At 35.4% G+C, this 72,089-nt stretch overlaps 1 protein-coding gene across 1 annotated transcript; it reads right to left on the minus strand.

Annotated features, from left to right (window-relative positions):
• Nucleotides 1–27,070: 27,070 nt before the first annotated feature.
• Nucleotides 27,071–57,351, minus strand: alx3 (ALX homeobox 3). The gene is made up of 4 exons (XM_028797112.2): nucleotides 56,709–57,351; nucleotides 44,896–45,188; nucleotides 37,721–37,849; nucleotides 27,071–28,065 (listed from the first exon to the last, which is right to left on the minus strand). Exons 1-4 carry the CDS (start codon nucleotides 57,064–57,066, stop codon nucleotides 27,748–27,750), a joined length of 1,098 nt encoding a protein of 365 aa, XP_028652945.2. The 5' UTR covers nucleotides 57,067–57,351; the 3' UTR covers nucleotides 27,071–27,747.
• Nucleotides 57,352–72,089: the final 14,738 nt, after the last annotated feature.

Raw genomic sequence — 72,089 nt, forward strand, 5'->3', positions numbered from 1 at the left:
TAACATTTTCAGACACACTTTATTTATTGCTTGATCACAGAGAGCTGGCATCTACCCTGATCGAATTGGGAGCAAATCACGAGCTACCTCTGGACAGGGCAGTAGAATATGATAGGGCTCTCTCACTCCTACAGGGCTGATTTACAATCCCTTTATTAACTATGGGACATGGGAGAAGAAAGAATTCCTGGAGAGAAACCCATGCAGGAACAGGCTCACACACAGGCATCAAGTGGTGGGGGATTCAGAGCCAGGATGCTGGATCTACGAGGCACTGCTTGACACTGCACTAATATACTTCCCAAATATGTGTATGCAGAAACATAATAGCCATTATTGAAATCATAAAAACTTTGGTTGAATTTGTAGGACTGTAAAATATGCATTAACATTTTTATTACTTGCTGAATATATTTTATAACATTTTCATGAATATCATTTGAGTTATGGGCAATTGTTTTTTTCACGATAATATATCTGTCAGATCATGGAGAAATAATTTATAATGCTCTTTTAATTTTCATATTCCCAAAATGTTTTTTCAAAATGCAATATTTTCTTTAGACCTAGTCATAGTCAAACTGAACTGAATCATACACTGATCTTTTGATGCCAAAACAATAAAACAAATATCAAGTCAGAATGTGGAATGTGCACTCTGAACCAGAAAACAAAATCAGAGTATGCATCAGTATAGCTTTAGCTTAGTGACATACTCAGACCAAACACTTAAGAAAGTGAAAGATGAGATTTATTGACTTGTAAGTTCTTGAAATGGTCATTACTGCATGGCTATTGGCAATCAAGAGCAGACACACCAAAACATGTCAGCAGCATGTGAAGAACAAATACACAAAATAACAAAAAAAAAAAGAAACCACAAATGTTTATATTTAAGTGGGCTGAGTGCTATCATGTGCACTTATGATGGTATGCCAGATAATGATGGACCCAAACCTTAAAATCATGAGTATCAAGTGCTTCAATTTTGTAGTGATCTGTGAGTATTTCTCAACTACTACAACTTTCATATTTCCTTCAGGCATTAATCAGTATTCCTCTGGATTTTAACTCCTCTGTGTCTTATATAATGCACTGTTTACAACACTGAAAACATTGAAAACACTCTTATTCAGGAGACTTGTCTAACCCTCTGAGAAAATGCAGAAGGATAATCACAGATTTCAACAATAACATGTGAAAAGGCAAATAGATTTGCATAGAGCTCAGCAAAGTCACTTAAGAAGTAACTAGGCATGTCTGCCAAATTATTTCATAAGTACGTAGTATAACATTGAGGGTCAGATTCTAGGCCACTACTGTAAATGTTGAAACGTTTTGCCCTCTACAAAAAGTCTTTGTGATATGCTAAAGTTTTAAAAGTTTAACTAGCTTATTCCAAATTGTAATATCAGCTACAGTTAGGTCCATAAATATTTGGACAGAGACAACTTTTTTCTAGTTTTGGTTCTGTACATTACCACAATGAATTTTAAATGAAACAACTCAGATGCAGTTGAAGTGCAGACTTTCAGCTTTAATTTAGTGGGGTGAACAAAACGATTGCATAAAAATGTGAGGCAACTAAAGCATTTTTTTAACACAATCCCTTCATTTCAGGGGCTCAAAAGTAATTTGACAAAAATAATTGGACTTTATTTCATGGGCAGGTGTGGGCAAGTCCGTCGTTATGTCATTATCAATTAAACAGATAAAAGGCCTGGAGTTGATTTGAGGTGTGGTGCTTGCATGTGGAAGATTTTGCTGTGAACAGACAACATGTGGTCAAAGGAGCTCTCCATACAGGTGAAAGAAGCCATCCTTAAGCTGCGAAAACAGAAAAAACCCATCTGAGAAATTGCTACAATATTATGAGTGGCAAAATCTACAGTTTGGTACATCCTGAGAAAGAAAGCAAGCACTGGTGAACTCAGCACCGCAAAAAGACCTGGACGTCCACGGAAAAAAACAGCAGTGGATGATCGCAGAATCATTTCCATGGTGAAGATAAACCCCTTCACAACAGCCAACCAAGTGAACAACACTCTCCAGGGGGTAGGCGTATCGATATCCAAGTGTACCATAAAAAGAAGACTGCATGAAAGTAAATACAGAGGGTGCACTGCAAGGTGCAAGCCACTCATAAGCCTCAAGAATAGAAAGGCTAGATTGGACTTTGCTAAAGAACATCTAAAAAAGCCAGCACAGTTCTGGAAAAACATTCTTTGGACAGATGAAACCAAGACCAACCTCTACCAGAATGATGGCAAGAAAAAAGTATGGAGAAGGCGTGGAACAGCTCATTATCCAAAGCATACCACTTCATCTGTAAAACACAGTGGATGTAGTGTGATGGCTTGGGCGTGCATGGCTGCCAGTGGCACTGGGACACTAGTGCTTATTGATGATGTGACACAGGACAGAAGCAGCCAAATGAATTCTGAGATGTTCTGAGACATACTGTCTGCTCAAATCCAGCTAAATGCAGTCAAACTGATTGGGCGGTGTTTCATGATACAGATGGACAATGACCCAAAACATACAGCCAAAGCAACCCAGGAGTTTATTAAAGCAAAGAAGTGGAAAATTCTTGAATGACCAAGTCAGTCACCTGATCTTAACCCAATTGAGCATGCATTTCACTTGTTGAAGACTAAACTTCGGACAGAAAGGCCCACAAACAAACAGCAACTGAAAGCCGCTGCAGTAAAGGCCTGGCAGAGCATTAAAAAGGAGGAAACCCAGCATCTGGTGATGTCCATGAGTTCAAGACTTCAGGTTGTCATTGCCAGCAAAGGGTTTTCAAACAAGTATTAGAAATGAACGTTTTATTTCCAGTTATTTAATTTGTCCAAATACTTTTGAGCCCCTGAAATGAAGGGATTGTGTTAAAAAAATGCTTTAGTTGCCACACATTTTTATGCAATCATTTTGTTCACCCCACTGAATTAAAGCTGAAAGTCTGCACTTCAACTGCACCTGAGTTGTTTCATTTAAAATTCATTGTGGTAATGTACAGAACCAAAATTAGAAAAAAGTTGTCTCTGTCCAAATATTTATGGACCTAACTGTATATAGCCATACTATTTTCAAATCTTATTTTATGAAATTAACCCAAAACTGTTGGATAACTGAAATAAAATTGAGAATAACAGTCATAGACATAGTCAGGCAGATATTTGTTTAGCAACATTTTATAGCTTTTCATAATAATTCTAAGGCAGTCATTTCTACTCCAGTTACCCTAGATAATTTTTCAAACTTTTTAGATTTTCTTTTGAACTCTTGATTGTATCCTGATATAAAATTTACTGTATTGCCAATGTTAGAACCAAATACCCTCAAGGCATGTGACACAAATTGCGGGCCACAATCTGATGCTATGAATAAAGGAAAATGCTTAGTTGTGACGTCTTTCTTGGTAAGAGCAAAATGTGCAGTGCTCTGATTAGAAGAATAGTAGCATGACTTTTGGATGGAGGTAAGTTAATAGTAAAGAGACCACCTAATGTTTTGATGCTTTTTACACTAGATTTAGATGAAACATAAAAACTAAATACAGTATACAAAGAGAAATGCCCATTTACCTCTCCCATATTTAATCTTTTTGCTATCGTAAGAGGTGATGAATTCTTACAGCCAGTAAATACCCATAATCATTCAAGTAGTGACTAAGTTTATAATGCTAATACGTCAACAACTCCTACCACATCAACTGGAATGGCCAGTGATGAGTCCACCTATGACCATTAGAATGAGCTATGTATAACTGAAGACCAAGTAAGGAGATAACTAAGGAAGCTGCACAGGAAAAACTGCTCAACTAGAAGGAGTTAGTCCTCGAGTTCTTAAGGCCTGCGCTGACCAATTTTATGGTATTCTCTGCCACCTGTCTGGTCTGTCCCTAAGGTTCCATAAAGTGCCACTGCTGTAGAAAGCTTCTCGTATTGTTCCAGTTCCAAAGAATGCAGGTGCCTCTTCACCTAATGACAACAGACCAGTGGCACTTACGTCTCACTTCATGAAGACCTTTGAGAGGCTGGTCCTGGACTATATAAATCCTCTTGTGGTAGACCACCTGGACCCACTGCAGTTTGCCTATTGGACAAACACTTTAGCAGAGGTTGCAATTATCTATCTGCTCCAGTAGCCTTATTCTCACCTGGACAAAGCTGGCAGCACTGTGAGGATTGTGTTTTTTGATTTCTCCAGTGCCTTCAATACCATCCATTCCTGTCCCGTGGTGTCCTGGATAATTGGCTATCTGTTGGGCAGACCGCAGATTGTGAAATTCAAGGACTATGTTTCTAATTCGGATGAGATCAAAACAATGGAGCCCACAAGGAACAGTCCTGTCTCCTTTTCTCTTTACTCTGTACACATCTGACAACACCAAGTCATGTCACTTGCAGAAATTCTTAGATGACTCTGTACTTATGAGGTGCATTGATGACGGGGATAAGACGGAGTATAGGAGTCAGGTGGAGAACTTTGTTTTTTGGTGCAGAAAGAATTGTCTGCAACTTTAACATCAGCAAAAACAAGGAACTGTTTACTGACTTTCTCCACACCAAAGAGCCTCTTGGCCCAGTCACTATTCAGGGAGTGGATGTAGAGGTGATGCACTTATACAAGTTCTTTGGGGTCCACATCAATGAGAGGCTGGACTCTTGTAACACAGAGGATCTATATAAGAAAGGACAGAGCAGGCCCCTTTTTCTTAGGAGACTACATTCCTTTAATGTAGATAGTGACACCCTCACATCTTCTACAACTCTGTGACGGCCAATGTGATTTTCTACACGGTGGTGTTCTGGACCAGTAGCATCACTTCAAGAGAGGCTACTGAATCAACATGATAAATAAATGATCAGCTGAATAATGAGATACACTCTGGACTCTCTGGGAGTAGTAGCAATGGACAGAATTAAATCAAAACTGAGTGGCATTATGAACCATGCTTTGCATGTCCTCTCTGACACACTAACACTGAGAACTTTCAGCCAATGAATCATTCAGCAGAAGTGTGTCAGGAAACTGTACTGGGGCATCCATGATGCCTCGCTATGACTGCTAAATCAGAAGCTTTTGTTTGTTTAATTTTCTTCCTTTTCAGTCATTCTAGTGTGTGTTTTGACTATAGTATGAGTGTATGTGTGCATTTGTGTATGTGTATCTATTTAATGATCTGCTATAAAAAGCCAAATTTCCCCCAGGGACAAATAAATAATACATTTTTATCAAAAATTTCACATGTGTAAATTTAATGTGCATCAGTGAGACACAACATCTCCAACCGCATTCATTTAACATTGAAGAGACTGGCCACATTGTCACAGTGTGCTCTAGTAAAACATGTTTTAGTATAACAAATGTGCTTCTGATGTCCAGTTAAATCTCTTTGGTGACGTTTTGTAAATAACTGTATTTTCTTATACATTTTTCTATAATAATTACAGAAGTATAATATATTGTAATTTTATTAATTGATTTTAGAGGGAGCCAATCGATGTTTATTTGACTAGCTAATGTTACGGAATGCTAATTGTTAAACATATTAAGTACTGCACATTTTTTGAGTAAATTAAAATGATATCAATGTATATACACACATCAAAATTGTAAAGGTTATCAAGAAACATTTGAAAACTGGGGGGATATTTGCAAGTCCACTAGGCGTTACTGAGTATTCACAATGATTTATAGCAGTGTCCATAAAGCACTTCTCTGATCCAGTTTTGTAAAAACAGCAAATTGTGACCTAATTTCATAGATTTCAATTAAGCAATTGAAAAACATTTTTAATAGTTAGCTAACTTAACCTACTTAGTAACTTTAAAATTCGGTGTGTTTTCTTAGGTAAAAATTAAAGCATTATCCAGATTTTCTTAATGTAATCCTCCAACAGCTTTTGCTGGGATCTGACAACAAATACCACATAATCTCCTTTTGGGTAATATATCACCATTCATTAGTTCAACTGGGGAAAAAAAACTTGTAGATGACGTTAAGCAGGAGCCAATATTGTTTTCTTAAAACTGGAAATTGTATTGAAGAACAAAAAAAAAAATGCTTTTTTTTGGGTTAACTCAATTTCAAGGCTATGTCACAAGTCAGTGATAACCCCTGGTATAACCAAGAATTCAAAAAACATTAATGACATAAATTCTCTGTGATGGGCCAGTATTGACATCTTTATGGTATTTATAATTTATTTTATCAGTTGCTTGTGTTCTTGTTAAATGTTTTATTGTCTGTGTCTTTTAAATCTAATAATCTTTCACCCCCCAAGGCAGGAATGTTTGTTAATGTATTTATTTTGTCTGTCTTTGGTTTTAAAGAGTTCGTATTTTTTAAAGATTGCTATTTTTATAATTATCTGGGAATCATATTGCCATTATTGTGATTCTTAAGAATATTGTAGCGACAGATGGTGCTGACATCCTAGAAGACTCTGCAGCACTGCACCTAAAATTAGACTTTTAATTAGACTTTTTATTCTGGACTTTGAATTTAGTGTAATCCTTTGAACTTGCTGTTGATCTCGCAACATTTGCTTTTGACCTGATAAGCCCTAGAAGAAAGTCCCCCAGCTGAACTCTGCCACTGGTCTTTTGAAACTGTTTGAGAGGATTCCCTATAGCTCTCTAACATGACAGAATGTGTGTAGACAACAATGTTACTGGGGCAGCTCTCAAAAACATTATCAGTGATTGAGAGGTAGATTAAAAAAATCAAAGCAAATGCTTATATGAAAGCAATAACCAATGTCTAATTAAACATTACCCTGAAGTGTCCAGTGGTTACTGGGAGATACAGTACACTGGTATGATAAGCTATAAAAAGCTGTGTTTACATCTGTGTGTATGATTGGTATAACACTTCACCATGATTTCAAGAGCTTTCATCCATTATCATTGCCTGTTTGAAACAAGTTCAATGTAGAAATGTTAAAGAATGTTTGGAATTGTTCATATTGTAAATAGAACCATCCTCTGTTTGATGAATGATAGAGATAGCTAACTATCACTACAGCAAGGTATACGAATAACGCAAGTTATTAAAAGTTATTTAGTGCATTAAAGAAAGGTTTGGGAAATATGGTTTCAATTCTTCATTGTTTGTTAAATTTTAAATTTATAGCTTGGACTAGTGTGTGAATTATAACTGATCGACTTTGTTATGTTACTCTTATATATCAGGTGTAACTATGTATAGTAAATAGAATAAATGCATATCATTTTTTTAACTGAGCATATTACATCATGACTAGAATAGCTTTTATTCACACAATCCATATGTTCATATGCTATTTATAGATCACTTTTAATTTTTTTTATTAACAGGTATTATATAGGTTTATATGGTTTTAAGCACTGCTGGCTAATGGATTTACAATCATAGATTTCAATCCTATGCCTTGTTGTTGTCTTTGTGGAGTTTACACTTTTTCCATGTGCTTGTGTGGGTTCTTGAGTTTTCTATACTCTAAAAGCAGAGAATACACATGCAACAACTTTCTTTTGGTGACTGTTGAAAACCACTTTCAAAGAGCAAGTACCTTGACAGTACCATGCATAGAAAGGACTAGAAGGAGACAATACTAGGGTGTAATGCTAAAAATAAAACGGTTGTATACTGAAAGCCCATATCAGATAGGCTGTGACAAATTTCCATTCTATTAATTTAATTATGGTTTATCCCTTGAATACATGGGACTTTTCAGCAAACACTATTACATACCTTGGATCTTTAGTGACCCAGCATATACAAATATAAATTAAGCCATAAATAACCATAAAAAGGCAAGAATGGATCACAATTAGTTAGGATTTGGCCCAGAAGCTGATATGCAGCATGTCAGAGCAAATTACACATGTTATGAAGAAGAAGGGTCAATACTGTAAATATTGACTCTTTACATAAATTTGATGTATTTGCCAATAAAAACCTATGAAACTTATGAAATGTTTTTAATTGTTCTTCAGTATACCATAGAAACATGTAAAAAAAATAATCTGAAAATGCTGAAGCAGCAAAGTTTGGAAGACACAGCTTTTGTGTCACTGTCAAAACTTTTGGCCACTACTGTAGTTTATTGAATTCTGTAACAGTATCTTACTGCTTTTAAATGTTATGGTACTAAGGACATAAAACACACACTGCATAACAGTGGAATTCCTATCATGACATCACATGCCGCTTTGCAAAGTCTAGGAATCAGTTAAGGACATGTTTTATGACCTATGAGTAGTTTGGTTTATTTGCATGTTTATAAACACGTGTCCATTGTGCCACATGACTGATGAATGCAATTATGAATACATCAAAAATAATTTTCATTGTAGAACTGAACAGGTGGATTTGATTGAATTATCTTAACAGATATCAATATTTTTAGCCAGTTTTGTTTTAGTAGTGGAATCTGTGTTTTGGTATTTTGAGCAAGGGGATATTTTCATTTGGGAAAAGTGCACTTTTTTAATTACCAAGAGATCTTCATCCTCACTAAGGGTCTCATTTATAAAGCTTTGCATAGATTCCAGCATGAAAATATGTGTATGCCAAAACACAGGAAAATGTGCATGACAAAAAAAAATCTAATTTAGAAAACATGGTGTGAGCACATGTGTACGGAATTTATCCTTTATAAATCTCAGTCAACCTGTACATGAACGCACCTCAAACGTTTCCTGCTTGCCACCCTGAGACAACCATATATGGACCAAGTTAATAAATCTTATACATATACTGTATAATGAACTGATTTAAGTAAGATGAGATAATGGTGACAAGAGGAGAGAAGCAAAAAGCAAAATCTTTAAAGACTGTCAAATTAAAGTTCTTGTCTCTGAAGTGGACTCATTCATCGAATCTATTTGGTGACCTTAGCACAGGTGTCACCAACAAGTGCAAATCTGTTGAGTGGTAATATATGAATGCTGTCAGCTCTACCAGCCCCACCATGCCTGAAATAAAAAAAGGAGCAAACTCAAGATAGAGGCAAAGAAGCAGATTGCTTGTCATTGTGACAGTGTAAGTGTAATGTGAACAGGAAAAGGAACATCTACTGTACGTCCTTTGATTTTGATCATTTAATGGCATCTGTAATTGGAGATGCCTTATTATGAGGTATTATACCAGAGCAGACATATGTGGCAGATGAGAGAGCTGCAGAGGAATCGAGTAAAGCACTTAATACATTCCTTTAAGTGAAGTAACCATGCTAGCGCAATATATACTGTATGGTTGTCAGTTGGTGGGTACGGGGCGGGTCATCTGGCTCTATATTAATGAAGTCTGTATCACGTCTTGTAGAACAGCACATGAAATCATCATGCTGCAGACCTTTGTTGACTGGTAGAGCAGCCTCCCACTTGATGCATCCATACACCACTACCTACATTTGAGGAGTCCAAAGGTGTGCTCCACAGTTGAGCATGCAAGAACATTTTCGGCATTGCAGTGCTTCTCCTCTGCGCTCTGGAGGTCAGGAAAAGACCTAAGGAGCCAGCATCTGACCAGGTTTCCACTATCACCTAGCACATGTTATGACATGCTTGCTTTTTAGCCCTATCAGCAAGTTGTCTACCTAGGTGCTTTTTGTCTCAAAACAGCTTCATTCACACAGGATCCCCTGTTGATATATGAGGGCAGTCAATTGCACTGACTGTGTTAGAAAAACCAGACACTTTTACAAATTACCTTTTTATGTTGTCCTGTATAACCCACTCCATACACAACTAAATATTGGTTAATTGCTTCCAGCACAGTGAGCATTATGGTGCTGCACCCTCTGGTACGTGCCTATTGCCAAAAAGTCAACTATTGTTAAAACCTGGAAATGAACACTTATAGCCTGATATCGGGCTGTCTGTCTTTCTAATACCAGACTCAACTTGGCACATAGTTCCAGTAGAATGGCTCTTGGAAACCTACCTTGGCTCATAAGCCAGTCATCATCATGGAAAAAATCATGCAAGTCCCTAAAAGTTCATTCCCATTGTATAAGACCATTTGCATACTGTTCAAGCAGTGGCAAACAAGCTAAGGAATGTCAAACCATTAGGCTATTAATAGGCTGTACGACATGATATTTGTAGCTTTCTGTATGAAGGGAGTGAATCACATCTTTGATTTTACGTAACGTAATTTTGACAAGTGATTGAATTGGTTTCTATTTCTGAGAAGTGATAACAGGAAGCTGATATAAACTAAGAAATAACCAAAAAAGTTTTTTAGTGCAAATACACAGCATTGGCCCTCTTAAAAGGCAACTAAAATAGAGTCTGTACCTCATATTCATCACTTTTGAGGATTAATATGTTTGTCATGTGAACACAGATTATAACAACGGCTCAGTGATATGAACCATCAGATACATGAGTCTTCTTTTAGCTGGTTTGACTGCATTTCCCTACTTTGTCAAAGATTTCATTATGTCCACATATGTTGCATACAGATGGATTGTTATAAATATCAGCATGTTCACTTATTAAGATTTCTTTTATAAATCCTGACATTTGCATGGAAAGTTGCGTACACACATGTTGGGCCTCTCTTTGTATGTACTCAAGTTTTTTAAATCTGACCCCATGTGGTGCTAGAATGGGTACTGCAGGAGGAACTCAGACATTGGATTCATTAAGAGTAAGGCTGATTCTGTCCTAAGAATAGAAGAATAAAATAACTTTTTTTCCTTTAACAGATATCTGAAGGATTATGGGAGATCCTTAATTTTGACTGCACATGTTATTTGAACTTTGGGAACACTTATAATTACATAGTCCAGTATATATTTTGGTAAGCTGTAAAAATATAAGGTTTGAAAACCACTGTTAAATGCCATTTGATCTTTGTGTTTTTAGCAAGACCAGTGTCTTAATCCTCAAGTTAAATCACATCAAGTTAAGGTGTACATAATTAGGATACTGTCAAACACAGAGGTAGATCTTGTTTTTCCCTTGTTATAATGGCTACTATGACTCAACTCTGTTTTGTGGATAAAGTCATCCCCTTTACTTCATTGCATTCTTATTTTTAACACATACTCTCATTTTTATTTTTACCACATACACTCACTGGAGTTGTTTGCACCTGAGAGCAAAGAAGTCAGGATAATTCAGCACCTGTGAATCTGAGGTCACAGTTCTATTCTAGAAAATGTTTGGCTTCTGGGTTATGCAGAGCAGTTAGAATAGTCTAAATATCTTGAACTGATGAGAATGTGATATTCCAGGTTATCCACAGATGGTGTGGAGTTTTCAAATTCTTCCCATGCTTCTGTGGGTTTTATCTGGTTATGCTGGCTTCTTCCCACCTACAAGATGTACAAATTAAGAGTATAAGTTGATCTGGTTTGAGTGAGCGTAGTATGGAATGGACTTGCATTTAATCTACTGTCTGGAGTACCCAGATATCATCTTTCTATGACCCTGTGATGAAAGGTCAAAAAATTGATGAATGGAAGGATGAAACAGATTTTATAAACTCCTTTTCTGTTAGACAGAAATGCCAGAAAGAGCATGGTATAAAGAAACCCTGCATCAGTTATCGGTGATACAGAAGCTCATATTTAGGACTATTGTTAATAACTTTGGTTATTTATCTGGGATTGATTTGTTCTTACAGTTTTGCACAATTTATTTTTATGCTATTTAAATATTTTACCAAGTCGAGAGTGCCATTTTGGTGATTGGTTGGATGCCCATATTTCTGTGGCCATCTTCCTTTTGGCTTGAGTGGTCATTTTTGGTCAAAAGTGCACTTAGAAACTTTGTGTGCAAATAATGATGTCAACCTCATTACGTGTGACGTAATTGTCATTAGTATGTAATATAGTAGCACCAAACAGCATTAAGCACCACTCTGAACATAGTTTTCTTAGCTAATTATTAAAAGAAACCCTGGCCAGTTTAGCTTCAAAGTGCTTTTTGGCCTTTTTTGGTACTTCAGGTTTGGGTTTGCCTACTTAGTTTTACATTTGAATTTCTGTCTTTGATTTCATTGGTTTTGACCTCAGCCTGCATTTATTTACAGTAATTTTTGCCAGATCTATTCATTTAATTTCTTTTCATCTTCTCTTCAAGCCCCTCATATTAATTAAAGGTTTATTCATCTTGCCCATAACAGCTATGGGGTCATATTCCAGAACTGCAATCTGCAATCTTGGGCTGTTCAGTTGTTTCACTCACTTTGTAGATTAGAGTAAAGTAAGATTTAGTAATTAAATTACTTTTTAAACATTAATTTGAATTACAGTAAAATATATTTTTTGTATGTAACCAGCTGATTCACACTAAATTAATATTAATAATATGGCATTCTATAAATTCCTGACCATCCACTGTCCTCCAATCATGTCTTGTGTCTCATGCTGCAGGGATAGTCATGGGTGTTGTGTACTATGTACAGTGCACAAAATACCCCATGGTAATCAGGGAGCCCATCAGTGCTACATTTTTGGCTGAATATTGAAATTTTGCTCTTATCTTATGAATTGGTTATGGAGAATGCATAGGATATGCATATCTTAAGTGAACAAATTTTATCATGCACAGATACAGTACATAATCTGTAAATAAAGCCTTGTCACTTTGTATTTTTGACAAGAATTGTGCAGAACTGCTAGTTTTCTTGACATATGTGTACTTAGAAACTTTGTGTGCAAATTCTTACAGGGCTATTTCATCATGCAGGTTAAGGTAATGGCTTGACTTGAACCAATTCACTATTATGCCAAAGACCAGTGCTGCAATTCTAGTTATTTAAGATCATGGTTAAAAAGTGCTCCCCTGCAATGTGAACACTGTTGGTATAGTGTTTAGAGCAATCTCTGTCAATTGCTGCTATCCACCATCACACTCTTCACACCCTTGAAAGGCTGTTATGATCAACTTACTCGAAATGGCTAACATGGTGTAAGGCCTTCAAAAAGGCCAGGAAAAAGGCAGCCTGAGATCCACCAAGACTGGCTTTGGCCCACACCTGGCCAAAATACACTTCTAAATCAAATTTCAAAAATGTATTCTTAAATATTCAAATACAGTATATCAAAAATACCCAAAGGGAATGACCTTAAACCCTTGGCTATGTGACGAAAAGGGCAAACAAAGAATTTTTATGAAATGAAAGACTTGTTTTACATACAGTAAATGCTGTGTAGCAGAAAAAGCTCAGAAGAGCAATAATAAATAATAATTCTTTGCATTTATATAGCACTTTTCTCACTACTCAAAGTGCTCAGCAATTGCAGGTTAAGGGCCTTGCTCAAGGAACCAACAGAGCAGAGTCCCTTTTGGCATTTATGGGATTCGAACCGGCAACCTTCCGATTGCCAGTGCAGATCCCTAGCCTCAGAGCTACCACTCCGCCTACACGGAATGACAAGAGTACAAGAACAACACAAGAGCAACACAACAGGTGCAGAAAAATTTGTTTTCAAAACTAGACAATTCAGTGGCAAACAATTCCCAATACATAAATCTAGAGAGAGGTCAAAAAACAGAGCAATGAGGTGAAAATTCAGTAAATGAACAAAAGCACAGCAATAATCCACTGACAGACTGAGAAGATCATTCCTCCCCCAAACTATGCGACTCTTCAATTCCACCAGAGGGGGTAAACGTTGAACATTATTCAAGTTATTGTCTGTTTTTTACCTGCATTTTTTATTACTCTTTAATTTAATATTTTTGCTGCTGGAGTATGTGAATTTCCCCCTGGGATTAATAAAGTATCTATCTATCTATCTATCTATCTATCTATCTATCTATCTATCTATCTATCTATCTATCTATCTATCTATCTATCTATCTATCTATCTATCTATCTATCTATCTATCTATCTATCTATCTATCTATCTAATCACCTAGCACATGCAGTGTATCACATTTAACTGCCAGTCTCCTCACCCTTTATTGGGCTGCTGGAGGTCCCTATAGGGAGATGGACAGATGACCCTGCCTCTTGGGGAACCACCTATAAAATACAAGGAACTTGGTAGAGCAAATTCTCGCATCTAGAAACTAAATGATAAACAAAACTGAGCCTGGATATATAAATATATAAAGAATAAACAATATCAACATCATCATAATTAAAGAATTAAAGATAAAATGAAAAGACATTAAAAATAAATTTAAACATAAGCTGGGGAGAACCATTGCTTAAATATATCAATGTTTAAATGCAATAAATGCAATAATTACCTTGTTTTAATTTTAATCTGGTTACTACATCTTATTTTCTGTGCTGATTGTGACAAAACTGAGTTTCTCCACATTGGTACAAAATCAACATTATCCAAAACTGAAGATTTTCCATATGTTATTGATAATTCCTCTGTTTCCCCTTCCCTACAGGTTAAGAGTGTGGGTGTCATCCTTGATAGTACTCTATCTTTTCAGTCCCACATCAATAACATCTGCCGGCCTGCATATTTCCACTTGCGTAACATTAATCGTATTCGTCCCTCCCTCACTCCCCATACAACTTGCATTCTTGTTCACAGCCTTGTCACATCTCGTGTGGATTATTGCAATTCCCTTTTTTTGGTCTTTCTCGCAGATCTCTTTATAAGCTTCAGCTGGTCCAGAATTCAGCTGCCCGCATCATTACTAGAACCTTCTCTATTCACCATATCACTCCCGTCTTGCAGCAGCTTCACTGGCTTCCTGTTAAATTACTCATTGAATTCAAAATTCTTCTGTTAACTTTTAAGGCTATCCACAACCTTGCCCTTCCAAATCTGTTTGACCTCCTCTATGTTGCTATTCCTTCCCGCACCCTTAGGTCCTCTTCTTCTATCGACTTGACTCTCCCCTTCGTCCTTCTTACCACCATGGGGAGCAGAGCATTCAGTTGCTCTGCTCCTCAGCCTGGAACTCATTACCTTCCGAGCTTAGAAACATTGATTAATTCTCACTTTTCAAATCTAAATTTAAACTAATTTCTTTAAGATTGCTTTTTCTCTTTGACTACAAGTGCTCTGTCTGATTTTAATTTTTGTATTTTTAGTTTTGTTTTTAATGTGTGTTTTATCTATTGTTCTGTGTCCTTGAGTGTTTAGAAATACGCCTATGAGTAAATAAAATGTATTTATTATTATATCAACGTCCATATTTGATTAGGCGTGCAACAAGGTTAGAAAAGGTGAATCTTTGTTCTGACATGGTGGTAGAAAGGGGAATAGATAGATCTTTAAGGGGCCAGAAGATGGAAAATACTCAAAATACAGGCAAAACTCGATAAATTGTATGATCACTTGAGTGTTTCACTAATACCAAAATCAGACACTAAAGTTGTTGCCAGAAGTTTGTAGTTCTAATAATTCAAGACACACACTAATACAATTAAGTTTGTTTTAGATTGGATCCTTAATCTTGGACAACCAGGAAGTGTACAACACTGATCTTTAAACCACTACAACAATGATTTATTGTACCACATAGCCATGGTCATCACAGTATAACAATATAGTAAACAACCAAAAACAAATCACCAGAGCCACATAACAAAAACAAAAAAAAAAAGTGAAAAATATTTTTTTCATAGATTTTTAACATTAGTTTTATTTTGACATAATAATAACAATCCTCTTTTGAATCTACAGTATGCCTCTGGATTAATGGCTGTAGGCTGTTATGAATAAAGAGGACACCCCCTTTGGAAACTATTTGCAGGTTTTTGGACACTAATCTTTTTTTCTAACACTAGTCCTGAACAGGGCACCAAGCAAGTGGTTCAGCCCTCCCAGAGGCACAGATTAATATTTCCAGCTAGAGAGGGTCCTTTCTTGGTGCAAGGGTTTGTTTCAATATAATTACTGATTACCCTCCACTCTCTCTCTCACTCTCTCTCTCTCCCCTACTCTGGCCCTTGCAGACAGAATGAAGATGAGTGCAGAGGCTTTCCCTTGGCCTGGAGATATAACATACTTCTTGGATCAGTTGCAAATAGAAAAATAGGCTGCCGGCTCCTATCCTTAATGTGAAAAGCTGTGACCATCAATATTCATTGTGCTAAGCTTTCTGGTTGTGAGTTAGTGTTCATTAATAGAGTTGACATTCAGCCATGATGGATGTAGTGCCTCCTGACCCCTTTTGCACTAAGACTCTGAGACATCCCGCCCTTGCCAAAGTTTCTCCCACCTCTTCATCTTCACTCTGATCAGATATTAGGTGTGGGGAGAAAGCATGTGTTTGGATGGCATCTGTTTGCTCTGTTACTGTCAAAATTTTTGTCTCACTGATGGTAAAGTGTGTAAATTGAGTTTGTTGCAAGGATGGGTTTTCATGCTGAACATTATGATAAAATAATTTTATGATTAATATTCATATGATACAGCATATTGTGTTTTGGTTCAAGCCTATTAAAAAAGAACTTAAAGTTCGTAAAGTTATTCTGTCCATATTAATAAAACATACTGTATGTTTTTACATAGCATGTTTCATAGTGATGATCATAAACCACCTTAAAGTGCTTACACTGGAATAAGCTATTTCATATTGAGAAGTTAAAAATAATAAAATAACAAATCTAGAAGAAATGGTTTTAGGCCCAGCCAGGAGACACTCTTTGTAAAGTTTAACATGTTCTCCGCCTACATCAACACCAGATGTGCTGGATTCCAAATTGCTAATCTGGTGTGAAACTGAGTGTAGTTATATGTGTATGTGACTGAACCCTGTGACGGGCTGGTGCCATCTTCAGAGCTGTTTCCTTTCTGGGCACTCAGTGCTGCCAGTGTGGAGTTGCCATTCTGTTCAGGGATAATTATTGCCATGTGATCAGTGCTTGCTATTCATTTATGGAGAGGATTGAATTCAGAATAATTATGGAAGAAGATGATCCGCTGTGACAACTCCTAACAGGAGCAGCCGGAAGAAGAAGAAGAAGAAGAAGAAGAAGAAGAAGAAGAAGAAGAAGAAGAAGAAGAAGAAGAAGAAGAAGAGGATTGAATTCAGAATAGTGAATATTTGAAATTAATTATTATTCTCTATGGTGCATTTTCTGTACTTGACAGTGGTATAATTCAAAACTCTGAAGAATGTATTCTGTCATCTGTATAGTACAGTACATGGCATGATGAGTGCTTCGTCATATTACAGTATTTTACCTTTCTGTTATCTTTCTTTAAAATTCCTCAAGCACAGCAAGATAGTACAATTTTATTATCAACACATCTTCATGGACAGAAGTTTCACTTAAGAAGTGAAAAGTGAAGTTGTTCCTGTTATCTATCTGGCTGCTTGTTGTTGGCAATGATAACTGAGATTGATGGTTATTTCAGTGATATTTTTGGCTACAGGCCTTACCAAACGTAAGGTGAAGTTGTCTGGGTAGTAGCAGATGTCCTGTGGTGATTCCCAGACTTTTAAATGCAACAAATGAAAAAGCCTGAAAGACTCAAGCAGATATGTGAGCTTTGTAATGGATCACTTCCCTTCCCTCATTTGATGGAGTATCTGGCCACTTGATTATGTCTTCTAGCACTCATGGAGAAGGAAGTATTAAAACCATTAGACTATAGAATAATTCATCCTGTGGAAAATATATACAGTATGAATTATTCATTGCTTGCAAGAAATTGTTATATTGGGAACCGGAGAGATTCTCATTCTTCACATATTTTCTCTCTTGCATGAAATAACATTAGCATTTAGGCCATAGCACTAATATAATGTATAGTATCAGTGTCATCTCACATCCATTCTACTAATTTTCTTTTGAACACTTACCTTTGTGGTCATACTGTACTCATGATTTAAGGTCACCTTTCCTTTAGGGCTAGCATTCACCCTCATTCCAACTTTGTGATCTGTGTTTTAAAGGATGTTACATTTTTTCTTATTTTTGAACAATTTACACATACAGCATATACTTAGTTTACATTTATATTCATATATAGAAATATGGTACTTTGCTTGGAGTACAGAAAGAGGGATTTTACCTGAAATAAAATTCTGTATAAATTTGTTACTTTAAGCTGCAATAGAGATATTAGTAAGAGCATGCTTAAATATTAAAGTTGTATAATTGGCATCTGACCCTGCTTTAATTGTTGATGATAAAGCCATCTGACAGTCCTAATTATAGCGCAGGTTATCTGAAAATATTGTTTGCAGGTGTTGACTGCCTCTTGGATCTATCAAAGACAATGCAATGTATGCTCAAACCTTTATTGTCATAATGTTCGACTTCAGCAGCATTTTGTCAGATAGAAGAAATAATGTAAGTTGTAGTATTTCATAGATCTCAAGAATAAACCTAGCTAAACCTCATTGTAGTGAATACAATGAATTTAACCTTGACTAATTGATCTTTGTAGTATATTTTACTCAATTAACATTGTCCATGTGTGTCCACTAATTAAATCGACATTGTTCATTGAATTTTGGCATTTACTCAGATTTTTGAAAAACATCATTAACGTAAACAGTTGCTTAAGAAAAATAATCTTGATTGTCCTGTCTTAGACAATTTTAGACCTGTTTTCAACCTTCCTTTTTTGGGTATAATTGACCAAAAACAAATTTTTGACAAAAATTACTTTGATCTACTGAAAAGTTAATATATGCATTTGTTTTTAGCATTCTAGATTATTGCTAAGTACACCTATTGGGATTACCTAAAAAGGTATAACTTGACTGCAGTCTGTTCAAAACACAGCAGCAAGAATCTTAACTAAACAAAAGAAAATCTAAACACATTAGTCTTAGTCAATAGATGCTTGTGTCTCCTCAAGACTATTATAAAGTACTCTTGTTTATAAGGAATTGAACCATAAAATGCAATTTTGTTTTCTGTTCTATAGACTAGTCACTTATCACTACTTTTGTATGATTTCTTTTTTTCTGGTGCTTGGTGATGGTGCAATGCACTACTGCCACCTGACCAATGTACGGTGTAGCCACTGACCATGGTGGGAAGGTGATGAAAGATCCACATGAGTATTCTGTCACTGGTGACACATGTTTGTACTGTAGAATGCCCAGAGGAGGCTGGACAGACTTATGGCCTTGGAATCCCTGGAGGTTTATTTTTTCTAGCTTCCGGCCAACTGGAGTTTTTGTTTTCCTTTCCTCCACGGCCATCTGACATTGGAATTTGTTATTATGTTGGATTATCTGTTTCTCATACCTACATAACCCTTTGTAAATAATTGTTCTTCACGTTTTTTTAATTTATTCTGTTCATTTTCTACTTTTTATGTAACTATGTTCAGCTATTCCTATTATATTGCACTTTGAGCTCATTCATGTGTGTTGTTGTTGAACAGTCCAGCACCTATTTGTATCTTGTAATGTCTGTCCCACTATATTCCTAATTGTAATACTTGATCCACTAACACTGGCTTACTCAATACTCTCAGAGTGAAGCTTTTGTTTTTATGCACCAAAATCTGTAATACTTTAAAATTATTGTGAGATATGCCAAGTCAGTATGGTTGAACGCTAACCATCCCCTTTAATTTGAATTTTTTATAATTATTTTCCACAGTGATAATGATGGTAGTTATAATCAAGGGCTGTTTTTGTTATTTATGCTGCTTTTGTGCTTTTTCTTTTCCCAGTATTCAGTTGTGAAGCACTTCAACGGTCTCAACTGGTTAAAATACATTGTAGACAACTGTGAGACTGCATAACACTATTCTTATACTTACTGTATGTTATCAATAAGCATTGACCCATGTGTACAGTAAAATGCCCAGAAGAGTGGATGGTATTTTGATCTTGGAGCCTCTAGCGGTTTATTTTCTTTGGCATCCTCAACAGCTGGAGGTTTGTTTTTTTTCTCTCTCTTCTCTATGGCCATCTGTCCATACTCTTTGCTTTTTAAGCTGTATATTTGCTTTTTCATTTTTACAATTTTAAAAAGCATTTATAAATGAAAGTTCTCTAGTTTTCATTTTTTTGTAACTGTTGTGATTTAATTCTTATTATTGTATGACACTTTGAACTACTTTCATATATGAAGATATGCCGTTGATATTAACATCTATGGCAATAGATTTACTTAATGTCTAGTCCCAGCTGGGTTACAGGCAGGTAGAAGTCATGGTGCAGATATGCTGCATGTTGTCTGTAAAGTCTGCACAGTCTCTGTAGCAAATGCAAAGCTATTCTGTCTAATCTGTCAGATCAGAACACTAATCCTCAAATTGTAACTTTGTGAAGCCACAATGGAAAAATGATCAGAGCAACTAATGTCAAATAAAAATGAATTTACTACAACAGTGTTTGAACAGATATGGGGTGGTTACCCACTACCCAATCTCCTCTATGTCTCCAAAAGAACTCCACATCATCTCTCTTATTTAGAAAGTACAACAATTTGATAGCATACGTAACAACAGGCTCATGAGGTTCAGCTTGGTGTCCTAAGATGGGCCACACATTTTTTGCCTCACATGGGATTTTACATACTTATTTGGCAAACAGAATGTTGAAAACCTTCCTCTCACTGATTCCACCATCAAATAGTTGTATCCCTGATGACATCACCATCATTTAACATGTGATCTTGGTGTTTCATACAAACTTGGTTACATTTGCAATGAGGAATTGTGGATGATTTTCACAAGTGTCTGAACAATAAACTGAACAGTAGGAACCAGCACATGATGTCCTGCAAGATGTCAAGAATACAACATCAGCCATCCTGCCTTAATGAAGATGGTCAGGTGATCCAGAGATATGCTACCAGTGGCTTTTTAAAAGTGACTACCCGAATAAGCATCTTCTCTAAAATTACTTTACTCTTTTGCAGTCTTCATGCAAGAAGGTTGAAGTTTTTAGAAAGTAGTGTTGTCAGGAATTTGGAAATATAGGGCAGCACCTGTAAAGATAGGACCATATTCATGATACATGTAATGAAAGATTATAACTTTACATTTATCAAACACTTTTGAACATGATGCATATTAAAAGAAAGCAATTTTGTCAGATACCAAAAACCTGTAAGTTTTATTTAATTTTATAAAATATTAATTTAAGCGATGAGCTTATCTTCATACAATATTCTGAAGCTTAGCATATGTTTGAAATTCTTGAAGGCATTTTTCTTTAATACACTGTCTGCTTTAATGAAGGATGGGTGATAAAGAAGGCCAACACAAGTATGGGCTGCACTTCAACAACCACAAATTTCACATCAAACAAGTCCAGCATACAGGCAACTTCAGATGTCCTCTTGCCACACCTTCACTTAAGTGCTATACCAGATATAATAATAACTTCATACAGTACCTTGTTACAATATGTGTTTTAAAATTTACAATTGCATCAATTGTAGATTTCACATTGTATCCGTTTGTTGCACTGTAGCAGATAAAAGTAGTTACATTTCCCATTCTAAAATAAGATTATCAATGTGTAGGGCAATGCTTAACTGCTTATGAGGGGCAGTATATATGAAATTTGTGGGACAAGGTGGCTGGGGCCACTAACTTTATTTTTCTCCTTTTCATTGTTCAAAGAAACAGGCACATTCATCTCATCAAGATCATAAATGTGTTGGGCAGCCCTCATTCCGGTATTCTAATCACAAAGTAGGCTGTAGGCTGCAGGCTGCTAACCTACTGGAGAGGTGCTTTAATTCAGAACAGCTGCAGTCACATGCATAATGATGAATAGAATGGAAAGGCATACACTCAGAGCTTCCACTCTGATATTTTAGGATGTTAAGAAACAGCTGGATAGTTTTCAGGACTGATCGTTGTTATAGTCTATTGTGAAGTTTACCATGATTGTCTAATATTATGAAAAAAATCATTCATTTTACTTCCTTAACTATTTTGCCATCACGGTACACCTTGGAGTTGTGTTAACAAGAGTCGCACAAACCAGAGCCCATGTTCCTTAGAGTGTATTCACCAGCATTGTTTCGTTTTAATAACTCTGATGGTATTAAAATAAATCTTAAAATGCATATATTGGAAACAGTATTTTTCATTTGTGCATGTAAAATATTAATTTTACACTGGAGATTTTACAAATATGCATCCCCCACTACTCTGTGGTACTAGGTGGAGACCGATTTTGTTCTGTTTGCTCTGCTTTTTTTCTGGATGTTTCCCATGTTGCATTGTGCAGCCAATAAGAGAATATGCATGTTCTTTGCAATTGTTAATTAGAGGATCTGTTGTTTTAGGAATTGCACTTGTAGAGACTGAAATAATTTCCCCCAGGGCTTAAGTTGTGTTAAGTAGAGATTTTTTTCTCTGTTATGGCAGCTTGGAACATCACAGTGATTCTTTATGAAATTAATCTTGTGTCTTGATGATTCACTTGGCCACGAAGGTTTATGGATAAGGACTAGAATCTTTTGTTTTGTTTTCAAATTTTTGTGTTCTATTGGGTAGCAACAGCTCCCCACCATTTTAAACCCAGACTTTACCAGAGGTGATTATCTCCCTGTAGATTTTATTAGAATACATCAAAGTGACACACACTCCTATCCCACCAAGAATGCATTGCCAATTAATGTAATTCTATGCTGTTTTAGAATGAATAGAAGTAAAGCTTAGCTAAAAGATACAAAAGGACAGTGTAATTCATTGGTATTTCTTTTTGGCTCAATTATTTTCCACGAAGGATTTCTTTCCACATCCCAAAATTTTGCATGTAAGATTAATTGGCTATTCTAAATATGTTTGTTTTAACATCTTCCTTGTATTTTTTGTTATAGGTGAGGGCTGTCTTCACTGGGTAGGCATTTATGTTTTCTTCTTTGGTTTGTATTGGAGATAATGGTTAATTTAGAATTATTTAGTATTTATTCCTGAATAGCAGTTTAGGCTCATAATGAGCCTAAAACCCAGACAGTTCTCCTTCCCTAAGGTACATTTTTTGACACTATCTCCTTACCAGTACTTTGTGCTTTAAGGCTGGGTTTAGAGTACAGAAGGAATTTTCTTGTTGTTTCAGGTGCATGTTCCATGTGGGATGTGGTTCTTTGTCCTTCATGATTCTTTATCTGAGGTCATACAGCTTGTAGATATGGGAGTACTTCTTTTTTTTTTTGGCCTTCATCATTCTGCTCTTTAAAGCTCATACAATTAAAACATGTTTCATAGAGTCAGCATTCCATAGACCTAATGACAGATGCATGATGTGATTCAATGGCTGCAGCTTTCCTGTTTCTGCCACCACCTCCTAGTTATGATCCTCCAGATTTATTTTCCATTAGGTGTGCAATGAAATAACAAGCTGAGCTTGCCAGGGACTTGAAGAGCAGGGTCACAGGTTACAAGATCTCAATTTTAACAGTAGCAGGGTCAGGCCAGCTCACAGCCAGAGCCTATTAAGACCTGCCTGATGACTGGTAGGCAATTCATCCTGTCAGAATCTGCCATTTTCCTTCTTTGTTAAAAAACAGTTGTTCATGTCTTAGGATCTCTGTTTCTTGGTCTTGACTGGAACACTCTGACACTGTGTTTGTATGAGCTGAAATGTTACGGTGTACTGGTCTCTGAATGTAAAGAGTGAAAAATGTTCTTCAGAACTCTTTTTCTGCCCTTTGTGGCTTTAATGTAATGTTAAAATGTTCAGAAATGTAACAACCACTTCAATATACAAGCTGTTTAATCAGAGAAATTTCCACAGAGGAGGTCACAGACTTAGGGAATGTTTTTGCCTTTAAGGGGTGGGGGTTTGTGTGTAGATCTATGAGCCCACTGATTATTTTTCTGTTGGTTGCCATTAAGAGGAGCATGACATCATATATTTATGCATTCGTAAGTCAAAGTTTGTCCATTGTAGGTTGTTTATCTGACTTACTTACAGGAAAAAAGCTAAATAAATAAATAAATAGATATATAAATAACAAATCTTGTAACAGCAAGAGCTTTAGTTAGTCGTATATGTTGTAAACTGTGTTGTTATTCCACAATAGTGGTGTGAAAACTGAAAACCAGAAAAATGCATAGATTAAAGAATTCAATAATTTAATCAATATTATTTGTTAAGTCTTACAGATTTACAAAGAGGGTTTGTCAGAAGTTAGCAGAGTAGGTGGTATCTGTAGACAGTGGACTGGGGGCTGATCCTTGCCTGATATATTAAGTGTTGGAATGTTCTGCTTTGGTTTGATAGGTTATATGCCCTAGTATGGGCAAGTGAATGATTGTGGTTCTGCACTTGTTATGTTTTCTGCTTTTCTTCTAGTGCTGCAAAAGCTGACTTTGACTCCATGCAGCCATGAACAGGAGAATATAGGTCTATAAGTTGATGGATGGTTGTTCTGATGAGACCTCAAACAACCAGTCCACATCCAGTTCTGGGATAAGACTACACATGTGGAAAAGAGCAAAATATCTAAATATATTTAAATGAATGTCTAAAGCCAAGACTACGATATGCATTTCAACCCATGGTACTCCTTAACTCAGTGGTCATCAAACTCATACTAGGAACCCCAAGATTTTGTTACAACCAATTTCACCAACAGTGAATCATTTTTTCCTGTAATTGATCTCATTTAATTAAATGGTTCTAGTTTTATCTTCTTTTATTTTACTTTCAGAAATGCTTAACTCTCTTTTGTTGCTTTCCTATTATTTTTCCCTTTTTCTGTGTAGGTTACCCCACTAATACTATCCAAATAATGACAATTAACAACAAGCAGAGCAGATACCCACACAACACAACACTGAATGCTGAAGCTCTGCAGCCACTTCAGCATCAGTCCCCCTGAAGTGCTTATTAATAAGCAATGATTTAAATAACCATAACATCTGAAAAATAAGAATAAAAATCATAATAATGATGACAACCATAAAAACCAACTTAAAAAACCACAAACTTATTCCAGTGTTTCATACTATTCAATGATTGGTACATTGTGATAAAAAAATACCAAACTTTAGTTTTGTAATTTATATATTACACCTGCAAAACAGAAAATGGGAAATAACAGCTTGCTTAATTAGACTAAGAGTCCAACTAAAAAGAAGAACTTGGTAGAACAGAAACCTGTAACCACACTGGGGCTCATGACTGAGTTTGAGAACCACTGTCTTAACTGATACTTACATGGTGTGTGCACCAAATTCACATTGTCATTATACTGTATATCAAGAGAGAAGTTTCAGCTTAGTTGCCTTAGTGACAAATGTCAAAAAAGCAACTAACAAATTAAGTAAATGTGGATTTGCAGTGAGTGCGTTTGTTGTACATATTCAACTCTTAACCTGGTAGGATGCGTTTTTGTGTATGAATTTTAGCTGAGTTTCTATACTGTGTCTTTTCGCTGCCTTAAGAGAGCAAACATGACTCTGTGAATCAAATTAGGGTGAATGACAGAGTTTCTTAGAATGTCAAAGGTACAGTAAAAGCTGAGCAAAATAAGATCTACAGATGTGTGACAAAAAAAAAGTAATTAAAAACTTGGCATGCACTGAACTGGTGAAAAGAGTGAACCCATTTTTGCTGCTCTAGGGCAGAATTGCCCTATGAATGAACATTTATTAATGATCAAATAATAATAATGTCAATTTTTTTATTTTATTTGATATACTGTATTAATGCCTGAGGGGAAATTGTCTTTTCATGTGACCTTTTGGGGTCAAAGTGCAGGGTCAGCCATTGTACAGCACCCCTGCAGCAGTTTTCAGGTTGAGAGCCTTGCTCAAGAGCCCAACAGAGTAGGATCCCTTCTGGCAGCAATGGGACTTGAACTGGCAACCTTCCAGATACCAGCACAGATCTTTAGCCTAAAGTGGCAGAAAATATTAAGAAAAGCAGCCCTTATATACTTTAGAAGATACAAAAATGGAAACAAATTGTCATTTTCATATGTCCACTCATTGGTGAGACCTTTGTGATGACAGCATATTTCCTGGAGTTGAATACTGCGGCCACATTTTTCCTCAAACTGCCTTCAAATACCAACAACATCGCACACACAAGCCCACATTGACACGATGAATGCCTTCATCAGAGAAGACCAACAGATTATGTTGTCCGTTATTGATGCACATTTGGATATCAGCTATGGACGTGCACATGCCATTATGCATGATGACTTGGAGTACAAAGCTTGCACAACATGGGTACCCAAATAGCTTGCTGATCTGAACAAGTCAACATCCTTTGGTGAATTTCGGCAGTTTTTACTCCCTTTGCCCACAGAAATCTCAATACAGCGTGTTGTTCAACAATGGTGCAATCCTGCAGTGGAGCATTCATGTTCATTTGACCTTGGCTTTAACTAGAATAACGTGCTGTGTGTGTTTGAACTACCCATAAGCCATCGCGAACATGTTGTATTGCATCAGCTTCTAGCCCATTGCAGTTACCACGCCATTTTCAAATTGTCTTTACTTTTTGATTTCCCTTGTACTTGGCACAGTATAAATATTAAATGGGTCATGTTACAGCACTATGGCCTAGCAGCTGTACTGTTACATTGAAATTCACTACATTACTGTTTCAGTGCCCACCAGTACTGACAAGTCACTTAACCTACTTTTGCATCAATTGTAGACATATTTAAACAGTTCTGCTATATACTTAAAATCTGTAAATCACATTGGATAACAGCATCAGCTGAATTAATAAATAGATACAAATTAATGTAATTACTGTCCTTTATTTAAAAATAAGCAGTCATAATAAAATTATTTTTGAATAAGTGAAATAATCTGTTAGAATTATCACATGACTTTCCCCTTTACTCTCTATCACTAAAAGATTGTGACAGTCACCCGCAATTTTTCCTTCCCTGTTGTTGCTATTGTCTAAGCAAATTTCCTTCCAAGGTTCGATTTCAGAAGTGAATTAGACAGCATTGTAACAATCGACATCACTTCTGAATTGGACTTGATAGACGAATCTTTGCGATCCCTCGCTCTTCACAAGTCTCTCGAACATCTGGAAAAAACCCTAATTATATGGTTTAGAAGAATTCAGCTTGGTATGGTCAGCTGATTTACAGGGTGAAACTCTCCTAAATCTGAATTAGTTTATGGAACTACTGTTTGGCTTAAACTTGAATATACATTTATGGGTACAAACCAATTTTCCTGAAAACAATTTAGGCAAACTGCATTCTTTTTTTGTGGACTTTCTGTAGATTATATGCAGTTTTCCTCTGTAGGGACTAAATCTCTCTTTTCTCTGGGCCATTGTTTTGTGTCATCTTTCTGTCTTGCTGTTTTTTTTTTTGTTTTGGACTAGGACTAAATGCCCTAAACATGAAATTCTAATGGAAAACATTAACCTTGAACACTGAGGTCCTTAAAAGGGTTATACAGTTTTGTTTCATGTGTCTGCTTTGTATTACCTTCTAAATAATGTATTGTTTAATAGACATTTAAAATAAAGGCACTCAGATTTTGTTTTTCAGGGTAGTTAAAAGTTTACAAATGCAAAGATGCTTACACTTTTTTCTAACCTGTGCAAATAAAAAAAAGTAGACGGGGATGCCTTGAATCAGTATTTAGGGCTCTTCATTGTGGTCCATGAGGTCAACAAAAAAACAAGTAAACATCTTTCTTGTACCTCATTTTTACGTTTCTTTGTGAAATATAGCCTTTCTCTTCAAAAGCACATATCATTTTTTTCTTGATGATTTACATCTGTTTCTGTATGAAAGCTCTTGGAGTACATGCCATATATCACATAACAGCCTTATTTTAGTCCTGCCACAGTTTGACATTCTGGTTACTTAGGCCTCAATTGTCGTGGATTACAGATGCACCTTGCGAAATGCTCTTGTCTCCATTTTACCTTGTCCACTGGTCATGTTGTCCAAGATAAGAGGCTGCTAGGCTCTTTGGCTTTCATACGCAGAGCAACAAGACCTGAAGGCTTGTATTCGGATTCTGGGACTGGTTCAAAAGCATGTCCACTGAGGCTTGTGGGGAAGCCATGCAGTGAGTAAAGACTGTTGATTCCTGGGTGGTGATTGGCTGAACTAGAGATTCCCATGAATCCTGGGATGTTGCTATGAGAATGAGAGTATGGAGTCATGCAAGATGAAGGCACACTGTCATGAGACAGCACACAGCTACCTGCTGGGTTGCTTGAGCCATTGCCTGGCCACAGGTTGTTCTGAATCTATAAATAAAGAGGAAAATTGCATCAGGGCATATGCTCATATAACAGTCTATATGACTAGAATGTTTGTATAAGGATAAGAAGGACAATACAAAATAGATAGATAGATATTTTATTAATCCCCAAGGGGAAATTCACATACTCCAGCAGCAGCATACTGCTAAAAACAATATTAATTAAAGAGTGATAAAAACACAGTGCAAGTTAAAAAGTGCAAGGTGGAGAGTGTGAGGCAGGTATAACAGACAATAACATTGTATAATATTATATTTAGGAAATATAACTTATTCTTAAAGCATTCAATTTATATATTGTTTAATTTACAAGCATTATAATTATAATGTGCATTACATATCAAATTACAAGACAAGATAAAGCCATGCATAAACTGTAAATAAAAAGATGTCAACAATACTCCAAATAAAACAGGGTTTTGACCATGCAAAAAAAGGGCAGAAAAATAAAATCTATCCACCACCCTACACATCTCCAGCTTGCTTTATGGATGGGAGGAGGAAACTCATGCAGATGCATTGAGAGCATGCATACTCCCCAAAGACATTGATCAAGCTAGGATTCATATTCTATCTGTTGGAGCTACGGTGCATCTGGAAAGTATTCACAGCACATCACTTTTTCCACATTTTCTTATGTTACAGCCTTATTCCAAAATGGATTAAATTCATTTTTTTCCTCAGAATTCTACACACAACACCCCATAATGACAACGTGAAAAAAGTTTACTTGAGGTTTTTGCAAATTTATTAAAAATAAAAAAATTGAGAAAGTACATGTACATAAGTATTCACAGCCTTTGCTGTGAAGCTCGAATTTGAGCTCAGGTGCATCCTGTTTCCCCTGATCATCCTTGGCATCATATTCAAAAAGACTTGAGGCTGTAATTGCTGCCAAAGGTGCATCAACAAAGTATTGAGCAAAGGCTGTGAATACTTATTATGTACATGGGATTTCTCAGTTTTTTTTTATTTTTAATAAATTTGCAAAAACCTCAAGTAAACTTTTTTCACGTTGTCATCATGAGGTGTTGTGTGTAGAATTGTGAGGAAAAAAATGAATTTAATCCATTTTTGAATAAGGCTGTAACATAACAAAATGTGGAAAAAGTGATGCGCTGTGAATGCTTTCCAGATGCACTGTATGTGTCATTATATTATAATATTGGGAGGCAGGGGGTTGTCAACAATACACATCTACACTCACATTTGCATTCATTACGGGTCTACATTTTGTATATTACAGTATATTTTATATGGACATGGGGCAACATGCCGGCAGAGTTGCAGCACTGCTGCTTCGCAACAAGGAGACTGGTTTTCCACCTGTCTGCATGGATTTCCTCCCACAGTCCAAAGACATGCAAGTTAGGTGAACTGGCACTAGTGAGAATTTATTTGTGGTGATCCAGTGATGGACTGGTGCTCTGTCCAGGTGTTGTTCCTGCCTTGGTGCCCAGTGATTGCTGGGATAGGCTCCAGCTGTCCCATGACCCTGCCCTGGATAAGTGAGTTAAGAAAAAGGATGGATGCTTGGACACAGCATATAGCTTTATTTATTTATTTTTTATATAGCTGCAATTTCCCACTTAGACTTTTTGAATTTTGAATCCTTTTTGTGTCCCTGTTTCACTTTGCTGACTACTTTTTCTGATTCATTTCTCAAAGTCCTAAGCATTCTTAACCATGGATCCTTTCTGTTATAATTGGTCCCCATCTTTTTCTTGCTTTTACTCAAAGCAAATTCTATCTAACCTTTAGGATATTTGGTATATTGTCTGATATAATTTATATTTTGTTTCCTGATAGGCAGTCTGAAGTTAAAAATTACCTGTTATTATCAATGTGAATTATTAGATTGATTGTTTTGGTATTTTACCTTATTTTTATTTTCACATTAACATCATGCAATGGAATCTTTGAATTAATTAGGACATCTCTTGATACATGGATTATTATATGCTTCTCTTTGTTCTCTCATTTCCTCTGTTTCTATCACCTCCAAACATTCCTCCCTTGCTGTTTCTTGGCTTCTGACCATTTCGCTTCGGATTTAAGTTCCCTTTCTTATATTGATCCTTCTAGGTACATGGACGTTCTTGACAGGCAGTTTATTTTTTCTTTTTTAATTTAATGGTTAATTTATGTATAAATTATAATACTTCCAAATGTACATTTTAAGCTTGTAAAATTCTGCACATGACTATTTATGCAATAGTGCTCACACTGATTCTATATGCCATTGCCAGAGTAAAGTTACTTAGCTGAGATCTCTCTCTTTCAATGACTATATGTCCTTGTGTCTTCTCACATTAGGGTCTCTGCTTTAACTTCAAAACTTAATGATTCCTTTGATTTATTTTTATTCCAGTCTATTGTACAACTTGAAATCTATATTCAAACCAGATATTGGGCCTCTTCTAGACACATCTAATATAAACTCTGCGCTTGGTTTTATGTCATGAATTCAGATATTGTGGACTTACTTTTACCCAAGAGGTTCAAATAAGGTCTTGTTAATTTGCATCCCTTTTCTTCTCCATTTTCAGTGCTTTATATCAGCCTTTTGGGTATTGCTACTAGGAAATGTTCTCATGATTTGGATTTATTTTCTCATGATTAACCATTAGGGGCGGCACAGTGGCGCAGTGGGTAGTGCTGCTGCCTCGCAGGTCTCCCTCGCAGTTGGGAGACCTGGGGACCTGGGTTCGCTTCCCGGGTCCCCCCTGCGTGGAGTTTGCATGTTCTCCCTGTGTCTGCATGGGTTTCCTCCGGGCGCTCCAGTTTCCTCCCACAGTCCAAAGACATGCTGGTTAGGTGGATTGGCGATTCTAAATTGAACCTAGTGTGTGCTTGGTGTGTGGGTATGTTTGTGTGTGTCCTGCGATGGGTTGGCACCCTGCCCGGGATTGGTTCCTGCCTTGTGTTGGCTGGGATTGGCTCTAGCAGACCCCCGTGACCCTGTGTTCGGATTCAGTGGGTTGGAAAATGGACGGATGGATTAACCATTAGTATTGATAAGTTTATTCCAAATGATGTTTGTCACTTTATTATTCCAAATTAGACCATGCTATTAAAATTATTAAAATGACCAAATGATTTTTCCAGTTCAGTACAATACCTGCAATAAAAGTTCATCCCCTGATCTTGATTTTGGCATGCATTCTGTACTTAGCCCTTACTTAATATTTTTGTAATAACTGTGACCTTTCATTGTTATGTAGCTGTCCAAGTATAATGTACACATTTGATTCTATTATGTGTCTCTTTGGTAGAATTTCCTTAATAATTAACCAGTTCTATTCTTGCTTCATTTCCCTGATGATTTCATAACTGTGGACATCAACATAAACCACTAACTGTTTTGGACCAGCAATGTGCATCATGTTTCTTCAGATAAAGTTTGCCTCGCTGGCATTTACCTGTAAAGCCTCCCTTACTATGAACAATTTAGAAAAGATTCCATCTGCTTTATTTTCTTTTCTACAGTATGTTAATTCTTTGAAATTAACATGTGTTCCTTTCAAGTTATTTCTATTTTACCATGTGTATAAACCTTTCACTCTATTTGTTTGTGTGTATTTTAAGTTCTTTTCTTCGTCCATGCAACCTCTCTGTCTTCAATCAATAAATAATTTACTGTGTGCAGCACCACTGGCAATAGGCACCATAACAAGGTGCTTTACAGAACAAACAACATTCTTCTCCTTCTAATATCAGCCTTTTTACTGATGTTACTCTTTCATTCAGTTTATTTGATGAAAAATGATTTGCAGTTGATTACTATTCAGTTACTGAATATTTTAAAGTCTGTAGAATTAAGTTTCTTTTGTTTTGTTTACAGTTTGTTGTGTTGTTGTAGTACAATGTCTTAATCTTTCTGGAAAACAGTATCCCATATTGTTCATTCTTGATTGTAAATCTAAATGCTTTTTTTAAAATGCAAATAATATTTCTGAGGTTTATGCCTCAGATGCTCACCAGTAACCTTAATGGAATTTTGTAGTCCTCATAACATGATTTCGTTTACTTATCAATTTATATTTAAAGTTGTGCATATTCTACAGTATGCTACAAGAATATTTGAGCTTCAGAAGTTCAGGTGACTCCTGCTGTGGTTATTTACCTCATCAAAGTCTCTTCATATTCACATTCCTACAAATCACGCTGTTCAAATGTATATTTCTTGTGTTCATAATTGCATTCTTAACAATCTACATGTTTATGTTATTATTAATCAGTTGGAAATTTTGTTATTAATAGCATGTGTCTAGTTAAATCAAATACATTACAAATAGATTTAGTCCCATTCAATTACAGTATATTTTAATGTTCAAAGGAAATCAATGATCAGAATTTGATCAGAAATATAATGGCATGCAAATGTTTGGGCACCCTTGCACAAAATATCTGTTACTTTGAATAATTATGTGAGCAGAAGATAAACTGATCACCAAAATGCATAAAGTTAAAGTTGACACATTTCTTTAATATTTTAAGCAAGATTACATTTTTATTTCCATCATTTGCAATTACAAAATACCAAAAAAATTTAAAGAGCCTGAAACAAACGTTTCAATACCCGACATGTTCAGTACTTAGTAACACCCCCTTTGGCCAAGTATCACCGTTTGTAAATACTTTTTGTACCCAGCTAAGAGTCTTTCAGTTCTTACTCTGGGTATTTTCTTCTGTTTGCCCTTGCAAAAGACTTATAATTCTGTAAGATCCTTGGGCTGTCTTGCATACACCGCTCTTCTGAGAGCTATCCACAGATTTTCAATGATGTTTTGGTCACGGGACTGTGAGGGCTTGTGCCTCTTGAGAGCATTAATTCTGGGAGTGCTAGGCAGTTGCTTAGAGGAGCCCATGACTGCTGGTTGTTGGGACAAGCTTTAAGGAGTCAGAGAATTTATACAGCTTTGCAATTTGCATCACTTGGAGTTTTCTAACGATGATGGTGAACAAGCCATAGCCCTAACAAGCTAAATAAGGTCTGAGACCTTAGGAAAAGTTATCTGAGACCTCAGATATTTTGGTGTGCCCAAACTTTTGCATGGTGCTCCATATCCTTTGTTCACTGTACAATTGTACAAAATAAAAACAAAATACTAATCTAGAACAGTACTTATAGGAGACTGGCATTCAGGGGTGAAAGCTGTCTCACAGTTTGTTAATAGAATATGCAAACCTTATTAAAAATACATCATACCAAAAAATGTGAAACAGAGCTGAAAATGTTTGAATACCAAAGCACTTTGCTTTCATATCAAATTCTTATGTGATTACCAAACACTTAATATACTATAACATATGATTCTAAATTGCTATAACAAAAACAATATCCCATCATTCTCAAAACCACAATTTATGGTCAGGAGCCTATCTTGGTACTAACAGTAGCAAGGCAAGAACACCAAGCAGTAGGGATTGTGGTGAAGTTGGCTTGGAGTAACATTGGCATTCAGGTCCCTTCTGTTCAGGACATGCATAACACACTGCCTCAAGTGCAAATCTATTATAAAAGATACAAGCCATCCTGCACAGTCACTTCTCTCTGATTGGTTCTGTGTATGTATATATTTACACACATACACATACACTTACCGGCCACTTTATTAGGTACACTTGTTCAACTGCTTGTTAATAAAATATCTAACGGCCAATCACATGGTTGCATCCTAATGCATTTAGGCATGTAGACATTGTCAAAACAACCTGGTGAAGTACAAATCAAGCATCAGGATTTGGAAGAAGGGTGATTTAAGTGACTTTGAACGTGGCATGGTTATTGGTGCCAGATGGGCTTTTCTGAGTATTTCACAAACTACTGATCTACTGGGATTTTCATGCACAACCATCTCTAGGATTTACAGAGAATGGTCCAAAAAATATATCCAGTGAGCAGCAGTTCTCTGGGCGAAAATGCCTTGTTGATGCCAGAGGTCAGAGGAGAACAGCCAGATTGGTTCGAGCTGACAGAAAAGCAACAGTAACTCAAATAACCACTTGTTACAACTGAGGTATGCAGAAGAGCATCTCTGAATGCACAACACGTCAAACCTTGAAGCAGGTGGGGCCCCAGGTGCCACTCCTGTCAGCTAAGAACAGGCAACTGAGGCTGCAGTTTGCACAGGCTCATCAAAATTGGACAATAGAAGATTGGAAAAACATTGCCTGGTCTGATGAATCTTGATTTCTGCTGCAACATTCAGATTGTAGAGTCAGAATTTGGTGTCAACAACATGAAAGCACGGATCCATCCTGCCTTGTATCAACAGTTCTGGCTGGTGCTAGATGTGTAATGATGTGGGGGATATGTTCTTGGCACACTTTGGTCCCTTAGTACTAACTGAGCATCATTTAAATGCCACAGCCTTCCTGAGTATTGTTGCTGACCATGTCCATCCCTTTATGACCACAGTGTACCCATCTTCTGATGGCTACTTCCAGCTGAAGATGGAACAAAGCCCACTTCATCTCAATCTGGTTTCTTGAACATAACAAAGAGTACACTGTATTGAAATGGCTTCAACAGTAACCAGATCTCAATCCAAAAGAGCAGTGCTCAGATATGGTGGAATGGGAGATTAGCATCATGGATGTGTAGCCGACAAATCTGCAGCAACTGCATGATACTATCATGTCAATAATAACCCAAATCTCTGAGGACTGTTTCCAGCACCTTGTTGAATCTCTGTTATGAAGAATTATGGCAGTTCTGAAGGGAAAAGGGTGTCCAACCAGTACTAGCAAGGTGTACCTAATAAAGTGGTCGGTGAGCATGTGTGTGTGTGTATATTTATATATAGATGGTTTACATTACTGAAAAACTTGCTTTTAAAGGTTTTGAATGGACACTTTTACTTTCTGTTGACCGAGACATTTTAGGTACCATTAGATTGAATCAGTTTAGAATTACATGTCTGTTTACCAACAATTTAATAGTGTTGAAAAATGTAGATGTCTTGGCTCACCCTTATCTATTAAATAAAGAAAATGACTGTGAAACTTTCAATTTTGTATGAAATATTCTTAACAGATTAAATATGGGGTGCAGTTTTTAACACAACTCCACAGTTTCAGGAGAATGAGCTGAAATCCTATCACAATTCACTTTGTTTTTGTGGGCTTTTCATTATGTACTGTACTCTGTTTTCTTCACACAGTGTCTGGCAAATTTAAATTGGCCCTGGGAAAATGAATGTGCTCTAGATTGAAGTGAAACATCTTCCAGGAATGGTTCTAGCATGTGCACAGTGCATCTGGGGTAGACTTCAGGCTAATGAAACACTGAATTGGATTAAATAGATTCAGTGAATGGATGAATGGGCATTTCTTAATGGCATGCTGTTGCCTTGATTGGTGCTACTGTTTTATATCTTCAGGAGACCGGTGTCTGTCCTGACAGCAAATAAAGCAACAGTCAACCCTGAATGGGAAACCTGTCTATTAAATAGCATACTTATGCACACACTGATTCTAATTATCTGCTTGTCCAATTTAGGGTCACCAATTAACTTGATAAGGACATTTTTGAAATGTTGGAGGAAATTTGGATTGTCTGTAGAAGATCCCAAGCAGACACAAATGAAATGCATAAACTCAAACCAGAAAGTGACAATCAACATCTATTTCACATGTTTACTCCTTCAAAATTTGTGGGCAGCTACAGTCTAGTCCAGTAGCAATGGATGTGTTTGGCATGTGACAGAAAAGTAGAGTTCACAGAGAATGCATAGAGAGTGACCAGATTGTAAGTCAACCCTTGGTCTTCCAAGTAGTCAGGAAGCAATGCTAACCAGTGTATTACTGTGACATCCATCCAACCATTATCCAACCCGCTATATCCTAGCTACAGGGTCACGGGGATCTGCTGGAGCCAATCCCACATCTGTTCCTTAAATGAAATGAAATTTCTACACATTTGATTGTGTTATAATCTGCAAGGTGAGTGATATGAGGTATGATTGCCTCGGCTTTGTCTCTGTGGTGTACATATATGAATGCAAAAGAATCCTATTGGATCACTGGGTATGATGATGCTAGCTGGGGTGGTAGTAGTAGCAGCAGGATGTGCCACTTTGTAAGGGGTATTTTGACACAATAATAATGAAATGTTGAATGGGTTTCCCAACATGGAGGTTATGGGGCCACATTTTAAAGAGGTAACTTCCCTGACAGTTAGAAATCTTGCTGAATTCAAATGATTGTAAACATATATCAGAATTCTACATTGCAGATTACAAAATGCCCCTATGGACATTTGTTTTGTACCTTTTCTTCCTGAAACTAATTCTTTAGGTTTCTTTACATTGAACAGGAAACTATTGGTGAACAGCATTTTTCCAATATTCTAAATTGGACTAGGATCTTGATTTGACTAGGCCACGTCAGAATATTGACTTGTTTGTTTTTAAGTTGTGGATTTTGACTTAGGCGTTATGCTTTGAATCACTGCCACTGAATATTAATCTTCTGCCAAGACTGAAGTGTTTCTAGGCATTTTGTTAAACATATATTGTCATTTTATGATCATTCATCTTTTATTCTGCAGTATTTAATTCTGCGGTTTCATTTAACATAATCTTTTTTTCCATAAATGGCTTTACCTTTGCTGCTTTTACATGATGAAAGTGTTGGTTTCCCCAGGAGTTCTAGGAGACTAGGTGTAAATCTTGACTTTGTATGTTCTTTTCTAGGTTCGCTAGTTTTCCTAATACTTTCCCAAGACATATTAGTTTAATAATAATAATTCTTTACATTTATATAGAGCTTTTCTCACTACTGAAAGTGCTCTCCACACAGGGAGAACCTGGGCAGCAAACCCACAATCGCCTTACTGCAAAGCAGCAGCACCACCACTGCGCCACCTGTGAGGATAACTTGTATCTGTAAACTGGCTTGGTATCAGTGAGTGCAGAGATGTGCCTGAGTATGTCCTGTGCCCAGCGTTGATTACTGAAATGTTAGTAGATATAGAAAGAGAATGAACAAAGCTCATTTTTGTGAATCACCCATATAATAGTTGTTTGTTAAATATGTTAGAATTTCCATAGGCTTCTTGGTATCCTCTTGTGTTAAGATATACATGTATAAATTTTGAGTTTTAAGATTTAATTTAATTTTAATAACTACTGCAAATTGGACTGGTTTGAGTGAATGTGAATATGCATGAATATGCACTGAACCAACGACTGCTTTCTGTCCTTCAATCAAAACTCCTTGACCCTGAATTGTATTAGATGGGTTTGATAGTGGGTTAATAATTAAATTTTTTAGCATTTGAAAACTATTTAATTTAAGCTTATATTTCATATTTAATCATTTTGAAAACCAATGTTATTCTTAATCTTAATCCTTCCCGTTGGGAAGTTTGATTTGGATTGGATTTACAAATCTGTGAATACTCTGCACACATCTAAATGTACAGGAGTGTGCATGTCATAGCTTATGGATTTTACTGACCTGTATTTTTATGTATTATTCCTCTGACTATTGCATTGTTGGAGATTTCATTTGGTTATTTACTTCTAATTTTTTGCGCATTTATTCTGTTTTTTCTGCCTTGGAAGTATTGTGCATGTTGTTGAATCTAAATCGAACCTTGGGTTAATATGCATGTCAGTTCTTGCACTAACCTGGTTGTAGGCCTCAGTACGAGGCAGGATGGAAATATCATAGGTGGCAGCAAAATGGTTGCGCACTTCTTGGATTTTCCCATAGCGTTCTCTTTTTCTCCATTTGGCTCTTCTATTTTGGAACCAAACCTGCCCAAGAAAGAAATTTTAAAACATTATGTGCTGCAACTGCAAATTGAAAGGCTATACAGTGTTTCTTTGAACAGCCTATCTATATTATCCCAGAGATGCTTTGGTAGGGTTTAGGTCTAGAAATAGTGTAGGCCACTGATGCAATAAAAACTCATTGTCATGTTCTTTGAATAATTTGTTGAAGATAATGTGCCTTATGTGATGATTTATTATTATGCCGATGTGTCCATCCGAATATAGATAAAATGTATTCATGAAGGTATGAACTTGTTCAGCATTGATGTTCAGATTTTACACCTTCCCATTTAGGCACTCTTTAGTGGGTTTCAGGTGCTCTAATTTTTGGCAGGAAAACATTTTCAACATCATCATCTGCTTTTACTGTTGACAACAAACAGGATGTCTCTATAAACTCATGTTGCTTGCACCAAATTCTAGTCCTTATAGCAAGATGATGCAGAATGAACCTGGATTTGTCCATCCAAGCAACTGTTTCAATTGTTCAGTAGTTATGTTTTGATGCTTCTGTCCCCACTGGAAGTGTACGTACTTTCTCTGGCTTCAGCACTCAACATAGCCTTTAACTGTTGTCGCTCATTTAAGACAAATCCTATAAATGGCACATTCTGGCAAGACAGTCTACACACCAATGTTGAATTCAGAAGTGATTTTCTGGTTGTGATCTGTTTATTTGCTTGTATGATTTTTACAATCCTCCTTTGATACACAAATTACTTTTTTCCCCACATGATTGCTTGTTACTGGTAGGTTTTTGCTTTTTGCACCATTCTCTGTAAACCCTACAAATGTTTGTTTGTGTAAAGCCCTTGAAGGCAAGCCCTTTGGGAGATACGAGACATCCAACCTGTCTAACACCAACTATTATGTCATGTTAAAAGTCACTAAGGTCTCTTGTTTTACACATGCCAATAGCCAGTTGAAGACTATCTGATGCCAGCAATATGGATTTGCCATAGTTATGCCACAAACAACCATCACATATTGTAGCATATATTGTGCTGTAATGTAGGATTTGCGTGAAAATGGTGGTGTAACTAATAAACTCCCAACAATAGCATTGTTTCATGTACATTGTACCCAAATGAAGCAATACAGAGGCACCTGACTTTTACTTCACTGTAGTTTAAATTCTCTCTGGGTAAGCAGGATTTAGAAGTGTACAGTGTGCCCGAGGCTCACTAGATCAAGAGTTCAGAATATCAAACCTTGAGCTAGTCAGTTAACTTGCCAGTGTTTGGTGCAGAAATATGGAAAACACTAGAGATCATACAATTGGGCATGCAAAAATTCTTACTAGTTTCTATTCTTTCAGGTGTAATTCTCAACAGTACAAATAACTTCAAAACTGCACACATTAAAAATAAAATCAGTTATTCTTCACTAAGCCCAGGAAGTAGAAAGCAGCTTCTTCCACTCGTGTTTGTAAAATAATGTGAAACTTAAGATAAGCATTTGTTAAATATACATTTACAGCCATGTTTGATGTAGTATGGATGCAATCCGTATTGAAAGCAGGTAGAACAGGAACATAAGTTGTTATTCTTACATCAATCAGCTTTGCTAAGATATAGTGCGATATAATTTATCTGTGACAATTCCATCTAAAGAAATAAACTGCATTCAAACAAAAGAATGTTTGCTTGTAAAATCTCTTTAATGTGTTAATTTGTCCTGTTGTGTCATGATGTCCATCCATCTACCATCTTTTATTAAACTTCCATCCATCCATCCATTTTCCAACCCGCTGAATCCGAACACAGGGTCACGGGGGTCTGCTGGAGCCAATCCCAGCCAACACAGGGCACAAGGCAGGAACCGATCCTGGGCAGGGTGCCAACCCACTGCAGTTTTATTATACTTGTGTTGTCCTAAATTTATCCTGTCACTAAAGGCCCCAAGCCCTGGAGTGCTAATCAGTTATGTATTTTTAGCCAAAACAATGTTGTTTCATTTTTATAATCAGAAAGTTCATGTTTTTAGTGGAGGTAAGATTATCTTAATAATTCATTACATTTATTTAATGAGCTTAGAGTGAAGGACTGTGATGAATACCTGGCAAATGTATCAAGTCATTCATTTCTGAGCAATATTTTAAAGAAATTTCAAATAATGTGTATTGCTGTGATGGTTATAATATTCACAACTGTGTTACCTTTTTTAGTTTTTGGATTTTGGGTTTGTTTATGGACTGATATTTAAGCTGCAGATTAATTCAATGCTAGTGTAAATAGTATTTCTTTATAAACAACAGAAGCTCATTTGGTGTCACAATACCTTTGTGTGTGTACACTGATTACTAAATGAATATTTTCACAAATATATAAAACATAAAAATAATGATGTCCAAAAGGTGAATTAACTCATGTGCATGCTTATATTCTTAAATTTCCTGAAAAGTGAAGAATAGATTTTTGGGCATATTTGAACTGGAAGTAAAAGGGGAGCAAAAAATGTAATTAAACTTGAATTTCATTATTAGCTGCATTGGGCCTCTGATTAAGAAAGTAGTTGGACTGAAAATCACCAAGGGCAATAAGATGGCTCAAAAAACTCCAAAAATCTGTCTTTTTTTTTCTTTCAGTACTCTAGTTTAACCGTAAGTTGGCCCAGCATGACGAAATGTGGATTTGTACATGAACCTGCTGTGTGATGGAACAGTACCCTGTCCAGCACTGATTTCTGCTTTGTGCTAGATGCTGTTGTGATAGGCTTGAAATCCACTCTGTTTCAAAACTGTGACAAAGCAAGTTTTAAAATGGATGGTTGAGCACTTGCAATTATTATTCAAGATCAGTAAGTGTAGATGTAGAATGGTTAAGGGTGCCTAATAAAAATAAACATATTTTGCGAGCGTTACTAATAGTATAGTCTTGCCTTATTACACTCTGGAAGAAAATCATTTGATAATTAAAAAAATAATTAATCTATTCAATATTGAATATACTAATTTTTTTTATAGTGAGTGCAACCAAACAGGGCTTTGTATAATGCAAGACGACAGAAGGCCAAAAAGAAAATATCCCTGGGTTCTTGTGTTTATTTATTTTCAGGCTATTGTACCCTTAAAATATTTTGTGTAGCTCATTGCATAGTATTACTGTGGTATAAAGGGATTTGATTTATAAAATATCTGGTTTGGAAATTAAACAATAGCAGATTTTTTAGACCCAAGATAAAGAGGAATACAACCCAAATCTTCAGCCTAGTGTAAATATGTTTCCCAGGGGAAATCTATTAAATTAATTTCACTGACCACAGTGACTTCCATGGTGAACAACTTTTGCATAAAGACATTCAGTGTTTTATTTGGCTGCCATTGAATATAACTATAATTGTGCTGCATGCAGTCATATTTTATCATTTTTACTTAAAGATAATAAATTGTTTTTGATACTTTTTTCAAGAAGATGTTTGTGATCTGATGTCATTTGATCTATTACAAGCAGGATTCGCTTCTGCTTGTGTCCTCCAAATCTGTAATATGTAATACCTACGATATTATAAAGTGTGCTGGTTTGTTTTATACACTCTGTAGCTATTTATAGTTTTATTAAGACATTATACATACATATGGTATATATTTAAATATTGTGTTGAATTTCTGCATAACTGGCCTCTTGGTTTTACCTTGCCAGTCCTCAATATCCACAGCAAAGTCTATAACTTGGCATTGCTCCTGATACTCCAAATGCATCACATTTCTCCGCGTGATCACTTGATGAGACTGATTAAGCATCATGCAAGCATTCAGTATTTATAGGCTGTGTAACTTAATGGAAGGGAATGGTTTAAACTGTCTTGTAAAGGTTTTCTTGCTTTTTCTCATTATTTGTATTTTTATTTATGTGTTCAACTTCTAATTCTTATCAATAATGTTTGTTTATTTTTTATTTTAAAAGAAATGTTTATATTATATAAAAAGTATTTGCTCTTTTATTACTATTTTTTTAAACATTTCTAAAAGACAAAATATATTCCCACACCAACTAAATACTAAAATATATACTTCAAAATGTTGACATCTGTTATAAGTGATCTTAGTGACACATTTTTGATAGCTTCAGAGGTCACTTTAGGTAACTGTTGTATGCACCTTGCATTATTTCCATTCATTTAACTATTTTCATATCGTTTTATCCAGAAAGTTAGTAGCAGTTAATGCATGGCAGAGCCTGACCAAGATAGCATGTTACAACACTGCCATATACAGTACCTTCCACCAACGAAGAGCTGTGCAATGTATTTACTATAAATGCAGATTACAAAATAGCTCTTCCGGTATTTATGGATATATCTCTATACAGGATATATGCATAAAATCCAACATCTGTCTGTATGTCTGTCCGCTTTTCATGAGAGAACTACTTAACAGATTTAGATCGGGTTTTTTTCTATAATTTGCTTGAACATTCCAGTTGATTTTGCAACTTCTCTCATTGTGCTATGCATCATAGTTTGCTTGTGATACCGATTTATTTGCGCAAATCTGACAGACATGATGCGGGCCAAAGGGATGTTGGCGGGGCCCTCCTCACTTACGTGCCAGCCTTGGGGCGTATCTTACATCCGCTTACCAGTAGTTAGTGAACAAGAGAACTACTTAACGGATTTAGATCAGATTTTTTGTATAATTTGTTTGAACATTCCGGTTGATTTTGCGACTTCTCTCATCGCACTAAGAATCATAGTTCGCTTGCAGGAGCAATATATTCATGCTAATCTGAGACAGAGGCTGTGGGCTAATGGTAGGGGGAAGTGTGACGTCAGGAGAGGGGAACCGGGCAGGGCCCTCCTCACTGTCCTTTTTTACTAATGCATGGGAAGAGCCATGGGGGGAACTACTGCAAAATATTTTTCTTTCTTTACACAGGATTTACATAGAATTTATTGAACTGATGCTGGGGTATAAACCATGTTATCAAATGAAAAGAAAGAAGCAAAAGCACAACATTTAATACAATTTTATGTATCTAGCACATGACTTTTCCTACATAAAGCTGTGATTGTAAAATTATGACATTGTCACATAAATATGTCCATATACATGCAGTATACACACATAAACATTGATATTCTGTTTGTCTGTTCTGAATACATTGCCAGATGCTTTGAGCTACTGGTGCAAAACAATGACTTTCTTTGATTGTAAGAGTAATGTAGAGTGCTTTACTCATAGGGTGTCCGAGAAACCCAAGCAGTCACCCGGCATAGACAAACAGACAGACGCAAGGGGAATCTCTTTAGTAGGAAGCATTAACTTAGAACATGCATGCTTTACATGTGGATGATTACATTGTGCTTGCTCCAGAAAGGGTGAATATCAAGAGATAGTTTGACTTTTGAGATTGATGGCAACACCAAAAATGTTGTTTATCAAAAAGCATTGTAATAATAATTATGTTTTAATATTAAATATGGCAATGATAAGCAAATACAGAAACATTATACTTATTTAACTGATGTGAAATAAAAGAAAACAATATAAATTAATCATAAATCATAGTTTGATTTTTAACTTTTAAGAACTTGATGTGAACTAGGTTTCCATTAACTGCTATTGACCAAGCAATATACAGGGTACTTAAAATTTCATTTGGACCGAGTAATTTGTTTTTGGCGTAATGTGTCCAGACTGAAATCCAGACACACACACTAAATAAAATTCATCAAATTGTGCTCAAGGATGGCTAAAGCTTTTAAATCTGTCAAACTCAAAGTCAGAATTTTGACTCCAATGCAATACTTAGGCTATATAAATTCGTAAGGCACAAACAGCAAAAGTAAAAGTTGAAGTTGCCTGCACCATATTAGGTATAAATTCACGACCCATGTGAAATGTCAAAAATAGTAAATTTGGGAAAATATACACATTTTGTTCTAAAATATATTATAAAAATGAAAATAAATTAAACATATATATCCTATAAAAAATGTTATAGATATGTATTACTTTTCTATAAATAATACACCTTAAAAATGTAATATCTTTGCTAAATATTAATATAAAGTACAATAATACTATTTTGATTTATAAATGCTGCGGTGGGTTGGCACCCTGCCCAGGATTGTTTCCTGCCTTGTGATGGCTGGGATTGGCTCCAGCAGACCCCCGTGACCCTGTGTTCGGATTCAGCGGGTTGGAAAATGGATGGATGGATGGATTTATAAATGATAAATTTATTTATTTAAAAAATCATTTTTGCACCTTTAGAAATATCTGATCACTAGTAAAATTAAGTAAATAGCATTAAACGGTAGTTTTAAACTTGCATCCATCCATCCATTTTCCAACCCGCTGAATCCAAACACAGGGTCACGGGGGTCTTCTGGAGCCAATCCCAGCCAACACAGGGCACAAGGCAGGAACCAATCCTGGGCAGGGTGCCAACCCACTGCAGGTTTTAAGCTTGCATATAGTTTTAAAAATAGATTTCTAAATATTATAAATGAAAGCTAACATTTGTCAATTCAGTGTCACTTGAAACTAGCGTTTATATAACCATGTAAAACTGGATATGTGTATGAAATAATTTACAGAAGAAGTTTAACAGTTGTTAAGAGTCCTGGTTTGTTTTTTCATATAATACACATAATAAAGGGAGGTGCTGGTGTATTGTGTGTCTATCTGGTTCCTATGTTTCTGTCATTCCAACAGATGGCACATCGCAAACATTTGTAGTACTGTAATGCATTTTATTATTGCAAGTGTTTGTGATGTGCCATCTATTGGAGTGACAAATGCAGTGCAGTTTACTACTACATGCATTACAAAATACATTCCAATAGATGGTGCACTGCAAATGGTAACACTGAGGTCTACATTGATTAATGATAGATTCCATTAGGTAGGTAGCACAGCTAGTACTATTATAATATTATGTGGTTTGTGTTTTGTCCATTTGCAGCAAGTGTGATAATAAGGGAGTACCATTCATTAGCCGTTTCCATTTTGCCATTGACTAACAGACAAGAAACTAATGGTTTAAAAGTTAAAGGAGATACATGAAATGTGGATGCCGTACCTGTACTCTAGCTTCTGTGAGCTCTGTGCGTAAAGCCAACTGCTCACGTGCGTAAACATCAGGGTAATGAGTCTTCTGGAAAACCTTCTCCAGCTCTTCCAGCTGAAAGGTACTGAAAGTCGTTCTGTTCCTCCTCTTTTTATTTTTACTGGATAGGTCAATAGAGTCTCCGGGCTCCACTCCAATCTCTGGGGGGCTGTCCTTTAGTTTAGAGCAGCCATCCAGTGGAGTATGGCAGTCTGGGGGCAGCATGGGGAAGCCCAGGGTTTTTGAATGTATCTTATCTGCAGCAGCTGACAAAAGAATCAAAGAAAGAATAATTTAAAAAATGAGGTTAATAGCAACACAGCTGTAAGAATGTCAGAACAGTATACTAAATAGCTTTCATTTGCACACAGTTGTTTCATCCAGTGCACTTTCCAAAATTGTCTGTTGTTGTCAGTTCATTCTAAGTTCTAGGCAGCTAGGAGATTGCTACTAATACAGTATTCTATAGTATTCCTCTAGACAAGTTAATCTTTTTATTAAGTGCAATTATCATAGGGATTGCATTAAAATCTAATTTGCTTATCTGTGGCTCACTTTGACTCCTCAAACCAAAGCTTCATGCTGCTAATGACATACATTTTTAGTTTTAATGAGTAAGAAAACACCCTGCGTTTTACAGTAAAGGTCTGCGGAATGTACCAGTGTACCACAATGCAGATACTAAACTGCCAACAAGTATTACAACTTTTAAAAGATGTATTTATTGTTTTAGATAACTACAGCAGTCACACACATTCAGTTAATAATGTGTTTATTATTTTGTACACTAAAACATCAATGATATATATTTAAATATCCAGAGTCTCCTCAAAAACGACTTTTGCTCATGGTTTATCTGTTATATTTTGCTTTATCTTGTAATGGATTATTAATTATGTCTGCCTTTGAGATTTCCAACTAAAGTTCCTTATGGACTGCACAAAGCATTTAGTAAAAAGTTGCATCTTTTGAAGATAAAGTAATACAGATATCATAAATACATGTTGAACATAGAAGGTGATAAGAAATGATACCATATATTTTAAGTTCTGCAGAGGCGACCTCTGTAAGAATATTTACTGCAGTTAATATCTAGTTAAGAAAACCATAAACATTAAATTACCCAAGAGTTATTATTAGATGCTTGCCAAATAAAACTTTACCTAGTTGTAACCTAAAAGTATATGTCTCTTGTGTGAAGATAACAGAAACGGAAACCTTTATGCATGAACCAAATAGCAAACTACCTTCCATTAAAATGTCTATGTGTGTATACACTTTGTATACTTTCACTTTATCAGTATATTACTATTAAGACCCAATAATGAACATTACAGTAGTTAACATGTACCTGTGCTGCATACGTAATACATAAAATAACAAATTACAGTGGATGTTGTTTTGTTTGAACACATTACAATCCTCACTTTATGTATTTCAGAATACAAAGTTGGGAACAAATTCAGCTTTCAAGTACCAAAGTGATTTTTTTATTTCATTCTGTGTAATTTTTCAGGTAATCTAACACAATTATGTAGGTAATTTGACAATTCTTTTTGCAATTTTTTTTAATTTGACAATTTATTTGGAAGTAAATGTCTGCCTTATTAAGTCCTGAATCAAATTCAAGAAACTAGAAATTAGAACTTCCATTATTAGGCTTGAAGAGTATGAAACGGGTGATAGATAAAGGGAAATCACTGGAATAAATATGAACATAGATTTTACTGCATTTTATTGAAAATGTGTGTGGGTTCAAAAGGTGTTAGTAATATAAACTTGAAATCACAATGATAAAGTACATTCATACACACATAAACATGCACATTTCACGCAGACAGCTGCTGGGCTAACATTTTAACTCAGGACCCCAGAGCTGTAAGGTCTGTAAGCTGTAAGTGGGCCATGATGTTACCCAAAAATAAGGCTTTATCTGTTTATTTATTGTTTTTTAACTAAAGTAGTTCCAGTTTCATTCATGTATATTAATGATTAACAAATGCTGTATATGTGCAAATATACAGTTTAAATAGTGAATTGTGAATTTCCCATCGGGATTAATAAAGTATCTATCTATCTATCTATCTATCTATCTATCTATCTATCTATCTATCTATCTATCTATCTATCTATCTATCTATCTAAATAGTGTTTCATTTACATTGTATATCATTGTATTAAAATGTATATTTATAGGATTACAGTAGTTTTTCAAAATGATATTAAAATGCACCAATTACAGTTATATAGCTTTAACAATTTATGGAAGTTATCTGTACAGTCAACGTATCAAGCATATTTTGAATTTTTAAAAATTGAATAATTTTGAGATGAGATGGAAACAAAAATGGAGGATGGAATTAAACATTCAGTTGTTTTTAACAAAACAATTAAAATCAGCAGGAATATAAAAATGTCATGAAAATCTTAAAGACTTGTGATTGCTTTTCTAATAATTATACATATTTGGAGTAAATCCGACGGGAATGTCTTTATAAAACATTTTAAAATTAGTTGGCTTTTTTTTTAAAGAGGAGCTTTTGTTGAAAGAAGGTTACTGAAAAAATATCTGTGGTGCCTGAATTATTTATTATTTGACTGGTAGAAATTAATGTACTGACATCATTTAGGGTTCCCAATGTGGATTTGGAAAAGTGGGAATAAAAATGGATGGCTAAATAATACTTTGCATTTATATGGCGCTTTTCTCACTACTCAAAGCGCTAAGCAATTGTAGGTTAATGGCCTTGCTCAAGGGCCCAACAAAGCAGGGTCCCTATTGGCATTTTACAGGATTCGAACCGGCAACCTTCCGAATGAGCCACCACTCCACCAAACAGTTGGTCAGTTAATTTATTAGCTCCATCTATTTACAGCTATAGATAACGTGATTACTTGCAAATATAAAACACCTTTCTGTATACCAAAGTAACACAAATTATAGTTAATACATTATTATTTTTTAATACTGTAACAACTTAAGCAGGGGTAATTTAAACAAATGTATTAGGCCAGGACAATACTTCTATTTAGTTGGCATAGTTAATATGAAATTTAAACATTTCTGTGTACATTTAAAAATAATTTCAGAATGTTATCTTAAATGTGTGCTATGTATCCTATATTATGCTATATAGTATATTATATCATATACACTATAATACTGATTGTGAATGTACAGATAGTCACTGCTGCATTTCATTGTTCGATACATCTTCAGAGGTTTATCAACTGTGGTATATCTTAATGCTTTTAAATTAAATATTATTTTCACAGCAAAATATGCAAGAAATATATGACATACAACCATTGTTGTTTATGTAATGTTTATGCTTAATTTCAGACATTATAATTAAAAGGTAACCAAGAATCTATTTAATAAAAACTGCATTTTTAAAAACATATTTTTCAATTTATCTATGTGTTTTACATTTTTGTGTTTATGTTTGAGGTTTGCGGTTGCTGAAATATGTCATGAAAAATCTGTAATGTAATTTATATAGCTAGTTATGGTTAAAAAACAGCAAGGAATAAATACAGTGTGCTTATAAGATACATTTCAGAATAATATATGGCAAGGACTGAAGTTATCAGTGGTTTCAGAAATTTTAATAAATTAAGTGGTCAATGGAAAGGCCCCACAGAATACTGTACATTATTATGCTATTACATTATATTACAGTTCCTTTAAATATATATGAACACATCTTTGCCATTCTCTTGTGCAGTGATTAGTGAGTATAACAGTCTTAACTCAAAATGTCTGTCTTCCTATATAAGTACATATACAATTAAAAAATCGATATCAGCATGTAAAATTAACAATAATAAGGTCTAGAGGATACACTTTTATCTCTAATCAACTTAAGTCAGTAAGGTGTAGTTACAATCTCAGTTACACAAGTTCCTGTTGTTCACAGCCCCAGGTGAATATATACTGTGTATATTTATAATATATATACATATAAAATACGCATACATTCAACATATTAGTGCATATAAGTACTACTACTACTACTAGTAGTATTGTCATGCGTACAAAGTACAGTGAAAATCTTATATGCATGCCCGCCCAACATACAAAATATTGTCATTCTCCAGCACCATGATAAACAGGAATGCATTAATATAACTTATTTAATAGGCAACATAAGCAAATATATATGTGCAAAACTACATTTCTTAACCCTTTTGTAAATTAACTGTAACAATGCTAATAATTTTTATTGCTATATCCAATCTATATCATTATAAAACATAAAGAACATATATTTTATTGCAATGTTAAACAGCAAGATTCAGCATACAAACTACAACTGAATACTCGTATAAATTATATTAGATTGAATAATTTGAGAGGACCAGTTTTCTTCTGAAAATTGATTATTTTTATTAGATTTCTTGCATTTATATATTTTGAATATTCAGAATAGAAGACAACTAGGGAGTACATATTGATTAGTCAAGTAGTCATGCATGCAGTTTATGCAATTTTACACAAATGCTGGGAAGGAAACGGCTTTTCTTCTGTTATTTTGAACCTTTCTAATAGAATGCAATTAGTTTTGCCATATTTAATGACAGCAAAATGGAAAGATTGATGTGCAGTATAAGGTGCCTAGAAATTCCATCATGTTTAGTTTTTTTCAGTAATTTTAATATTTAAATTCTTTTGTGTTCCTGAAAATGTACTTTTTAAAGAAATAAACTTTTAAACTTTGTGAACTCAATACACCCAGATTAACTCCCATCTGGAAACAGAAGAAATAACAAACATGAAAATACGAGGAAGCACTGTGTATTAAGGGTTTGGAATAAAAAGGAAAATAAACTGCCCAAATGCAAGAGCTGAAACGTGAGTGTATCTCTGTGTTGACATTCAGGCAACTCCAATTGCCAAGCTACATTATTTATTTATTTATCTATTTATTTATTTATTTATTTATTTATTTTTTGGATTGATGAGCAATGCTTTGATGAATACCAGTAAGGTTATCTTATAACGAGTTACAGTTATATGCAAACAAAATTAACACATTTTTTTTTATTTCTACAGGTCTTAATTCTTATTCCTTACATTATTATTGAAATGAAAACATTACACGTTTAAAAAAACGCCAATACTTTGTGCTTTTTTACTTTAGTTACAAATAATTTTCATTATATTTTGTTTATAGTTAGTATTAGAAGCATTTACTTACTAAATATGACAATTAATACTAATTTATATTACTATGCTTTTATCAAGTAATGTAAACACCACTATTATTTAGAGTGATAATTGAGGTATTTAAGAGTTCTTTTAAACTAAAATACATTTTTTTTTAGCAGATGATATATTTTATTGCATATTACATAATATCAGAATCCTTATTGCTGTGTTTGTCACAGTATAAATGGTTTGCTTTTAAGTGACAAATGAACTGGAGGTTTGAAATATCAACATATACATTTCAAATATTTAATAACATTAAGTGGAAATTATGTGATGCTGAATATGAATCCTTATCTGATCTTATTCAGCAGGTATGACTTACAAAGAAGCCTGCCACTACACTCCTCTAACATGTTACAAAATTAAACAAAATGTCCTGGTGTTTAGCTTCTCCAGAAGAACGTTAGATTAATTTCTTCACCAGGTACCCACATTCAATGATAACACAATTGAGTCTTGGTGCCTTTTCCCTCCAGAAGCTTAACTCCTAACAGCAATACGTTGGTGAGGATGTATTTTAAATCATTTGTATAGACTGTCCTAACAACATCATTTGTATTAACATCACAGTTTTTAAGATACCTATTAAAATAATATTTTTACTCACACAGGATCTTTAGGATTAACCCTGAACTAACCTATCTCATCAGAGTAAATGGGTGATGGCTTTCATTTACAAGGGTCCTTGTTTTAAAGTGACAGGCCCTCATAGAGTTTAGATTCCCCCAGCCTACTGAGATTTATCGGAATTTTTAAATTTGTGTTTTAACAGAATAATAACTCCAGAAACCTATAATATCACATTTTTATAAGTTTGTTGGAATATGTATGAAAAAAGAATTGCAAATAATGAAGAATTTGGGAGGATTCAACAAAAAGTTTGGAAGTAAAAAAAACTGAATGTAGATCGTATTCAATAATTTTATTTATCAAGGGTTCTGTCTTTGTTTCCAAATTGTCTTTCAAAAATTGGAATATCAACCAACCATTCTTAATTCAAATTTAATTCACCCCTTTATTGTCAATATGCCGAAACACCCCTATTTATAAAAGGTGAAGATTTGTCAATTAGTTTAGTAATATATACTAGTTAATAATTAAATAATGAAGATTTAAAAAATTAACATTAACATTCGTATTCATATAGAAGGAGCATTTACCTCCATAGGAAATTGTGGTTCTGTTCACTTCACAGTTTTTTACAGTTACTGGTCTTCTTAGTGGTCCGTACTTTTTGTTCACTTTTCTAGTATTGCTTATATCCAGTGCTAAAAAATGCTGGGGTCCTTGCCCCTTATCTTCGGAACCGCCTTTTCGGTTACAGGCAAACTGATAAACAGTGCCAGCTTAGAGTAACTGAAGAAATTCCACGCAATCAAAGGAAAACGTGTATATTACACGTGAAAACAGAGCCGTTTCCCGGTTGAATCTTTTTATCTTGGGCTGTGCTGCTTGTCAAGATCTCTGCACGTTCTTTCCAACGTATATCTTTATATTTATGTATGCGTATTTAATAAGCGAATTTTCTTCTGTAACTGACAACGTTAAAACTGTTCTCACAATTTAAATGAGATCAAATAATTTAAACGAGCAGCGCATAATAAACAAGATAATTTAAGCAACGTGAAATAAAAATATTACAGGTTGTACAAATGTATTAGTGATTTATAACCTAAATTAAGGCGAATGTTAAATTTTGCTGTTCTGTTTATTCTAAACATAAAACAAAACATTGTACTTATATGCAGGGTATACAGCTCCCTCAAGATCAGCAACACACCTTTTAAGAGCTGGGACAAACAGTTTAGAAGTATTTTAAAGTAAACGTAACTCGAGCCTATAATACATGTGTTTAGACTAGTCGGACCAGTATCTGAGAGACAGGCGGACCGCCACCCCCTGACCTTCGACCTTTCGCATTTAAAGTCTTGACTAATTGTAATTAAGGCGTCAGAAACCAGATAAACCTAAATGACACTTTTATCGTTTTTGCCCGGAACGATACTGACATTATAGAGCTGTTTGATCCAGAGCCAGTGAAACAGTAAATGCATCTCATGGTCTTTCATATACACATACACTATCAAACTTGTATTTGTGTATTTCTTTCAACGTCTGGTTTCAGTCTGGCATAAATATTCATTTCCTTATTTGCAAATTTTAAGATATCTGGATTTTTCTGTCATTTTAATGAAAAATGTCGGAAAAGGAAGACCGCTACAGAGCGCCCAGTCTACTTCGACGCACCAAATTGGTACACCAAGTTTCCAAAATGAAAACCTGATGACAGCAACTGCATTTGAATGGGTTGCGTTTTTCTGCCAAAATAACATGTTGTAGAAATATAGCCCTGTTAACTAATATCATCTAGAGGAGGGATTCTACTTTAGTAGCATTACATCAACGCCGAAATAAAGGCCAGTAGCACTTTTCAGTAGTTAGCACTCGAAGTAAACCGGTCACTGTTTATTGCTATCCCCAACATACTAAACAACTTATAGTACAAAAACTTTAATGCGATAATTTTATTAAAACTGCCCATAAGAAAAAGTAATTACTGTGTGTTTGCAACTCACTTTATAGCTACGTGCGATCTGCGGCCGTGGAGGGAAATCGTGGGGCTAAGAATAACATTCTAACAGACTCAAGTTTAAGTGACAAGTATGCCAGGAAATCAAATGTTAGCTGTTAACGGTTTATAATGATCACGCTGTTTGGTTAAGCATGTTATATCGAACTGTCTTCTCGCCTAAATTTAAAGACAGAAAATAGTACCAAAAGAATGATCACGTACTGGCTCATGTAATGACATTACCGACGCTTTAATAACAAGTGTAGCACTAATACACTGTAATATTCACTCGATCTAAAATGTGGCGTTCTGAAAACCTATTTTACTCAAAAACAAAATGAGGTAAAAGGCGGAATCTATTCCGACCGAGTGGAAACATTCTGTTTAGTGAAATTCGAGTGCTTAATGGTTGGCCAAAAGAGCAACGATGATTACAAAGATAAAGACACCGAATGTAACTTCAAATTAGGTCTCTTGGGATTAGCGATGGTTTAAAAGGCTGTAATCATATTTCTCTCTGACAGCGAAGAAGGGGCAGTTTTCAAGCCATGTTACTGTTTATTGCCAAACAAAGCCTTTCATATATTTTTGGTTTAGCACATGACACCAGAAGCATTACAGTATTTTATAATAAAAGCAACACATGTAAAAATGTAAATTTCAATGTATCTTTAGTACTAATAATACTATTAATTAAAAATACAAACGCAGTCATTTAACTTCTTGTTTAGCATTGTGCGCTTTCATTTATCTCTTATACACTGGAAATAATTTAAAATACATTAATGACCAGGTTATCCTGTATTAATATGAATTGTTTATTATAATTATTTATTTTTAATTTAGAATTATAAGCCTTGTTATCTTAAAAATGCTGAAATGAAACATTAAGATTTCCTGGAGGCGAAGTGGCAGCTTGTTATAAGTCATGGGTTCCTCTTCAGCGCGACCTCTATACTCGCTGGTCCTAATTTGTTTCTCTAACACGCTCCATTGGTCAAATTAATCTCCTATTACCAAATTTCCAGGTGATCTTAGAAAGATAAAATATAATTATGCTACTGATCGCGCATTTATTAAAAGAACAGTAATAGAGTGTCGCATAAAGGGCAATTCTAAAAACTGTGGAAAGATAACTATGAAATAAAAATATCTAGATGTCCGCTACTGAACACACATGCAAGTTGTGCTGATGATGATATGATGATGTAAGAGATGCACGCTTGGCTTCCACAAATGTTTTTCTTGCATCTCATTCGTCAGAAAACATTTGCTTTTTGTTCGTTTTTCTTTTCTTTTTTTTTTTAGTTTATGGTTATAGCCACATTTTCATTCAGATGCAAAACTTATGTGTCTGAAAAATCTGCCTATAGGCAATTTATACAGCCAAACTATACAAATATAGCATTATGTTTTAAAAAATTGACACAAGTGAAATTACAAATGTATAAATCAGTGTGCAGACCGGTGATAGCGTGACGTGGAGTTGAAAAAATATACTTTAAAAATATCCCAAGCATCTTTTCTCAATTTGGTAATATTTTTTCAGTTTCAAACAAATGTTAACGTTTCATCAACTTTTCCAACACTACATTTCTTCTCAATGTCATTTTCATTGTGTAATTAGAATTGATGAATACATGTTTCAGTTATGTTTAAAGGGTTTCGAAGATTCAGGAATTACGTTTTCTAAACAGCCATCTAACAGCTAACAGTTACGTGACCGACGCTGCTTTTATTATTATTGTCGATGCTGTATTATTTTTTAAACATATTAATAAAAATGCGGTGCTTCATGTTTGACAAGAAGGGAGATTTAGTATTTTTTCAGATACCAGACTAATAGTGTTTCGTTCAAAAACTTTAACCTTCTGTAATGATTAAGGTATGCTCGATCCGGAAGGTTCATATGTAAATAAATGTAGTTTGATTTACAGCACGTCAGAGGAAAGTTATGAAAATGCCGATAAGATATATATCGGTTAAAAATTAACTCGTTCAAAGTGAGTGAAGTGTTCGGGATGATGCTTTTGATAGATTTTTAAAAATGTATTTTTCTGTTAATACTGATTTAATTGTTCTGTTATTTACACGTTTCCTCAGTCTTAGTTATAGGAGACGTTTTGGCATATACGCTAACTTTAAAATTACAGTCAATTTGTAACGGAACTCTAGAGATGCTGGTCAGTATGTTTTTGATCTGAACCCCTTTTCCTTTCTTTATTTTAACAAGAAAATTGCCCTGATCCCATTCAGAGAGATTCGACCACGAAAGGAAATCGGTGCCAGTCCTCTTTTCAAAACGGAGATTTGTGGTTATAGCGCAAATGTTTAACATGAACGCCGAAACAGAATTCGGTGTGTTGTCACTATGTGGAGTTTTAAGAAGCCACCAATAAAATTCTACTGAAACACGTACAGCATATGTTTGAATAAAAAATGTTGTTTTGCATGCTACCTATCTATCTAAGGGTCATAAAAACAGAATGGTCTCTTTGCAGCGTACTAAATCGTAGTTTAAGACTTTGTAGTTCTCAGTAATATACATTGATAAAAGTTAGTGACTTATTTAGTTTCAGAAATCTCACCAGAAGAGCAAAACATACTTCCATAGTAAAAAAAAGCATAATTATTTTGACATTTATTGCAGTTACTGTACCTATAGCCACACAGATGTGAGTTACCTGAGACGGGGTAGTAATAGTTTGGAGATATATATATATGAATGAAGTACAAAGTAATCAAAGAGCGGAAATGGATGGGGGTGGGGTGAAAAAAGGGCATAAAAAAACAAGTTTTAATGTTTAATGTGCGATCTCTTATCATTTCCTTGCAACAAAAGAAAGCCCTTTAAAATATAAAAAAAACATTGTCAACTGCTCTCAGTTTTATAATGCTTTTAATTAAAAATCAGAGCTGATCTTATCCTTTCAAAGGAAAAGGAGGCTGTAGTGAATGGATTGACGTGAACCTGACTTATTAGTCAAATATGTTTTGATAATATGCTTTTAATGTTTGCCTGTTGACTTAGCTTGCAGTTGGTTACTGGTAAAGAAAGTGACATATGAAGCAGCTGCATGTGAATTATGCATTTGCTGTTTGCGTTTTCTTTCATGAGCTCTATTTTACAAAGAAAATCATATGGTGATCTAAACGACTTAATCCCAAAGGGAGCTTGAATGCAATTGAAAATTTTTGCTTTTAAATATTTGGTTCTGAATAAATATTAAAATAATGTTAATAAACCGTACTTTACTTGAACTGAACACTGAAAGGGTTACATTCCCAAATAAATGTATTTATGTATAACTGTGAATTTGTTAAAAAACGAAAAATCTTACTATTTTGCTGCCGAGTACATAATTACTTTGAAAAGCTGTAATTACGGTCACCCGACTGTTCTACTGAGGCGTTTTCAAACACTCCACAGCACTCTCCGCTAGTTAATATTTTTCATTAATTAAAATACCTTTTGCAACGTATATGTTATTAAAGAGTTCCAAGTGTTTTATTTCAGTGGATATATGGTGAGTGACCTTATACAATAGCTATGCCTGCATTACTTCACACCACGTCTTCATAAACCCCTATAGGCCAACATATTTGAACTTTGTTTTACTTTATATATATATTATATTTCCGGAGATGATCACTAATTTGTCATAATAAGAGTTCCTTATAAACATTTAATCATTAACACAGAAATAAAAATCCCTGTATGAAGATCAGCACGTGAGATTAGTAGTAGTGAACATGTTTAGCAATTTTCCGAAAAAAATATGAGTTTACAGAATAACAGAAAATGTTTGTTTATTCTGCAAAATGTAAGGACATTATATTGTAGATTTTAGTACGTAAAACATTTTAATCCTCAGGCAAACCCTAATTCCTTCAAAATATATGGTATATAGTTGATTCATATACAATAATATATAAGTTGTAACTACATTCATGAAGTCTGCAGAAATGCCAGTTAAACTACTCGTGCCTAATGCTTACCGTCAGGGCTACTTTCGTAGAAGTCATTTTTGACGTTTCCTGCTCCACTTTTGTGTCCCTGCAAAGCGATACCCTCCATGTATTTGTGCTGTATCTTACCGGGCGAAGCCCGTGGGTCTTGCCCAGCTGAACCGGGATGTCCAAACTCTGCGGGGCTGGTGCTGAATCTCCCAATTCTCTCTGGGCTATAGAAGTCGCCCCTGTGGCCTTGCCGAAGGTGTGGAGGATGCGGGCGACTCTGCAGCTCAGCTCCAGGCGGGAATGACCCAGAATTGGGCTCCAAAGCCGTGATTCCATCCGAAGACGACGTCCTCCTCCTGGAAGGTGACAGGAAGGACAAGCAGTTCTCTGCCTCCATCTCCGACCCGCCTTAGACTTCGCAAAAAATCTGGAGGCTTATTTTGAGTGAAAACTTTTGTGGATTTTTTTTTCTCTTCTTTTTACTCCTTCTCCTCTTCTAGTGGGTGGGATTTAGGAGATCAGAAACAAAGACCCCATAAAAGCACGAGAGGGTCCAGGCGCACTGTGACTTAATCTCTTAAAAATCACATCACGTGTGGTTCCTATCAACCCAATTAACTGTTTAATTCCACTCTGCTTTGGTTACTTAAGCAAACAGATTATAACAAGAACAAAAACTTGGAGACCACTCTGTAGAAAAACGAAGTCTTCAGGTGGACATTTAATCTTAAACACGTGACTGGTGTAACCTTTCTCTGCAACTGCAAACTGGGCATATAGTGGAACGGACCAACGAGGAATTTGGGCTCCTCACAAATAAGAGAAGCAACCCACTCGGTGAGATTGCTGCCCCTGGGAGTTTGACTGATGCAGGGAAACTTGCTGGAGAACTTATCTCCCCTTTGATTAACCTTACTGAAACAGAATACTAAATGTGTAATGCTGCCATAGATGCTATAGTGCTTTGTTATTATTAAATAAGTGGCATTTAGTAAAATTACGGGATTTAGGAATTCTACTGTATAAAGTTTTCGTGAATATCGGTTAAACTGCTTTTTTCTTCAAAGCGACACTCATTTGACATTTTAGATCCAATATCTCAATTATGATGCACGCATTATGCATAATTGTTATTGTATCTTATTCAAACCGTTCTTAAGTATTGTATTTAACTTATTTTAAAACCTGCAGTATGCGGTATATATAATTGAGACTTTCGGCGTGGGATTTGGTAATATTTAGACATTTTAAATCGATTGTTTTCAGTATCATTCCATTTACTATAAATGCTTCTATGTGTTTATTTTCGCTAAAAATGATAGAAAGTAATGTTGTTATGTTACTTACGAAGTTATTCTTCATTTTAGCAGCTATCTGGAAGTTATTTAAAAACTGTGAAGAGCTTTCCCGGAAAGAACATGATTTAAAAATGCGTTTAAAAAGCTGCGAATTTCTAAAGAAAAAACAAAGACGCAAGTTAACAAACCAACAATGCCAATGTCCAAAGGAAAATAAAACAAAGGAAAACTTTAAATGCATAAGCAATATCGTCATTTCGGCTGTCTTAGATTTGATTTCGGACTTTGAAATGGCCTGGAATTTTCGGAAATTCTCTTTTAACGAAGGTTAAATTATTGTTAATACCTTTCATAAGTGATATATGACTTATTTATTGACGGAGGCGTTGTTAATTAAGTTTGCTGAAACAATGTACATGGATTATTTAAACCGTCAACAAAATCAAACTGAAAAGCAAGATGCAAAGACTCCAATAGTGTTTCTATATACTGCCCATAGTTTTTCTGTTGCAGGCAGCCGGAGCACAGCTCAGCAGCAGTTTGCATTGGGCAGGGACCAGCCCTAGACAGTCCAAAAGTGGACATCGGCACACACTGTACACATCACGACCAAATGTGTTCATCTGAAACTATACTTGGGTATACTCGATATATTCCATTTATTATAAGCAACATTCAAAGCTTTGGTTAGTCTGTAATGGACTTGTCTGTGGCGATACTGTATTACTATCCAAATCAACTCCATTTAACTGCAATTCTCACAAGAGAAGTTCGTTGACACTACTAATATAACAACGTTTTATTAAATCTGTGGGCCTTTTAACGAATGCACTAAGATTGTAGTTACTTGAATAAAAAGTGAACCTTAAGATCGGTATTATATTCTTAATGATTATTAAACCCAGAGGGACTGATAGGCATAAACTCGAGTGGGAAATGAATTGCCATATTCAAATTACTAAGTTAAATATAAAATACCATGTGGATATATCACTCGCCCAAGTGGGTTACTTAAAATACCCTTTGTAAACATTTAACCCTTCATGCTTTATGCCGTCCTATATAAATTACGCAATTATTGGAAGAATAAGTAAGACTGCGATTTTGTACTCATTAAAGGTCTGAATATTTATGACTTAATGACGCATCAGTAAGGGAAGCTATAGTATTTGGATACTTTTTGGATTTTTTCTAAATATAAAATAATCTTTTCATTAATAAAACAAACTACGTATATATTATTTGCTCAGTACAGAAATTAGAAGTACGGAAGAGTATCAAAACTATATCAATAAGAAGCTATTCCTAAATTTTCATTGTTTCTAGTCTGTCGTGACTCTCCAGCTGAGAACTGGCGTACCGGGCCCAGCCTCCATTGGAAATACAACCTATGAGCCTATCCTCAAATCAGGGGTTAATGTAATGTTCCGCAATGCTGGTTCGTTAAACTATATTTTACGTGTAAACTATTTTATTACAATTAATTACACAAATATAAGTGAAACATTCTGAAAAGAATGAAGTGAGAAAATAGTCACTAAATATTTTCATCTTCGTGGAATTGTGGTAAACACTTTAAAAAGCGTCTATATAAAACATGATGATAGATGCGGTGGACGGATCCTAGGACACCTGCCATGCGCCCCGTGCTGCGGGGATAGCCCCCAAACCCCCGCACACACAAAGACAAGAACTTGAAGTTGATTAAGCAGGTTTGAGAAAGTTACGTTGTATCACTGTGGTAGTTTCTGTTGCTTTGTGCCAGATTTTAATTTTAAGCAGTCATGCAACATATTTCATTCGATCTGTCAAAAGTGATTTAACATTTTTCTGTGCATTCATTTGCATGTTCTGCATGTGTATAGTTGTGAATTTCTCATATGCATATGTATGTGTGCATATAAACCAAAAATGGTGGCTTTATTTAATCTATATGGAACCAGTGGAGTTGACCGTTTTACAAATGAGGCATTCTTTTACATATCGATTTAAACTGTAAATCCTCCGCCAGTAAACACGCACTGATTCATTTCAACAGGTGTTGGGAATACAAACTACAGTCTGATCTAAGTATAGATTCATAAGTTGAGAGTCCCTTGATAATTTCACTGAAAAACTATGCGTCTTTGTGTACTGCAAAGTCATCACCTCGTAGGTATCTTTCTTGAATTAACGGATAGTTCTGCTGGGTCCTACACCGACCTCTCATCTTCATAATAGGTTAAAACAATCTGACATTATACTAACATTTCGGGAAAGAATTTAGTTAGATTGATTCGGCTGCAAGTCCCAGGTGGATAACTCGGAAGGAAAATATACAGGTACTGTGGAAATCAACATCGCCCAGTTTGTTACTTTGAGGAAAATATTGTTTCGCGGTTTTGAAGCTATACAGCAATTTGGAGTTCAAGGAAAACGAGGAGTAGTTATATTATCACCACGACTGAGGTCAGTAAGTCAGAGGTAAACATGCAAGAATTCGGCCATAAGATCGAATCCATCCCATACGAGCAGTTTTTGACGCGTTAGAGCGTAATGCACACCTCCGTAAGTATCACACATCTTGCTATTACCTTTACTTGCGCAAACTCACAGCACATCCTCACTTACGCGCTCATTAACTCGAAACTGGGCACGAGGAAGTGTTTAGAGTCTGGGAAAGTGTTTAATTTCCTCCAAAGGTTTGGCTGACTGCCCGCATGTAGATGTTTAATTTTCTTTCTTGTTTTTTAAGAAACTCGAAGTTTCACCTTAGCCTATTATATTACTAGAAGTCCAACACAGTGCTTTCTATTTCAGTCAAATATTTAGATATAGATTACTTATAAAGGAACATTTTTGTGAATAGGGATTTCGTTTATTTTTGTAATTATATCACGGAGGTTACGAGCACATTTTGTATTTAATGTGCCATGCGTCTACCGTGTACGATACAGACTACCGCATCGTTTAAGGACATAAGGGGCATCTGTTACGTTAAAGGTGGATTCCTTACAAATCTCATTTGATTGTACAGGATAAAATATTTTTGCAAATTTGAATTATAATAAAAATAAACAAAACATTAGAACGTCAAATGTAACTTCATTTCAACTGTATCTCTTGCCATTGAAACTTTATTTTTTGGTATTTGGTGTACTTTATTATTCATTCAGAATTTAAAACTAAGGGTTGCTGTAACACTTGTAACAATTGAAACATCGATATCACAATACGACCAAGACCATGGCCGACACTTGTCTCCGCAACTGTGCGTTTAAATCAATCATTACATTACTAGTCGCCATATTATAATATGATTCTCATTGCACACCTCAACGCGCACCTCTTTGCTTTTACGGGTGTAGTTTTATGCTTTTCCAAATCTCCTCTTGTACAGTGTGTTGTGATTTTTGTGCATGATGCAATTAGGGGTTAAATCCTTGGACACGGGATACCTGCAGTCTTCAATATATTCCTTGTTCAACACATGTTTAAATTTTGAAGTCGCTTTAAGGTGGGAGTAGTAAATAATTTTCTAAACCGTCTGATTAGTATGAAGTTACAAAGCCGCTTTATCAATTGCTCTCTGATGGGAATGACACTTAAAATATAACGATTTTGTACATTAAAACTGCGGTGAAATAGGTAATTTGTATGTAAATAAGTCAAATAGTTCATTCAAGAAGAGTTATAGTTATGGTAAATTCACGCAAGCTAATAATGGACTCGCGAATTATGGGTGGTTGTTGTTTGACTTCGTTATGTCTCTTTCCTTATTTGGTAATTGCATGTTTTGTGCAAAACGATTTTTTTTTTAGTCGACTACTTTACATATCCACTGTATTTCCAGTGTTACAAATTCAATCTCATAGGCCCGGTTAGAAAACAATCAAAAGGCTAATCAGAAATCAAAGTCATCGTGGCAAGACAATTGTTTTCACGGCATTATATCTCGGTATAGTAGTGGTTTAGTACTATGGTCCTCATTTTACCATAATTAAAAATAACACAATTTCGAATTCATTGGATGTTACTTGAATTAACGCACTGTAACGTACTTTGCGTGTTTGCCTAAAACTGCTTTTTATCACTATTATGCTAACGGACACCTAGGTAAAATTTTGATGATGAAAATAATACTAAAGTTAAAAATGTACATTATTTTAAAGTTTACATATCTGTTTTCTCCTGCAGATGTTTTATTTATTCTTTATCTTCTTAACATCATTCTAATTAATACGAGCTCGTTTTAAAAGGTCATGTAACAGAAAATAACTGATTTCAGATGTTAAATTTAAGTCTGTAACAACAACGAAAACAACAATAACAGCAACAACAATAGTGCACTCTCTTAAAGTGCAATAATATCTTAATTCATTATGTGGTAAATTTAGGCATTTGTGTAATTTAAGCACACATCCGATGAAATACAAATTTCACACAGCAACTTATAATGCTGCTGACTACTGAGATTCATGGCAGTAAGATACACACCGATTTCATTTGGACATCAAAGCTGAAGATTAAGGTATAATATGTGCAAATTGTAACTGAAATTTTAGAATAAACATGTTTAGATTTATGATATTTTTATTTTTTATCACATGCGGACTTTTAAATATTTTGCCTTTTATGAAGCTTGTTTGTAACCAGCATAGCCTTAGGTTACCTTTAAAACACGTCTTTGTGTTTCTTTTAGATTTTTGTCAACAGGTGTATTTGTTTTATTTTTTCTGTTCATTTTATGTATAAGCATAATGAAATAAAAATTTAAACGATAGTAAGAAAACACATCTGTGAGCGCTAAGTAAAATACATTTTAATCAATCGATCAAGATTTACAATGAATACAGCTGTATGATTTGTGTACTTCAGTGACATAAGCAATAACACATTCATCATTTTTTATTTGATGCTGCTTTTACACATCCACTCTGAAAAGATATCAGATTTATGCGGATATAAAAGCAACACAATATCCCAATCCCAGTGTAAGAAAATACATTTTATTGTATTTCCTTGCATGTTTTGCACGCTATTGTATACCCAGTACTAGACTGGGATACGTTATTTCACTTAGCTTACCAAATGTTGAAAATTAATCGCTATTTTTTTAATTAACCAAATATACTACTTAACCGCATTTTAAAAAATACAACTTTGGACGTTCTTGTTCCTTCAAGATCCCAACTGAAGAAAGCAGCCATATTTTTAGTCTGTAATAAGGCAATGCATAGTGCGATCTTAATTTTTCGAGGTTCATACAGACTTGAATTCGAGACATTTCGATTTTGTATTTATTGTAAACTTAAAATATTATTACTGTATATCACATTGAATGTGTGCAGCGTCAATATCACTTGATGTCTGACCAATGTTGCGAGAAGAATGCAATACAGTTTAACATAAAATCTCTTTTCGTAATCTTGAAAAAGAAAACTACAAGAAAAGCAAAAAAAAAAAAAAAAAACCAACGCGCGTTTAACAAACAAACAACAATAACAAATAGCTTTCTTAGTTTTAGAGTTTGTTATATGGAGCTACAGATACAAACTTAAAAAATATCTTTACAGTGGATATAAACTATTGAATAATTTGAGAAACGACAATAGATGTACTTGTATTCCAATACTGCAGCTGTTCATCAAGTGACGAATCATTGCCTGGTGTTCGGGCATATACTTACTTTATATTATTTAATAAATTTGGTTATGTAGAAAATGGATGGGTATTTATTAGTTAATTTTAAAGCTATTACAACAACCCCTCCCATTCTTTTAGTAAACAGTTCCTGTCATTTTTCTTTATGTTGAAGATGTCTAAATATCGCAAAAATAGAATTAATGGGACTTGCAGAAATAAATGTAGAAACAAGTAACACCGCAGTCCCTTATCTAAGAGCATTTAGACAGCGCAGACAGACACTAATGTCTGATAAATATTTTAAAATACGCTACAGTCCATCAAGGAGCTCATCCGGCCCCTTGATGCACTAATTACATTAGTGTTCGCGTGCGTGTCTCTAGAGCAAATCCGATTCAGCAGTTTCAAATCAGTCAAAGCCATTATCACCGCAACTAAAATATTCCGAAAATGCTACACTCCGCGCGCCCTCGCCTACCCGCTCAATTATTCTGATTATGCAGACCGCACTTTGGAAGCGGACCCTCGATTTTTGAGATTAACACTAGCTTTCACGCATTTAGCTTCATACAATGAACACTAAACGCTATATAATTACTCACACTAACGTTATTCTAACGCACAGGTTCTGTTTTTGACTCTTTTTTTTTCCAGCTATCCAGACATTTTCCTTAAATCACGAGAGTCAAAACCTGTTCTGGCAGTGTCCGGCTCGGGAACCAAACCATACCACGTTCAGACTTAGACCCGTTGTAGCAGGTCATATGGACGGAAAACGGCACTTTGAGTAAGGAACACAGGATACCTGCATCTACACCCTTAAAAATAAAGGTGCCAGAGTTGTTCTTCAGAGCAGTGCCAAAGGGGAGCCATTTTTGGTTCCCAAAAGAAACATGGAAGTTCCAGAGATTATCTTTTATTTAGATCTGCAGCTGGCTCTACATATATTGTAAACGTGAATAGGTGACAGCAGATTTGTGAATACCAGTGGGTTCCTGATTTTCACTATGTACAATAACACGGTTATGTTCAGGTTTCGTCCATAAATAACCAACTCCCATTAAAGATTTATGTTTTGTCCGCATACCTTTTGAAAGCCCAAAAACAACTTTACAAAGTACCCTTCTCAGAATTAAATGATTCATTGTCAAGCAATGTTTTGTGGGACTGTACAATCCAGTAAAATGTCATTAAATAACCGTTACTTTTAGGAGTGCGTGCAGTCACCGAACTGTTGCCCTTGTGCTGTGAGGCGTCAGCACTACGCGTTGCGCCACAAAGCATCTCCTCTTTCAAGAGCAAAACAAAACACAAATAATGTAACAGCTTGGCCGCTTCACTCTCTTATCGCTTTATCATTGTTATAATAGCAAGAAAAACTGCTGCATGTGAGTATCGGGCTAAATTTGCAATTCTGAAACAGATTTACTATACATTTTTAAATTGAACGTATCTGCATGGAGATATACGTGAATTGCCTGTTAACATCAAAACAAGTGGTTTTGCAGGTTTTAGAATCTTTAAAGATACTGGAATTATCTCGGGTAGTTTCTTCAATTTATTAAGTACATTTACTAAATACACATAAGATACACCCTAAAAGTGCGCATTTGTGGCAATACGTAAAACGACTAGTAACGGCTAGAAGAAGCACTTTCGCAGATTTCGGCACGTTTCCATTATTTCATACATAATTTCTGCCACTAAAAACTATAATCATGCAAACAAACACAAGTTATTTTTTCTGGCTTCATCAATTTTTACCTTGCAGTGCAAAAAAAAAACTTACAAAAACAGAAAATTGCACGTCACTCAAAGTAAAAGCAGAAGCTGGGAAAATGCAAATTCTAAGTCTGAATATCGCTATCTTGAAATACTTAGCATTAGTCCAATCATTAATTTTTGCATATTATTTAATCAAATCATATTGCCTCCGTATACAACTATCATACTAAAGGGTATTTCTTGACATGACAAAAAAAAATTATTTAACTGTCAACCAAAAGATCGATTTTCTTTTGAATATGCATGTGTTTACATTTAATAAACAAAAGATGTACATAACCTTCACTAACTGATTTGACAAGGGGAGCTCCTGGGTAAATTATTTATAGTAAGATACATATTTGCAAAAAAGTTGTTAATAGTCATACTGATATTATAACGGATAACCTGACTTCAATGCTTATTTTTAATAACATTTGCAAAAATATACATATGCAATAATGTGATTTTTTTTACTTCAACCAGTCCCTAGTTTTATACTCCAGTTAGTCATTTCCCTACAAGTCCTGGCCTACTGTTATTACATTTTGTGCCTTTTTTTTTTTAAACTTGTTTAGTGCTTTGCTTTTTGTTAAATGCTTGCACAGAAAACAAAGTAAGTGGGTGTTACAAATTAAAAAATTCCTGCTCTTTTTATTTAGTTTATGTCAGGTCTGCTAATATTTCAATTTTAATGAAAGCCACTGCAAAATTTTACTCTATTGTGATTCTAATTAAAGTTAACATGCACAAAAGTAAAATCAATTAAAACAAAAATCAGGTTCATAGTTAACATTGAAGGCATATTCTTAATATTAATTGGTAAATTCAGATAGGTACAAATGTTATTATATGTTATATGGATTTATGTGCTTTACTTGGTCAGGATGAAATTATATAAAACAAAACCGTATTCAAAAGTTACCATTTACACTCAGAGTCTCATCCTGGTATACTATCAATGTGTTGCTTGTTTTTCTGTGGCTTGTTTTCCCCGGTCCATTGAACTTAAATAACTTTGCCTGTTAAGTTATCCCACAATTGGAAACGTATTTTTTTATGGTTAAGGATTCAATAAGAGGTTAGTAGATGTTATGAAGTGTGGAAAATGTGCTTGAGACAAAGCTGCTGCTCTGGCTGTAAGGGTTGTGGAGTCCTGGTACATAGGTCATAGGTTTAGTTTCCGTAATGAATTTTGAGTTGACAGATGCTTTAGTTCTCCCAGCTTTAAAGGCAATGAAATATGGCCCTTGAAACTGGTAAAGTAATGAAGGACTATGTAGTGCTTCTGGTAAGAGACACTGGATTTGGAAATGTTAAACCTTATAGTAAATCTACTGTCCCATGTTACAGAAAGATCAGAGATGTTTGATCTAAATCTTATTTTTTAACTTTCATGAATGGCAGGGACTGTTTTTATTAGACTGAGACACTCATTTTGTACATCCACTTCGGTGTTTTCATCCTCTTCCTAAGAAGTCAGTTTAGTTGCTAACCAGGTAGAAATTTGCAGAAAAAATAAGAACGTGCACACTGTTGACAGCTGTCATTACAGCTTGGATTCAAGCAATTGAGCAGCTGCAATGAGGTGGCATCTACCTGCACTGCAGATCTGACAGTATTTTCCCATGGACCCAGCCACTCATTTTCAAAAATACTTTTATCAGTTTAAGTTGTTCCAGAATAGGATATCCAACCATCCATTCATTTACTTAATGCACGCAGTTACATACTGACAGCCCTATATTAGCAGCAGTGAGCACAAGGTAGGATGCATTCCTAGACTGTGCACATTCACACACATGCCAAAACTCATTCGTGTTATTTTGGTGAAGTATTTCATTTGACATGCACAGCTATGAGATGTAGGAGAAAACCGGAATACCTAGAGTAAAACATGCACAGATAGGTGCCAGGCTGGGAATCGAACCTGAGCTCTTGGAGTTGCGAGTTAAATGCTAAACAATAAAAAATGTTTAACATAATCTACTGTGTATATCTGGAAGGGTGAGTAATCCTGTAACAAGGTCACATAGTTAAAAGGGATTGCCTTGTATTTTGAAATGAGTAGCTGACATCAGCCTTCAATGCAACAATGTCAACAATGGCTTATCGAGATATATTTAAGTAATTAGATTAAATACAAAAAAGTGTAGGCCATCCCTTACTTGGTTCCGAATTTTAGCCATTTCTAATTAAACTAAAAGTATTGCATATCCTCTAGAATTGCCAAGTTTGTATGTGAAGCCAGTGCTTCCATTTTACATTACATAAAAGTCTTTATTGCACTTGAGTGCCCAAGAGTATTAATATGAATATCTGTTGTAGATAATCACTTGTTACAATTTGGAAAACTCCAAAAACTTGTTCATGTTTCAGTGAATTTACAACAGGATACACCAAACAATGCATTACATATACAGTACATACGTAGCAGTGTTTTCTTGTAGTGACGTCAGAGATTTACTTCTGAAAGCACTAGTATAAACAAAGACATAAAATGAGGTGTCAGAGAGTGCCAATTTTTAGGCTGCACTAGATAAGCGATAAGGCTTTATCCTTGATCTGAATGCCCCTATCTAAGAATTTTCATGAACAGCTAAACCAGAAGGAGCTGCTGCAGAGACAGAAATACTTTGACGCCTGGCATCTGACGATTTTAGGCGTCTCACAGGTTTATATGCAATAGGCTGCATAGTCAAGCACTTGCTGTGTTTGATTTTGTGACTATGCAGGCAAATAGACAATTAGTGGTGTCTTAGAGAGAATGCAGAGCAAGCCCATGTACTTAAGTCAGGTGAAAGGATATGTATTTAGATTGTGGCAGGACAATGGCAGTGGTTGTTAATACTTCCAAAAGGCTGGTCGATTGGAGCAAAAATAACTCAAAATGTATTAAGACCTAGAATAGTATTGATGCATTTATGATGGAGATGAATGAAAATGGCAGAGGATTTCTCTTTTTGACGTACCTCTATGAGAAATGCAAACTTTGACCATATTTGGTGTATTTTTGTGTGTAGATGTTAATATTTCCTGGGATATGCAAGAGAAAGGGATTAGGAGGCAGCAGCAACTGTTCTCAAATTCTTTCCAAAAACATTTGCCTCTGAACAAAATTCGTATTCTAAAGATAAGTTGAAAGTATTTTTTTCCGTAGTTCTTTATAATTTCATAAACAGTTTTTATATTTGTTTTTTTTTATTCATATAAGATGAATCCACAGCCTATAGATGACCAGTATAACATAATGACTAAAGAATTGACTATACAACACATGGTGAAAGGTTTAATTCCTGTACTGGTCCTGTAAAATATATAAGTAGTTGAACTATACCTTAGCACAGTGTTCACTTTTTTAAAATACAATCAAAAGTAAAGCTTAAACATAAGTAAATAAGAAACATCGGCAGAGGAAACATTTTCAGCTTTGAGGCAATTCATTTTTGCAAGATGTACCAGCATACATCCATCCATCCATCCATTTTCCAACCCGCTTAATCCGAACACAGGGTCACGGGGGTCTACTGGAGCCAATCCCAGCCAACACAGGGCACAAGGCAGAAACCAATCCTGGGCAGGGTGCCAACCCACCGCAGGACACACACAAACACACCAAGCACACACTAGGGCCAATTTAGAATTGCCAATCCACCTAACCTGCGTGTCTTTGGACTGTGGGAGGAAACCGGAGCGCCTGGAGGAAACCCACGCAGACATGAGCAGAACATGCATACTCCACGCAGGGATGATCTGGGATGCAAACCTTGTCCCCTCCCTGCAAGGTAGCAGTGCTACCACTGTGCCACCGTGCTGCATCTGTCAGCATTCAGAATGTAAAAAAAAAAAAGATCATGCACTCAACACCATTGCTAATATATTGTTGGGGTGATGTTACCTACAAGAAAATAAAACAATGAACAATTTACATTGGTGCTAAGGTGCACAAAACTAAGATTCAGAAAGTCACCTGTTAGAATGCAAGTATACTCTCTCTGTCTTTTATTGGTAAACCTGATTTTTAGCTCACCGCAACCTTATTAAGACTGAGTTTCTGCTATCCTAATGGAATCTTTTTAGCTTCATTTTATGCAGGTTAAATCATTTTCACGCTATTTATTCCATCAGAGATTTTAGTTCTAGGGCAGAATTCACACTGACTGTGTCCCTCGTGCTTCTGCCGTCAGACACTGGCATATAGAAGTATACTCTGAATACCTACATGGTGTTTTTCCTCTTTGTAGGGGGTGTTCGTATTTATGAATTTCATCCAAAATGTGCCACCTTGGGTTCATCTTTGTCCCCTTGCACACATTTGGCCTTCCATGCACTAAATTTATTATCACAACAGCTAATAAAAGAAGCACATGTGTAATTAGGTGGTAAGCCATAGTGTAGCTGATGAAAACAGGGTAAACAAATAAGAACAATCAAATAACAAACACTATATTTCAGTTGCAATGATAAAAATTTTGATTTTAAGATTTTGTTTATTATTATTAAGGCCTCTGCAAAGTTTCATTTACCATATTAGTTCTGCTAAAAAAGAAGAACTTCAATGCAGTGTTAGAAGTAGGATTTCCAGATAGCAATGAAAGATACTGGTTATGATCAGAATGTAGCAGCAGTCACAAAATCCTAAGCATGATTTTTGCATGGAAGGAATTTTAAAGGATCTTTTAGAATTCCTTTCAGATGGCCTCAAAGTTCTGATAAACCTTCCAACCATTAGGGAAAAAGAAACAGAAAGTTGTCCATGATGTTCTCATTGAGAATGGGGAATCAGTCTTGATGGCTGGATTCAGTATATCTTTCTTTATCTGTTGAAACAACACTTTGAGAAACACCTGAGTCAGGTTCTTTCCAGAGGAGGCAGTGCTAGAAACGCCTGTAATGTCTGGATTCTTTCCTGTGGCTCAGAATCTCCCATAGGAATGAAAAATCCAAAAAGAGACGTGCTTAATGTTTTTGGCTTCTCCCAAATAACAATGAGATTAGAAAGAAATAAACTGGAGACATTTTCTTTTGTCTCATGCTTCTCAGATGTTTCTCTTGAGAAAAAATACAATGGTATTCTCACAAGTATCTCCTCTTGAATTTCAGCAGAGATCTCAGCAAAGTCACACGATGGGCTCAGATTTTGCAAGTAGTATCATGACATTGTTTTTGGCAATTTAAAAGTATTTGCACTGTGTATTTGGTAGTATATGGTGAAATGTATGGACAGTTGTTTGTGGTAATAAAACACTTTACTAGGGACACCATAATGTAGTCCTTGCATCTGATTAATACTATTAGTCGCTCTAATTTATATTGCTGTACTCCAATTAGATCATACCCATGCTGGAAGAAAATGGTGGCATAGTGGTTAAGACTTTGGACATCAAACCCTGAGGTTATGCGTTCAAGTCTTGCTACTTACACTGTGGAACACAGAGCAAGTCACCTAATCTGCTTGAACTTCAACCAAAAAACAAAATAAATGTACCTGGACATATGTTGTACATAAACTTGGATAAAGGCTTTAATCCAGTAATAAGTAAAAACAAAACATGCTTTTCAAAGGAAATTATCAGTTTTGACTCATTTTACCTCAGTTGCATCTCATGTCTCCTTTTTGTCTAAAGATAGTTTTTCCTAAGGAATTTTATGAGAAGCATCTGTGACAAAGTTGATTCTTAAATGAAACATAAACGAGAATCTCTTAAGTCTTATGAGACATCAAAGATCAATGTTTGAGCAGTAATATTTTCCTGTGGGTTGGCAGTGCAAAGGATGCGTGGTGGAAGGAAAGAGGTGGTTTGTAGCTTGTTCTTACTGTATTCTTGTGAGTTTCCCTTAGGTATATAGGTTGATAGGTAGCTAAAAATTGGCACCTTAGGAGTTCTTGTTGTATATGATTGTAAGTGTGCGGAGTGATGGACTGGCAGCCCATCCACAGTTTGCTCTTATTTCTCACCCAATATTATTAATTTGGCCTGCAGTCCCTATGATCCTGTAATAAAAATAAACATTTTCAGAAAATGAATTCATGAATAGTATACTGTATGCCACGTGGCTGCACTTGTAATATATATATTTTCTTTGTTGCTTTTGCATTTTGATAAATGTTGACATTTTACAGTGTGATGACAAAGTTTTTGAGTGGTAATGGGATGTAAGAGTTAAGCTTTCTGAAGGATTTTTCCATGGATCAAAAAATAAGATATTTGAAAAATATTTCTTCATGAAAGGAATTAGGCGTTTGAAAATTTACCTTGATGAAACAAGTCTGTTCCTTTAAAAAATGAAATTGCTTGCTTTCTTCAAAATAAAGTGCAATGTGTTTAATTTGTTATCACTTCAATTATAGAGTAGATGCACAATATAATTCAAGATGGGAAAGACCCCATACTGTATATGCAATGCTATTGCACCCTCTTGAATTACTGTATGTTTTATTGGATCATTCTTAGCGATTCAAAAAAAAATGAATGCACTTTTTAATATGTTCTAGGGTGAGCTTGGTTTATTATCATTGTCTAACTTACTGCTTACTGCTTGATTATTATTGCTAATACAGTCCAAAAGCACAGGTGAAATTACTATTAGGGGAGAAAAGCAGATGAATTATGAACTCTGTTGCAATTGGTATAAGTGAATTAGTTTTAGTCAATTTCTAGCTATTACTGATAAACTATGACCAGATATTAAATACAGCTTGCAGCCTATGATTCTAATTTGCAGTAGTTAT

This window comes from Erpetoichthys calabaricus, chromosome 3 (genome assembly GCF_900747795.2).
Source record: "Erpetoichthys calabaricus chromosome 3, fErpCal1.3, whole genome shotgun sequence".
Taxonomy (NCBI): Eukaryota; Metazoa; Chordata; class Cladistia; order Polypteriformes; family Polypteridae; genus Erpetoichthys; species Erpetoichthys calabaricus.

Excerpts from the sequence above, each read along its gene's own strand:
- alx3 (XM_028797112.2), bottom strand. The coding sequence starts at position 57,066 with ATGGAGGCAGAGAACTGCTTGTCCTTCCTGTCACCTTCCAGGAGGAGG. Across the intron at positions 37,850-44,895 it reads TCACAGAAGCTAGAGTACAG|GTTTGGTTCCAAAATAGAAG; the intron begins GTACGGCATCCA and ends TTTCTTGGGCAG. Across the intron at positions 28,066-37,720 it reads GTACTGAGGCCTACAACCAG|ATTCAGAACAACCTGTGGCC; the intron begins GTTAGTGCAAGA and ends CTTTATTTATAG.